At 46.3% G+C, this 72,089-nt stretch overlaps 1 protein-coding gene and 1 long non-coding RNA gene across 2 annotated transcripts; both read right to left on the bottom strand.

Moving 5' to 3' along the window:
• Positions 1-12,454: 12,454 nt before the first annotated feature.
• On the bottom strand, positions 12,455-27,802 carry LOC144180424 (uncharacterized). Its single transcript, XR_013324412.1, has 3 exons — positions 27,693-27,802; positions 25,302-25,373; positions 12,455-12,565 (listed from the first exon to the last, which is right to left on the bottom strand). It is a non-coding gene; the product is annotated as an uncharacterized LOC144180424 (long non-coding RNA).
• An 11,246-nt stretch (positions 27,803-39,048) lies between these two features.
• Positions 39,049-64,415, bottom strand: LOC144179827 (venom allergen 3-like). Its single transcript, XM_077708258.1, has 9 exons — positions 64,247-64,415; positions 60,567-60,701; positions 54,857-54,944; positions 52,409-52,578; positions 50,661-50,764; positions 48,848-48,969; positions 47,028-47,135; positions 45,217-45,270; positions 39,049-39,104 (listed from the first exon to the last, which is right to left on the bottom strand). Exons 1-9 carry the CDS (start codon positions 64,406-64,408, stop codon positions 39,049-39,051), a joined length of 999 nt encoding a protein of 332 aa, XP_077564384.1. The 5' UTR covers positions 64,409-64,415.
• Between the last annotated feature and the right edge of the window lie 7,674 nt (positions 64,416-72,089).

Below are 72,089 nucleotides of genomic sequence, written 5' to 3'. Positions count from 1 at the left end.
TCTGAATGGTCTTCCCACTATTTAACAGTTATTTTCAGAAGATCTCTTGAGTCAGCATCTGTCCCTGGGGTGTGGAAAACAGCCAATGTGGTACCGGTGTTTAAAGCGGGCAACAAGCAATTAATTCCAAATTACAGGCCAATTTCATTAATATCTACATGCTGTAAGTTATTAGAGCATATTATCCACAAGCACATTGTCCAGTACCTCAGTGAAAACGGTGTGCTAACACGGCATCAGCACGGGTTCCGCGCAGGACACTCTACCGTCACGCAGCTACTAGAGTTCACACACGACATTGCTTCAGAACTTAACAACAGGGGTCAAATTGATGCGATATTCATTGACTACTGTAAAGCGTTCGATAAGGTCTGTCACAGAAAACTTCTGCACAAATTACGAACACTTCTTGGAAACAGCCCATTGCTCTCATGGTTAGAAGATTATTTGCACTCAAGATCACAGTTCGTTACATTTAACAACAGGCGGTCATCACGAGTGCAAGTTTCATCAGGCGTGCCACAAGGCTCGGTTCTTGGACCGTTGTTATTCATTATTTACATCAATGACGTCGTTGAAATTACTTGTGACACGCCTGTTAAATTGAGGTTGTACGCGGATGACTGTGCTTTGTATTGCAATGTTAGAAACGTTGAAGATCAGCGGTGCTTGAATGATGTGTTTACCAAGTTTTGCGCATGGAGCCGGGACTGGCAAATGGAGATTAATTTTAACAAAACAGTTGCGATGACTTTCACTAACAAAAAACAGCCTTGTCATTTCACTTACGGTTACGCAGGACAACAATTAACTAATGTCGATGAATTTAAATATCTCGGTGTCACTTTTACACCAACCCTGAAATGGAGCAAAACACATCGACCTTATCTGTATGAAGGCGCTCCGGAAGCTTGCCTACTTAAAACGCAATCTCAAAAATTCTACTCCACCTTGTAAAATAACTGCTTACAAAACCCTTATCCGTCCAGTACTTGAGTACGCTTCAGTTGTATGGTCGCCTTACTTAAAATGTGATATTGGTAAAATTGAATCTGTTCAAAAGAAGGCAATTAGGTTTATACTCCGTCGCTATGATCGCAACTTTTCCCCTACATTTCACGCTGAGCAACTGTCGCTTCGGCCCTTATCTCACCGGCGTGATTGTGACAGGCTTGCTTTGATGCACAAGATTGTAGATGGTTCCACTTGTTTAGCCGCACCAATTTCCTTCGTAGATTGCTCGCGGCGCGCAACAAGACGCAGTGATCCTTTGAACATTGTCCCCTTTAGAGCGCACTTGGATTCTTTTAAGTATTCTTTTTTCCCGCAAACAATTGAACGATGGAACAATCTTGAGCCATCCCTCCGACGTTTGCCCGCTGAACTGTTCCTGAAAGACTTGCCTGAACATGTTCCATAATACTATTAATTTTAGGTGGTTTTTTATGTGTATGTGTGTTGTAACATTTTTGTTAGACGTGTACATTTTAGTCTTTATTACTTGTATGTGTCGTGTATGTGTATTTCATGTAACTTTTCCACTCCTGCTATGTCTCTCGTTGTGACAGCAGTATTTGTAAATAAAAAAAATAAAATAAAAAAGCTGGTTGATACGCTCGAAAACATACAGATAATGCCAGTGCGATTCGTATTAGGTAATTGGCACGCTCAACTTAGCATGAGAGAAAGTAAAAGTAAACTGAAATGGCAGGACGTGAAAGATCACAGACGAAACCACAGGTTGAACTTTTTTCGTAATATCTATCATTCGAAAACTGGAGTAGACGGGGAGAAGTATGTCCAAGCGCCATTCTACATATCGCAAAGTGGGACCGCTAGCCTAAAGCAAATTATTAACTTTCCTTTAAAGGTGACGCCTCGCGCGATTCATTTTATTTTACATCAATATTGCAGTGTAATTATCTTCCACGTATGATTGCATTACCTGTTTATATTGACGATTTTCAACACGCTTTGTAGAATTATTTTGTTATTTTGTCTCAAAGTTAATGCTTAGTGTTATGTATCTTCCTTCTGTAATGCATGCAAAGGCAAGCAGGCATCAAATAAATAAATAAATAAATAAATAAAACAATGAATAAATAAATGAATAAAAACGAATAAATAAAGAAATAAATAAATAAACTTCCAGAGGCGCAAGTTTGCCTCCGACGGGTTGAGAACCCTACGCATTCAACCTTGACCAATAAAATATTTATTGCCCTATTCGTTGCAGTATGCAAGGTTTCCTGTATTCATGCTACCATTGCTGTGTTATTGGTTTGAAACAAATTATGTAACTCTAATTTTACGCCTTTCCTTGCGTGAACACAAAGGGATACAACTGCAGCCACCTGAAGGAGGGCGTCATTCGTAACGCGTCTAGAATTTTTTGAACGTAGTATGACATTAGAAGAAAATTAAGTTCTTTTGGACATTTAGGTGGTGTGGACGTATACTCATAAAACAACATTAAAATAGATTGAAAATGAAAGTACCTGTTCGCTCCTTCTTAGGATCACCCCTGCACAAGATCATCAGAAAAGTTGATCGAGTAGAAAATGTCTTTGCAAGAAAAATGGGCAAAAACTGGACATACTTTTTTGTGAAGGAGTTATATTAAATGCTCCGGAGTGTTTTGATGAGAACCAAAACGCTTCGTAAAGGCATTCACGCCGGTTTTATATACATCAAAATTGGTCAAGCAACTGTTATAAAAATAGTTTATCTAGTCATAGCATGAAAGTGTTCCGGAATATTGCCCTAAACGAAATTGGCTAAAAGCGGCGCAATTTATCTCCCTGAAATTCAACCCACTAAAGTATGCGCCCCCCCCCCCTCCACCTCCTCTTTCCCCGTTTATTACAGGTAAGCCGTCCCACAGAGGATATCAGGACCTGGACAATACATCTATTCAAGCTCTACAAAGAACTGAATATTTTCTGTGTTCGGCAGTAAAAGAGGCACAGCAATTAAAGGAACGACAACTTGTGAGCACTGTTTAATAAATGAATTTTGCTGTCAACTGAGGCTGGTAATTAAGCAAGGCTGCGCTGAAAGCTTGACGGCTGGTGGTTGCGCGCGAGCTCACTTTGATGTGGCTGCATTGGACCCAAAATCCTGGGTTTGTGCTGCTTCTGCACTGCGCGAATGAGTCATCTTCTTGCGCGACATGCAGTGACCGGCCTCAGTACAGTTAACATGCTGTGGCTGACCTCCAATGCCCGTAGCACCGCCGTATTTCCGGTAGCTTTAGTACGGCTGGAGTCCGATGACCGCATCTCGGCTGTCCTCCGGCGGCCGTACTTCGGCCGTACACGTGTGGCCTTGGAATGGCCGGAGCCCTACGGCTGGAATCTGGCCGTATGACCGTAAGCCGGTCGACTGGCCGATGGACACTGGCCCTTGGACAGCCATGGGAGTACGGCCGTATACGGCCAAAAGGCCCACATTTGGACATGGGCCGAACATGGCTGCCGGAAAACGGCCGGACAGAAAATCCCCGGCCAAAGTATACCGGCCCGTTTTAGGCCGAACAGTCCTGTGCTGCCTGGTACGGACATTATGTTAAACTGCTTGTTAAAGGTAAAGCTTGGCACGCGCAACTCCTGAGTTATCATGGAAGATCTGGGCAGGGGATTTCAGTTTTCTCCAGATATATTCAGCTTTCATAGCGCCGAGGTGCACCTAGATCCGTTGTATTTTGCTATGAAGCCGACTATACAGGAAGTAAGAGCGACAATGCGTCATTATCTTCACGCATTCGAAATGGGCGCGACGTCACCGCTCCTCCGCCAGAAACGCAGCGTAAAGACTCGCATCACCCCAAGCATGGCGCTCAGGCCCATGAATCTACGACAGATTCCAGGCATGTTCTGCGTTTTTGGAATTGGAGTGAGCATCAGCATGATTGGCCTTCTCTTGGAAATTGCTGTTTTCAATGCTCGTGGAGCTAGCATGACCACAACCCTTTTCTATGGGTTCGAACAGTCCGTCAAGCATTCCAGTATTTAGAACAGTCAGTCAAGGATAGCAATGGGCTGAAATGTAACCTACCTGAACCTTTCGCTTTAGTTATTATACTTCTGTCTCAAAGTGTCGTGGTTTCATGCTCGGCATGGAAACCTAAATATTATTCGCACGCTGATACCGCAATAAAAATTCAGAATTGAAATCCCTTTTGAGCGCTTATTTGACATTGCATTTTTCAGCGTTTGTTTTGACTTCGAAGATAGTAGAAGTGGATGTGGTAATCATTGCGAACGACAAGTGTTCCCACTGAAGACATTCTTGGGTACTTGTAATAATAGTGGCAATATTTTTGCATCTGCATGTGCTTGCAGATGAGTGTCCTTGCTCCGATTTGGGAAAAGAAAACATTAAGGCTTCACACCCTCAGGCACTCAATTTAGGAAAAAGAAGCATGCATTGGCCGAATCGTATATAGGGAGCTCGCCGCCAGAGATCGTTAATGAAATGCGAGGGTGTTTTTGAAATCGGGATAACGCTGAATAATTTAAGTAAAGGAATTATATTTGCGCAATACCTGACCATTTTACGCCACCTGCCAAACGCGCCTCTTAAATAAACCATGAAGATAACTTAAAACTTTGTTCAATTTCAAAGAACTATCTTGGGGTATCTCACCTAGCTTGATTCCAGCCCTGAAAGACTTTTTAAGAAAATAACGTGAGGGATATTAAAAACGTAATTTTACGCAACAGTGACGTAATATAGAGTGACAGTAGAGGCCCGGACTCAAAACAAAACATAAAAACCAAACAAAGCGGAACTGTACGTTAGCGTCCCAGTGTTACTATCATACGAAAAAAGATGGTTCCACTGTAATCGCCCCGTCATGCTTATTGGCGGATTTTGTCGACGGCCGCCAATTGCACAAACTAGATTTTGTGACATCATAGAGATCTCCAATACGTGTCTGGAGAGTCATCACTGGTTGATACGTCTTCTTTAGTATCTCAATTATTTCTCGGATTTTGCTACTATAATGGTACCGCTTTTATCCGGGAAAAGAGGTTTTAGAGATTTCAACTTGAATTTTGTCTTTGTGGCCACTTTCAAAACGACTGTTGTGCGAAGCAAGGCGCAATCGCCGCCAATCTTCGGAGAACACGAAAACGAGTGTGACAGCGGCAAAAAAAAAGTGCGCGTGTGCGCAGTATTTTTATAGATTCTAATATTCTCACAGCTTGCAAGTCACCATTGTTGTAAGAATATTTTGTTGGTTACCACTGGCAGCGCAGCAGCATCGCCGCCATATGCTCGGTACAAGTGTTTTCAGGGACGTCGACACATTTCCCGCTGAGTGTGGAGTATGAGACGAAAAGGGGGTATGCCATAAGCTCATCATAAACGCGGTGCTTTCGTATTTTATATTACACATTAGTAGGCAGCCTTCACCCGCAACCATGCTTGTCTCTTGGTATCGGATCCCTCTTGGAGGGTGTACGCGCCAAAAACAATCAAGAATCCATCAGGCGTTTGCAACGCGATTAATATTTGCAACATTTATAACTGTTCTTTTTTGAAGTTGTTTTTAGTGCACGTAGCTAGGTTACTTTGTTTTGTTTTCAAGCACGCTTCACCTCCCGCTTCATGGCCACTGCATAGTCACGTATAGTGAAACCAAATCACTAGATTCGAAATGTTCTCTGTTGATGACGATGCTAATAAATTCTTTCATGCAGAGTTTAAATGTGGCATTTTAAGCGGAACTTTGATAGCGTTATATAAAAAAACATGCGTGCTTAACACGCTCGGAACTTTACGAACTCCATATGTTCCAAGTATTGTCTACCGCGTTACTCACGCTTCAAGTCTCGCCTCAAGACGCAAAGTGGCTTTGCCTGATTAGCAAAGTTCGTAGGCACAAAATAAGCTTTCTGGAGAAGTTTTTCAAACACGTTTATTTTTCAAGTTTACACTTCCAAATGTGATGGGGGTGCAGTTCAGACGAAAATGAAAAGTGTCTGGTCACTCGGACACATTGCGCTTCGCATTGGGATCGCTTGTGCTGGGCCAGTCCTCTGGTGGCAAAATATGAAAGAATACCACCAAGCTGGAACAAAATCGAGTGAAACATCCTTCAAAATATAGCATGTCAGGTGGCTAAAATTTCTCCCCTTATCAAATATGACTCAGGTGCACACTAATCTACACATTATACCATATATAGCGTTTGGAGAGTGCAGTATTTCGAAATCATACAATACAATTCTGCAGGCAATTTCACAAATTTCCATCGCCACCATAAGGTCTTTATTTGCCTCTACAGATTACGAAACAGTAGACTGGAACGCGAATAGGAGGCTAATGTATTTACATTAAGGTAATACAAAGTTCTATTATTAGCGTAGGAACACACAAGGGCCGTTATTCATCGACAGTAAGGAAAACTAAATTATCCTCAACTGCTGGAATATCAAATGAAGCCATTTAAACTTTCAGTGCTGCAATCTGCAATACAGCAACTTATTATGCGTCTCGGTTGTGTTGTGTGTGGCAGCATTTCAAACTTTTAACACTAGAAAAACAGCAGTCAGAGGTCTTACCTACGACCAAGTCGCCCTGCTTGTGTCAAGGCTGTTCCCACATTTACACTTTATTTCGATCGCCGGGTTCACGCCCTTTATATTTGACAGCAGCCCGAGAACTCTCTCTTGCACTGCAAAAACAGGAAGAAAAACTCGTTACGGCCGACGATGCACTTTCGAACTTTGCTTAGTAAACCCTCGTGCAGTGAGTTTTTTTCTAGCAGACGGACCTGACCACTGTTTGGACTGTTAAGTTCTATCCATGTAAGTCAGGAAAGGATGAAGCAAAACAAGTTACACTATGTATGCAAAATGTTTTTTTTTTCTGTGTGCCATTCTTTTATGAATGGTTAGGTGACATTTTAAAGACTCACAGTATCAACAACTTGGCACACACTTCTCGAGACTTTGCTCTTTGTTATTCCGATTCTGTTTTAGATAATAACTATATTAGAGTCAGTAAGAGAAAGGCAGAGAAAGCTTTGTTAATTCAGCCTCAGGCCGGATCGTCATGTCTTCATTTGCAGCTGGCCGGGGTGTCATTTTTTCAGTTCCTCAGGGAACCGAATGTATTTACCACCTACGAGCTGTTGGTACAACACGATGGCTATGCGATTACCCGGAACAAGACAGTCATCCCACGATGGCATGCGGATACTAAAGAGCAGGTAGATCTTGTCTTTGGCAGTTCAAAGACACGTCCTGGGCCAAAGGGCGGACCCTCACCTTGTGTTCAACATAAACGACTTGCACAAAATTTTGATTTGAAAGGCTGGGGTTCATTATGGTACAGATGGTCGTGACCGATGGGTATTCCGAAAGACCATTTGGAATTATTATGACAATGGCAAGTTCTGGCAGTCACGCATTGGAGTTGTTAGCTATGGTAACAAAGCTTTGAATGTTATTGATTGATTGGTTGGTTGATTGATTCATTCATTCATTCATTCATTCATTCATTCATTCATTCATTCATTCATTCATTCATTCATTCATTCATATTTTTGCGTGTCCAAAACATCACAAGGCCTGTGATATTGATACCCATATCATGGCAATAAAAGGTAAGAGTACTGATATTTGTAACAAGTAACTGGTGTAACTACAGGCACAAGTCCTAATTGTGAGCACAGATTAGACAAAGGGATATTGGTGCAGGCGAGGCAGAACCGCGAGTCATGGCATTAGAAACGTAGACTCAGTAGGTCATCATAAAAAAGCACTTGTAGACATAAAAAAATTAACATCTGTTGCGATACTACTGCCCAGAACTTGTAGATGTACGGAAGGTTATTCGCTATTGAACGTGCTGGGGCAAATAAAGTACAGGGACGTGTACATCGCTCTGGTACATAAAAATTGATGGTATGCAATAAATCAGGTGCGTAAAGATAGCCATTTAGGGCTCTATAGAAAAACATGACGTCACGATAACACTGGCGACAATCTAGGTCGTTAAAGGTTAATATATTTAAAAGAGAGTTGCAATCATAATAAACCTTTCGTTCAAAATATCTGTCATAGATAATTCGAACCAGGTGTCTTTGGACTGATTCGATTAAGAGGAAATAAGTTTTGGCAGCTGGTTCCATGCGACGGAACCCAATTCTGAAAGTGATCTAACCAATGAATAGAACAGACAGATGATGGTATCAAGGAATTTGAAATTGCTTATGATGCAGAAGATTACATCGAGAAGTTTAAAACTGGTGTTACGAAGGGACGCAACGTGTGGCTTAAAATTTCAAAAAGTACACGTTAGTCCCTGATAACGTTTACGCGACAAATTGCTTCGTCACCCAACTTGAATGGAAACATAACGGGTGCCTTTTGCCTTAACAGATTAACCATTTTTTTTAGCCGCATTTAGTGACAAACAATTTTTCGTACACCCCTGCGAGATGCTAAAAATGTCGTCGTGAAGATTTTCACAGTGCTGTGTAATTGAATCTTTGAAAACAGCTTCGTATCATCTCCGAATAGTAACATTTTTCCACAATTTACACCATTTACACTATCATTGGTAAAAACAGGAAACAATGGTGAGCCCAATGCGGACCCTTGTGGCACTCCAGAGGTCGAAACAAAGGGTATTGACAGTACATCATGAGTACGAACACAATTTTGGCGCAGTGATAAATAACTGAGCATCCATTCATAGAGCCCGTAACAGAAGCCACAGCGTTTTAGCATTCGTATGAGTAGTTCATGGTGGACTCTATCGAACGCCTTCGATAGACCGAAGTAATTATAATCTACCTGACTTCTGTTTGAGACCACAGGGGACACATCGTTCCTGAAAGAGCAGAGGTTGGTTTCTATTGAACGCCCCCTCACAAAGTCTTGCTGTTGAGTTGCTAAAAACTTCAACAGATGAGCAGAGAAGCACTTGCACACAATTATTTCAAGCATCCTTGAAAACCCACATAGCAAAAAAAATGGCACGTAGTTGGATAGGTTACAAGCATCACTCTTTTAAAAAAGAAGACAACTATGCCTTTGTTCTAAGTTAAGGAAAAATTCCCCTGCTGAGCGAAAGATTAAAAACAGGCCAGGGCAGGGGCGATAAGCGAGCAAGAGCGATAAGCGAGCGATAAGGGCGATAGGCGACACTATTACAGCGCAAACTTCTGCAAGATGTCCTCAACCTGTTCCAGTAATGTCCAGTGCTTGTGTTTGATTCACTGAAAATCACAACCACACTTTTGCGATAGTTCATTTCTAGCAAAAAAATTTACAATTTTTTATTTTTATACCCTCTTTCTACGATATGTGTCGTGTTACTGCCACAACTTTTATGTTGGTTTTTTTCACCCGGCGTTGGGTGGTTGCCCTACGGGGCAGCGACCGGATTTTCTTCTGCCGTACTGCTATTTTAAGCAAAAAATATATATATGGCGTGCTGTGCCCCGACCACTGGATGATTAATTTCTCACAAAGGAAACACGCGTATAACATGGTGAGTGCGAAATTTACTTCACTCGATAGCCATCCGGTGTTACATCCAAAAGAAGACGAGAGCGTGTGAACTAGTCCATTACTTTTAAAGCGAAGCTTTAGTGCCCTCACTGCTGCCGTTGTTCGCCATTACGCCCTGCAGGAAAGCCAACATCCTCTGACGATGATGATGAATGATCGTGGGCGGTCTGAAAGAAACAAGCGCTTCTCGCGGCCACAATCGAACCAGGGCCCCTCGCTACCATCATAATCATCACCACCATCATCATCACCAGCCTATATACGCTCACTGCAGGGCAAAGGCCTCTCCCATTATTCTCCAATTATCCCGGTTCTTAACTAATCTTAACATAACTTAACTTAACTTAACTTATCCCTGCACCCCAAACCCAAACGTTAGACCTACGGAGTGCACACCTGAGTGTTGCAGTTGGTATTTTAGAAAGTGGTGCGTACCTCCAGAGTAGCATACACTCGCAGTGTGGGATTAGCCAGCCAAAGTATCCATCACAGTATTTTAGAGAGGCAATGATTGCATACGTGGAAAATCAAAAATATGTGCCGAATCCGCCCGAATGTCTTGCAGACATTGAAGGGACTTTTAAACCCATGACGTCAACCAAAGTCAGGGTGACGGCTGTTATGAATGTGTGTGTTCTGTATGTGCCAAAGCAGGCAGTAAAGAGGAGGAGGAGGAACAACTTTATTAAAATCACCGGCAGCTAGGACGTGGCCGCTACGTCGCGGAGACCTGCCTGGTGCCCGGGCCTACTCACGCTTCCCAGGTGGGGTTGCGTTTTCGGGCCGCTGGCGTGCCAGGGCAGCCTTCGCCTGCTGGACGGCCTGGATTTGTGCACTGCAGTCTTTAGCGTTCATGGCTTCTGTGATATCAGAGGGCATAGTTCCTTGCGCAGCCTCAGCAGGCTGTGTCCTGCAGTTCCAGAGTATATGGCTGAGTGTCGCACGCGCACTGTCACATACACGGCACATTTCACTTTCGTATACACCGGGGCACAGATGTTTTGCAAGCACTGGGGTAAGGAGCGATTCGGTCTGTAATTGTCTAAGAAAAAAAGCTTCGCGTTCAACCATCGTCTTCGTTAGACGGAGAGGTACATGATTGCTTTTTTGTTGAATGCTTCAATGATAAAATTAACACATTTCAGGGCTTTGTTGTCCTGTTGCTACCGCCATTTTGAAAAACTTCAAAAATTACTCTGAGGAGCTCATTAGCAGTTTTGTAGCGACCTCCGTGTGGGTTTGAATCGAAGGGCGGTAGTTGACGACCTTTCATGCAAAGAGTTTTGACTGGGTGACCACTTCAAACCCTCATTCCCTCTCTTTTTGCGCAACATCCATGTCAAGCGCACCTTTCCTTTTTGGTGAGTAGAGGTTTTATTGATGCACACCACTCTGGCGATTATGATACAAATATCCGCACAATGTTTGTTTAGGCCTCGTCCTCGTAGGCCCTCAGTTAACTGCGTCAATATCAGATTCTGATACTTCGACGTCAACTTTGTCAGCAGTTTATAAGCCAACTGTAGCCTGTGGTTTGTCCCGCCTTCGTGATGTGGTGTCTACCTCGCAATATGCATACCCCATGCATTAGACAAGGCATGCCCTCATGCACACTTCGAGGAACCACCGCTGGTTCGAGCCAGTTGAGCACACTCACGAGACTGAAACTCCGCCGCGTCAACTCAACCCCACCTCTATAATGCACGTGGAGTAGGGGCGACCAAAGAATATGTCCAGGGCAAAGAGAGGAGAAGTTTGTTCCACGTCAGCCTCACAGTTACAGATGTAACTATCCTCTGGGTGAAAAGGGCGATGTGTGCAACGCGCAAGTGAGCGCGCTGCCACAACGCTGGTCACAGGGCTCAGCAGTCAGGGCAAATTCCGGGACGCGGCACGCATATGAGCGATCGCACCGCCACTCTGGCTGATGGGCTCGCAAACAGAAAAAGACGCAGTCCTCCCGTTCCCAGGCGCGTACCGCACGGCGTGATCGTCAAGTGTGGAGTACGGCCTATACGTAAGCGTAGGGACCAATGTGCAACCTAAGGCACGGAATGGCATCCGGGAGGGCTTGCAGAATCTCCCGGTGCAACAGAGGTGCGCTCGGAAGGTGAAGAAATCGCGAAATTCCTTAGGCCTCCTGAAGAGCGTCTCCCTGACTCGTATCCCGCTCAGGGCGCGCGTTGTGCGTCCCGCCGAGAGATGGTAAAAATGGGTCAATGAAGTTAGGCTAACTATGAACCAGGCAAGAGGGGCCGCCCTGCGACTACGTTTTATCGGGCAATGGTCGCTGGCGCCTACACCTCAGCAGGAATTTCAAAGCTTTGTCTCAGCCTTACGCAGTGGTGCAGGGGCGAGCTTGCGCTTAGGGAAGAAAGGGGGAAATCCCCGCGAAAGTGTACCAAACCCAGTGATCGCGCAATGGCAGGTGGTGCCAGAATCCCCCCACCGAGAAGCCCTTGATTTTCACCTTCATTTTTTTTATGGTGCCATCTGGGATATTTGCTGGGTTTCTTGCTCGAGTGTAATCCGTAATCCAACTTCCTCGATTCATGTCTATCAGCGTACAGAGAGAGAGCGGGAGAGAGAGTGGCGAAAATTCCACTTGAGACACACTACACGCACGCCGAAACGGAAAATCTGCCACGGTGAACGGTTTTATAACTAGCGCCTGTTTTATTAGTTCAGATAGGTTCATCCCGCCTTTACCTCCGAATCATTCGTCCTAAATCTCTCAGACGAAATACCACCAGTATCATCTTACGCACCATCCTCACGATGTGGGGGTGCGGAGTGCTGAATTATTACTATGTTAAGAAAGCTATTTCCAGGTAAATAACAATAAAGCAAGATTTTGCGTGGGATGTTTACTAAAGACAATCAGACTGACACAAACATAGCAATATCCTACTCACTTCGCTTAATGGCGTCCGCGTCGCATCCACATGGACTGTTTTTACTTCTCTCCTTACTGCGGTACTTGATCTTTAGTGGATGATGCACGTTCTCTCTTCTCGGTTCTCGCTGACTCCCTGTGCAAGTTAAGAAAAATGCAGGCAAGAGAAATGTTCATACAGTCAAATCTCGATGTAACGAATCACGCAGAACCAACGAAAATCTTTCGTTATTTTGAAATATCCATTTCATAAAAAACTGGTGGTTATAAGCCAGCGCACAAACCAAGGAATAAAGAGGGCGTACATTACCAGTAGACGCGTGTGCAGACCGGTAAACTCTCAAATAAAAATGTTGCGCTCACTTGAAAGCTATTTTATTTGACGAAATCAGTTATTTTCTTCTCGCGCATGCAGCATAAACGACCTATTAGGAACGCCTGTACATATTCCCCCTTGCACAATGCCTCACCGGGCACGTCATTGCTCCGAGCAATGAAAGTGCGGAACTTGTTCATGTGCACGAAAACATCAAGGCCGTGTCTAGAGTGCCGTCGGACAGTATTATAAGTACTCCACTATATCGACGTCCACCGGCGTTTTGTGGCAAAATTGCCGCGTCTGGCAGTACATCGCTCTAGATAACGTAAAGCTAGGCAACCTAACCTAAACATAACACAAGTTAACCTAACGCACACTCAGTAATCATTTAAAACACCAAAACTAACCTAAGGTATAAAAATTACACTTCAAATAAATAATGATTAAAAAAACAGCTGTGGCACAAGCCGGCCTCGAACCACCGACTTTGTGAACAAGAAGCAAACATGGATCCTCTACACTACAACGACAAACCCTTAGGCCGGAGCTAGCCTAGTGTTAAATATTCGAATGTTGTCGGACGGCACTCTAGCCATGCCTGCAACGATCAGCTAGAGTGCCGTCGGACGGCACTCTAGACACTGCGAAACACGAAACATCAATGTTCGACACGACCTCATCTTCTGTGTTCGGTGAACCACCGTCATCTTCCTTCGCGTCGTCATCGTCACTAAAGATGATGGCTGCTCTCACTTCTTCTTTGGGCGGTCGCTTTTCTGATGGAGGCGAAAAGCAAAAACGCCCGTGTGTACGAGATTTCGGCGCACGATAGAGATCCCCAGGTGGTCAAAATTAATCCGGAGCCCTCCACTACGGCGCGCCTCATCGCCTGCGTTGCGTCGGCGTGTTAAACCCTACAATCAATCAATCAATCACTTCTTCTTTGGTTTGTGGCCCGATACATTCATCTTTAGATCTTGCAGGAACTTCGCAGCAAAATCACCAACAATAAAGAAATACGAGCCCGTACACGTGATAACTCTGAAGAACGACCGACCGGCTCCCGTCAACCAACATGACTAGAGGGAAAAGAGGCAAACACGACTAGGACTGCTACGCTTCTGCAGATTAAACCACAGCTTTGTGGTGGCGCTAGCTCTTGGCACTCGACATGGTGATGATGAGGTCTACTGCACTCAGGGAATACTCAGAGAAACGGCGGTTTCTGTCGTTGCGACGCTGTTTTTTTTAACTGAGTTGGTAATACTGATGTTTTTCGATTACATTTGGGAAAATAAGTTACTTGCGTTACTCCTAAATATGCGCTATATTGGAATTCGTGGGTCTGAAATGTTTTTACATTAAAAATATCGCGACCTGGTGGGTATTCTTAAAACATTTTTAAATTTGAGAAATTCGGTAAGGTGGGGTTTGGAGTAACGAGATTCGACTGCATTGAGAGTCTCACTGGACAAACGAGAAGATACTAAGCTTCAAACACTCCAAATTTGATTTTTTTTACTACCCTATAAAATGTGTTTTCGAAGTACATTATAGAGAATACGCCGACCACAAGAGAAAATAAAACAATGACGTTTCGAACCCCGAACGGGAGCCTGTGAACAAGGCTCCCGTTCTGGGTGCCGAAACGTCATTGTTTTATTTTCTCTTGTGGTCGGCGTATTCTCTTATATGTACTTCAATGTCATTCCCGATCAGACGGAAGTCCGTCGAAGCCTCGATTTCAAAATGTATTTTCGCAGTGTAAATCATAGCTAATCACATACTGAATAAACTCATAAATATTTCCGGTCAGATACCCACAGGTTGTGATCTTCATAATGTGGCTGTTGGATTTCTTATGAAGAAATTCATCTTATTAGTGCGTCATAGTGTTTCTATTACGGGAGTGAACAGTGCACTTTCGATGTTAATTTTGTTATATTCATAGGAAGACAACATCTAGGCAGATGTAGCGCTGCGAAACTCATGGGGTGATAAAGAAGAGCCCACTTAGTAACAGCTTCCGATTAGTAGAGAATAAAGAGGAAGAAGTAGGTGCGGCGAGATTAGAAAACACCCGGCCCTTGTCTCCTTCTCGCGTTATTTCACATCTTGGTGCCGAAATCCCGGCTTGATTCGGACCACTCCGACATTTAGATAGACCGAGAAGCGAGACCACAACGATGCCGGTTGAAGCGACCAAGTTGAAGCGGACGATCCGCTGCGGCCAAACAACGAGGCTGGTCAACGAGGTTGAGTCCGCCATCTAGTCTGGCACATCTGATGTGCTGAGCCTTAAGTCAATGCTTGATCGTCTAACCACTTTCAACGTAGATCTCGCCGCCCTTAACGCTTAGTTGGAGCCCCACCTTCCGCTAGAATCCATTGATACTGAACTTCAGCACTGCATGGATATAGAAGAGCAAACTCTTGATACAATGTCGATTCTCTGGACTACGATAAAGCAAACAAGAGCTGTTGTCGTACGAACAGCTTCCGGAAATAGCGCAATGTCACATGCGCAATTGGAATCTAGGCACATAGGTCCTACGCTTCCGTCACTTGAAATTGCATCATTTAGCGGTGACATTATGAAGTGGTTGCCCTTTTCGGAGTAGTTTGAAGCAACCATCGACAGCAACAACACATTGACAGAAATCGAGATGTTTTACTATTTGCGAACACTTCTCACACGTAACGCAGCAGCCTCTGTAGCGAATTAGCCGACGACCGATGCGTGTTATCCGACTGCCAAAAATATCTTCAAGCAAAGATTTGGCGACACCGAAAGAATTGCGCAGCATTATTTATACCGGCTCCGATCCCTGCAAGGTGTTTTTTTCTCGTACAACACTGTAGCTTTAGGAAGGCTTCATGATGAATTGATGAGCCACATCGGAGGTGTCACAGCATTGAACGTGCCGACAACGTGGTATGCTTCTATGCTCATTGATATTCTGCTGAAGACCTTTGCCCAAGATATAATAGTGGACTGTCACTTAAAGGGGCCCTGAAAGGCATTTTGAGCACACTAAATGAAGTAGCGCAATCGTTAGATGGGGTCGTCAAGGTCATCTGGGCCAAATATTACTCTTTTACGCGCAGCGGAAAGCTCACACTTTTGTTGCAAAGTTTGTCGCTTTTTTCTCACCCTTTCCTTCGTGTTTTTGGACGCCGCCATCTTCACATGTCTACATCATCGATTCCCAGATGTTCGTCATGAGCTAGACATCCTGCTATTGGGCGGCTTTTTCACGCACTTCCGGCAAAGAGATGAGTCGTCTGCTCAGCGTCGGCTCGCCGGCTGAGCTGCCAGGGGAGTGTCGGAGTGCTTGAACATTTTACGACAAACAAAACAAGTGTAAACAAACGCTTAACCGTTCGTATTGAATGCAACACGGCCATAACACGACATGGATATTCTCTTATCGGAGTACGTTCCATAAAGAAAGCGTTGAAGCCCCGTGGCACTTCTTTCGTGCAATCGCAGAGAACGCCCTGAGCCGAATGCCCGGGTTTGACGGATACATTTTTTTCCACTTCAAAACAATCCAGAGATGCGTTTCGAACGAACACAACGTCACAACATGCGTTGCAAGTCTGAACCGCGATTGACAGACGATGGGTTGCCTCCTCCTGCCCGTCCTAAATTCGGCACTCACCTCGCACGCGGTTTGCGGGGACGAACAGCAAGTCACTTATAGCGCGCAAGCCGAGATGGCTTTTAGCCACGCACACTGCACATACCCTATGCGAGGTTGAGTCGTACGTCGCTCGAGAAAGATAATCGAGACCATGGGAAGCACTATCCACCCGCAGAAGCACAACGTCGCATTTCATCGCGAAACAAAGTCGTCCACAACACACATACACCATCGCCTCCTGTAATGCCAAACGCATCTCACACTTCCTAATGAGTGAGTGGTACGCCTGCAGTGCCCACATGTCGCGAGGTGGGGCCCCGAGCTGAACCGGGATCACGCAACCGTAACTGACTTCTGGGGCGGTTTGTGCCTTGTTGCCAAGACAACCGATGTTTGAGATTGTCAAAGAAAGGCGCTCGCTCCAGCGCTAGAAAGCTCAGAGCCGCGCCGGAGCATGTTTTGCCAACTTTGCCGCTCTCCACCACGCGTCGCCCCAAGCTGAACTGGTCACATGAATGAAGCGTTTTGTGCACGGGTTCTGTATCGGTTTAAAATGTCTTTTTCACATGGCGCCGGCAGGAATTACCACCACCGCAAAATAAGACCCGGCACCAGCGGGGCCACATCTGATACGGCGCTTTTTGGATAAACAGTGCGCGGTGCATGAAAGGGACCGAGCGCACGATCCACCCCGAGCGGCTGCGAGTTCGCCGCCGATTAAAAGTCACGTGCTGCACTGCAGCAACGCACACCGCGAAAGGGCAAGGCCAGGCCACCGCACACATGCGGCCAGATTTTTCGTTCGCTTATCCATCCTTGAGCGGAGTGCGGAATTCATGGTGTCAACAAAACTTGCCCGTAGCAGACGGCAGTCGGAGGAGCGTAATGCGGAAGTACGTCACCGCTGACTAGCGCAGCATCATGGGAGGGAGTGCTCTCGCGCCGTCAACAGTTGAAAAGAGGAGGAAACGCAGCGCGACGATAATGCGCGGTTTTTGATTTACGATTTCTCAGCTAATACTCATCGCTTTAACAAAATTCTTGCGGGAGGAGATTGCTAATAAATTGTCTTATTTGGTTACATGTACATCCATGCATCGGCGGAAGGTATTTCAGGACCCCTTTAAAGAAGGCTCACGAAAGAACGCTATCAGCCTCTTCAAGAATGGACTCAGCCGTGAAGCGCTTGCAGAACCTCCTTAGTTTTCTGTGCATCGAGATTGAGAGCCGCGAGAAATCCGCCGCAATTCGTGATAGTTTGACGAGGCGACATTATCCACAACCCGAGCAGAATACTCCTCCGAATAAACGTCGAGTTCAACCATATCCGTCTTCCACAATTCAGACAACAACTGCAAAGTCTCGTGCTCTCGTCCTGCAACGATACCGATCACCGAGCTGAAGACTACACGTATCCTGTCTCAGAGGATGATAAGAAGGCTATGCTTCGCCGTGAAGGACGATGCTTTCGTTCCTAGATGCGAGGACACAGGGCTCCAGACTGTCGCCGGAGAATTGTTTGTCGTCAGTGCAACGGACATCACGCTTCGTCACTCTGCTTCTCGGTGTTTCCTAAACACCCAACTGCTAAGGAACACATTTCACGTGCTGCACGAGCTTACTACGCTGCAGACACATCAGAAAAGTCCACCGCTAGGTAGACCGTCCTGCTGCAGACATTTCGAGTCTGGGCTGTATCAAAGGAAAAAAAGGAGCTTCATACGGGGACTAATTGACGGGGGAAGTCAGCGAAGTTTTACACGAGAAGACGTGTCGAACAAGTTGATGCTACCAGTCGTAGGAGAAGTCGCATTGCCCATCAACACTTTTGGGACCAGTGAAGCTAAAAAGCAGACTTACCGAATCGTCAGAATCACGCTCCAGAGCCAGTACAATTAAAATTAATGCACTTTGGATGCTGTGGAGGTACCAGAGTTATGCAAAAACATTTTCAGAGATATTACCAATGTACCCTACGTGCACAGATTAATGAGCTCGGGAAGAGAGATAGCGGATATGAACAATTTCGGGCAGGGCAATGAGACACTTTGCATCAGTGTGTTGATAGGAGCTGACCAAATGTGGCTGGTCATGACGCCAGAAGTCTTCCGAAGCACCAATTCGAGCCTTCCAGCCATCAAAACGATATTTTGGATGGACCTCACAAGGAGCCAAAACGACAAAATCAGATAACTTGAATTCTAAATGTATGTTCTGTGTTTTGCCCTTTGATGACCCCACAAAAAGATTTCGACACTAAACAGAAGCGATGCAAAAACCCTGAAATGGACAGCACGGCAATAGAACGAACTCATGATGCCGAAAACATTGGCCGTACAGTGTTTCATGACTTCGAAAATAACTTGCCCAGGCATGACGAACAGTACCAAGCTAGCTTTTCACAAAAGTGTGCGCTGACTTGTCCTCTGAAAGTAAACCTGCATGGATCTTCTCCTGAACCGGAAATGTTACATCTAAAGTTTGCTAAAGAGCACAAGTTGCCTCAACATGAAGCCTTCATGCGGAATGTTTCCCGAGGCCGTCAAGTCACTTTTGGCCCGCACACATCAGCTCAATAGTGGCCGATTCTTGTCAGCACGAAGCAACCTGAAGGTGTCGTTGCTCGGACAGTTCACAAGGAAGAGTTAATTTATGGTCACGGGAGAAGAGACAGGCAATGCTTGCGTCAAACCAGGTGCAACCAGAGACAATCATCGACGAATGTTAGAACTCTATGCGCTGACCAGAGACGCAATTGCGGACTTTAGTGGTTAGTGCAAGAACTTTTGTCTAGCAGGTAAGCAAGTGAAAGAACTTTCCGTGGACGACAAAAACAAATGCTCAATTCATTGCTCGGAGCATTTAAAGTTCTCCGGGGAGGATGTTGAGAAAGAAGAGGCCCCTTAGTAACGGCTTCCGATTAGTAGAGAATAAAGAGGAAGAAGTAACTGTGGCGATATTAGAGAACAACCGGCCCTTGTCTCCTTCTCGCGTTATTTCACACCATGTTTTGAGTAATTTTGGCACCCGATTTCACTGCGAAGGTTGTTGCTTTAGGAGCATGCGTTATAGTTATGCAATGATTTTGTACAATTTCATGATCAGTTACTTACGACTTTATTAAAAAAAGTAAGGGACAATAAAAAATTCAAAATACAGGTGATATCTTTGCATGCGTCTTCCCTTCAATATTGTTTTTGTACGAAGTGTTTTCTCTTCATTAAAATTCAAAGACTGCTAAAATTGATACATGAGCACTTGTTATATCAAGGGGGGCTCACCTGTTAACATTCCTACGAAACTTAATACTTCATGACACACGGACCTAAAAAACATCGCACACCAATACGAAAAGCTTTACAAATACATATCAATGTTCACAATGGCCCAGATTGCTACTATTAGAGAAATGTCCCTTCTGAACTGAAACAAAATAGTTGTAGATGGCATATACGTTTGGGTCTTAAGATGTACGACGCGATGGTTTTACTTCGACGCCCAGGGGTCGCTTTTGAACGGAATTGCGACATTTACGGTCCATGCTTCACCAGCGCTGAAGGTTTCAAATTTCCGTGGCCAGGAAGATGATATGTCATCATCACCATCAACATCATCATCATCGCCAACAATCAAGGCATCATCATCATCGGGTTTTTAGCTCCGTGGAATAAAACCGGCTTCCATCTTGCCATGTCGTTCGTGGCTGGTGCTCTCAGTATTATTCGCTCGGAAGCGATATAGCAGTGGCGACGAGGATCGCGCTTGTGCTAGGCGAGTAGTCCCACACGTGAATGAGTGCCGGGAGGCCACCAGAATTCGCCGACGAAGAAGGTACGTGGCCTACGTACCGGGTTCGCCTGGAAGCTTACTTCGAAGCTCACAGTATCGAGGAGCCGACGAAGAAGCGAGCACTGCTTATAGCTTCGCTAACGAACAGTGCGGTGCGAGTGGTGCAAGCGCGATGTCACCCGAAAAAGGTCAATGAGCTCAGCTACGAGGAAGGGATTGGGCATTTGGAAGATCACTACGCCCTGATAGTCAACGAGATTGCTCCCAGTTATGCTTTCTTCAGGAGTTCACAACAAGAAGGTGAAAGGGCCCAGGATTTCATTGGGGAAATTCGGCGGCTAGCAGAGAAGTGTAACTTCGGAATTTCACTGGAGCGCATGCTAAGAGACCGAATTGTTTGCGGTGTGCGGGATGAAGACGTGCGGAGAAATTTATTGATGCAACGAAAGCTAACACTGGACCAAGCTGAAGACTTTGTGTATCAGCACAGGAAGCGGCTGAGAACGCTAAAAGCATGCAATCTGCAGAGCCAGATGCGGTACATCTTGCCCGAGAAACGGCACGTCCATGGAAGTCACGCCCTAAACAGAAGAAGCGCCACACTTGTGGAAGATGTGGTGGTGAATCGCATTCAGGGGACGAATGCAAACACCGTCGCGCGGAGTGCCACCGATGCGGCAAACGAGGTCATCTACGCCGGATGTGCGGACAATGGCGCCAGGACTCCTATGCAATGACAGCGGAAGCGCACACAGACTCAGACTAAAATGAAGCCCTGCACACGATTGCAGCGGTTCTTCACCAAGAAGCCAGCTTCCGCGAGGTTAAGCTAATTTACAAGGCGATTCCATGGAATAACGTCCCCATTAGAGTGCTGGTGGACACGGGATCGCCCTTAAGTGTCATTCCCGAAACGGTCTTCCGGAAGTACAAGACGATGTGGCCACCATTACGAAACACGCAGCTACGGCTCTCTTGTCTCTTGGGGAAACTTCCAGTCGTCGGACAACTTAGTATGACTGCTGCGTGTGATGGGAAAGATGTGGCTGGCACAGTCATAGTGGTCGGCAGCTGAGGGCCATCCTTGTGCGGCAGAGAGAGTTTGGAATGCTCGCTCTTGTTCCCGCTCCCACTGCCACCGGGTCCCTTTATCTAAGAGGGCATATAGCGGGGCCAGCACGGTGGCAAGATTTGGAAGAAATTTGCCGTAATAGTTTACGAGTCCCAGGAAGGCTTTCAGCTCACTTACCGAAGTGGGTGCTGGGGCTTCGATGACAGCTATCATGTTGTCGTCCTTTGGCTGCAGGCCTTTAGGCTCAATACGATGACTAGGAAAGTTACTTCATCTTGCCGGTACTTGCACTTCCTTTTGTGAAGTCGGAGACCGTACTCCCGCAGCTGCTGTAGGACCTGTTTGAGCCTGGACAAGTCATTCCTTTTCTCCGCGATGATAATGTCATCCAGGTATACTTGCACGCCAGGAATATCACCCAGAAGCCCATCCATCCGCCTTTGGAATATGGCCGGAGCAGAACTTACGCCAAAAGGCAGCCGGTTAAAACAAAACAGGCCCTTGTGCGTGTTGAGGACTGGCATCTTCTTGGCCTCTTTGTCCAACGGTAACTGGTTGTAAACTTGACGTAAGTCCAGGCTCGTGAAGTCTTCTCCTCCGTTTAGCTTGACAAAGATGTCATCCACTCGAGGCAACGGATAACGTTCCATCATCGTTGCTGCGTTTACTGTCATGCGAAATTCTCCGCACACTCGAATGGAACCATCGCCCTTTACGACGGGTGCCACTGGTGTTGCCCATTCGGCGGATTTCACCGGTGCCAGGACATCTTGGGCAACCAGCTGGTCTAGCGCGTCCGACATCTATTCGTCGTGGTCTCAAGTAGCACGGTATGTCAGTTTTGCGCGCGTCTTGGTTAACATGGCAGCATGTTACCGAAGGGTTTAGGTGTTCTGCCTTCAGCCAACAGTCTAATCCGCTTTGATAATCTGTGACGATATTTACTCTTCTAGTCGATATTTCCTCTAGTCGTATTGCCAAGTTGGCTCCAAATTCCGCTTCTCCGTTCCTTCATGAAGGATGCTCATCCAGTCACGAAGGTTGCCAGACTAGTAAACTACGGCAATTGCTGCCCCGTACTTTCGTACAAACAGGAGTGGGTGTGTAATGTGTGCTCATGATTTTGCAACTTCCCTCGAATTAACTTGATCCTGTCGCATCGCCTGCCCTAGCGTAGGTTTGGGTCTATGTTTCTGTAAGAGGGGAGTTTTTATACGGAGTCGCTGGATCCGTGACATGGCCATCATGACGCCCAGTGGCTTATTTTCCCAAGGGGGGGGGAGCTGCCTTCATACGATGACCCGTGCCGATTTTGTTTTTCCAAACCTTTTCCTTGGTGCAACGAGAGTTGTTCCTCTGATGTCTCCAAATTCGCCATAAAGACCCGACTTTAGGACCTTTTTATCATCATCAGCAGCCTACTTAGGTCCTCTCCAGCAAAAAGGCCTCCACCATTGTCCTTCACGCCCTCCTGTCGTGCGCTGCCCGGTACCATTCTTTGCCTCAGAATTCTCTTATTTCGTGCCTCTAGACACGTCTCTGTGTGACCATTCTATTGCTCTAGTGGTCCACCGGTTTTCAATTCGTCTCATGGTAAAAATTACGGCGTTGAGGACTGTCTAATATGTCGTTTAGTAGTGGTGTTTATTTTATTTTCCTCCATGCGGGTAAGTTTGTGGTACGCTATACGCTCTGCAATATATATCCGGCTGGAGATCACTAGGTGCATGAGTCTTATCTTTTCTTTTTGTCTCATTCCTGCTCTTCTCTTGGTTAGGCATTCTATAATGTGGGCATTTGGTTGAGGATTTTCTCTATTTTGGCAACTGTGAGACCGGCTCTCAGCCATGCCGACGGAGCATTTCTTAGGCTCGCCTGGTCCTCCGTCGTTGATGGTGGCGCTGTCCACACGCTCACTGCGCATGCGCAACTCTCCTCCTTACACCCACAGCTCCGGATACTACACTATAAAAAAAGAAATAGTTAGCGGCGCCCGGTTTCGGTCCCACGACTCTTGGCCGCAACGGGAGTTACGCGGTGCCCTTCCCACTACGCTACAAATCCGGGACAGGAGTAAGTGCTACGAACGCGCCTTATGTCCTTGACTCATTCAAACTACGTCAGGAAGCTACTGATACAACGAAGGAACGCGAAGCTGAACGTCAACGGAAACAACGAACTGAAAACTTTTGAGGGGGATGCTGAATTTCCCGTTGGAAAGCTGTGGCGGGAAGCGCCACGCGCCTTGCAGCTCAACCAGCCCCGTCCGCAGCGCCTCTGATGCTTATTGTGGCAGGATGCCCCTAGGGATTGGCCAACCAAAGAATCCATCACGAGATAGGTTCGCGTTCAACCACCGTCGTCCTCTTCCCCTAGGAGAACCGCCGAAGAAGAAGAAGAACGAGAAGACAAAGCTGCGAAGAGGAGGGCGTGTACATTGCTCTCAGCCGGTGCACCAATGTCAACAACCTTTACCTCACCATAGCTGACAGAGACTACCGATTCTACCACAGAGACAACATCGACAAGAACATGATGGACTAGTTTCGGCGCCTCGAGAACCACCGCCTACTCACCGTAACACAACAGCACTTGCGTGCCTTTGCCACCGGTGTGGACCCGGACGCGGAATTCCCTCTGGTGCTAGTAAAAACCAGATCACTCAACATAACGGCAGCACAATGGAACCACACGGAACCACCACGATGCTTCGCATCCTCGTCAGGGTTCCCCACGGGAAGATGGTGTAATTTTTTTACGCGACTGCTCTCCGTGAGGACATCCGTGCCTATCTTAAGGGTGATTTATAACCTGGCCATAAGGGGCCATCTGTCGATTGTCGATTTCTACACGGAGCTTGAGGCGGGGAAAGAAATGCGGTAGTATCGAAAAGTAGTAAAAATTCGTGTAATTAGACACTATAACCGCCTTTTATTTTAGTTTGTTTCTGCTCATCATCTATGCCTTCGTTGTTTCTTGAGGTACTGGCGTTAATCTTTTGCCCCCTGTTTTAGTTAGGTGACCCAGTGTTGGGGCTAACACTGGGGCTGACATCAGTTCCTGTCCAAAACACGCCGCGGTGCCTCATTGGGTAAGGCGTCGCACTGCTGAGCCCAAGGGCGCAGGTTCGATTCCCGGCCCCGGCGGCCGTTTTCTGATGGAAACACAATACAAAAACGCCCGTGCATCGAGATTACGGCGCACGTTAAAGATGTCGAGGCGGTCTATATTAACCCGGAGCCCTTAACTACGACGCACCTAATAGACCAGGTGTAGTTTCGGCAAGTATATTACCGCAAATTGGGATTTTTCGCCTACTACCATCGCCATATAATCATATTTCACTGCGCAGGCGCGGCACCTGCTCAAAATTGGTATTCTTTCATTTGTCTCCGCCATGGTGTCATTGTCCTCCTTTCCACACTTCAGTTGCCGCTGCGCCAATTTCCAGATTCACGTGAGCCCTCTCATCTGTCTTCCTCAGTTGTAGCTTCCGGGTGATAGCGATGAATTTTACGCGGACGTTTGATGAGCACGGCTGATAGCGGACGGCTAGCAGCCACGGGAAAATCGAAAAAGGAGCTTAATAACGCTTTCACGTTAAAAATAACTCTTATTAGACACCTGGTGCCATCTAGCGAAAGGTGGATAAACCAAAATAGATTTCTGGATTATTTTTTATATCACTAAAGAAGTGGTGTATTCCCAAATGAAACAAACTAGGCTGTTAGGACCATTTTTATGAATTTCTAAATCCTTTCTTATCGGTACACGATGTTTTTAAGCCTAGTGGATCATGGATTAGTAACGTCCCGTACGAATGTCATCAGGTGAGTGCCCCTTAAGCCTCGGAAGCAATCAATAGCCAATGGAACATACGACAATCAACACAAGCAAGGTTCCCTGATTTTTGTTTTCTTCTTTTTTGGGTTGTGCAAAATGAAGCGAGTTGGTGTATGGGCCTTATTATAGCTTTTCAGATTATGACCACTGTGACTCAAGCATACATGCTGGAAAATAAAACAAGGCAAAGACTGAAACCCACGCTTTGTTTCGAAGTCGTAATCCGGCCAAGATAGCTGATCGGAACCACCACCTTCCTGCTGCCATTCAGGAACTGAAAAATCAAAAGAAGCATCTAAGAAAAAAACTCAGTAGAGGCATTTTTTTTTATCTGAACTAGCTGCACTGGTGCAAGCAGTGCAGCATATGTACATTTTTTTACTAATTGATATATCCCCAGTAGCACTCTGCACTGGTCTGCACGACACTGCACTACTGTTCACCAGTTCAGGTAAAAAAATGCCCCTAGTGCGCATGAAAAGGAACGCATCGACAAGGGTGCGATAAAATACTGCTTCCACAGTATATCGACGCCATGGTAAAAAAGAAGCATTTTAAAGCTGACTCGTTTAAAAACTAGAAATCATAAATGCTAACTGTCTTAGTGTCATTAACTGGACCCTGGAACACTTTCGATAAGCGCTTTCACTCGTTCATTCGCGTCGCACTGCGAAAGCTGTAGTTATCACGAGCACGGAGCGGCCCTGCATGATTTGCTCATCGCACCAGATACGCCTTCCATTTTTGCTTCTTTTTCGTGGCCTTTTTTTTTCAGTTGCTATCGGAAAGCGTTCATTGCTGCAACTGATGGAAAACCGGCCAATAGCCGCTACATGTCCTTAGTGACGTAATTTGAGCCGTCGAAAAACGTCAAGACCTGGAAAGAGAGAAAAATGTTTTGAGCGAGTTTACAAGTTATCTGATGGGCATACAGCAGTAATTTTTGGCTGAGGCACTTTGCGACCCCCTAATCTAAGTACTACATGTGTTGGGTGTACACTTTGAAAAAAAGCTTACAAAAAAAGTTGAAAAAAGTGTTGCAGGGTCTCTTTAAAGAGAGCGCTCATTTATATCGGGACTTCCGCACTAAAACATTATTGCCATGGGCACTTTCCATTCTATCGGACCAGCAAGAGGGTTAGGTACCTTTATTATTTTGCTTCCTAGAAATTCCACTATTCTGTCTTGGTTCTTCGTGGCTGCCTGTGCGCATATATTCCCTCGGGATCGTATTGCAAAGGCCGCCTGAAATCCTTGAATAAACTGTCTGGACACCGAGCCCGAGATCCGCGGGCGCCCACGTCAAAATTAAATTCACTTTCATTCTTGTTTGTGCCTTTTATATCTCCGCCCAGGCCAAAAGGTGCTGTGGCAGGCACATTTTTTTCACTATTTTCTATTTCTTTCTGCGGGCGTAACATGCACTTTCCTTCCGGTAGGTGCCGAAGTGGTAAAAAAGATGAGAAAAACGCCGATTTATCCGCGTCAGCGGACCACGTGCACCAGAGCGTCATATCTTTGGGGTTTTTAATGCATTGTTTCTATGGGATGTTTGCTGGGACCATGGTGATCCGTCGTAGAAGCGGAATATCGTAAGTTCGGGGGACGTATCAGGGGGGTCCCACTTTTTTATTAATTGCATGTGCTTGCCGAGAGCTTTCCAACCCATACCTATTCTACCCTACATTTCTCTCTCGTGGTTGGGGTTAGCACTAACCATCTGTTTGAAGTAGTGATATTCTTTTACTTCTTCTAGCGCTTCGTTTCCTAAGCTGAAGAGGACGTTTTTGGTATGGTATGCCTCACTACTTTAGATTTATTCATATTTAATTTTAGCCCCACTGCCGTGCTTTCTGATTGAAGCTCCTCAAGCATTGTTTATATGTGTTCTGCAGTCTCACTCAGCAAGACTACGCCATCCGCAATCCTCAAATTTGCTCACGTATGCCCCGTTAATCCTGAATCCTACGTTTTCCCAGTCAAGGTTTCCAAAACCCCTACACGTATTTAATATTGTGTAGCTGCGGGCTTTGGAACTGTTTATAGCCAAGGGCCATAGACACGATAGCCACCGCGCATGTCTCAGTACGTCACTAATCTGAAGAGGTAATATTGTGCTAGATTAGGACCACTAATTACGAACATTTAGTTCGACCCCTTTTTCCGCGATAGTGAACACTAACTAACACCAACATCCCTATCGTGATACCGACCTTGGACACACCAACTCCACAAAACGTTGGAATGCTACAGCGTGAACTAACTAGTAAGAGGTCGCCCACAGCTGCACAGGCAAAGCGCGTCCCTAATGCACCAGTATCGAAGTCTTTCTGCAAAGGTAGAGCGCAGACATGTCGTCTTACCACAAATGTCACTTTCTTATGCGCATTGTTGGCAGCGCCTCTTCAATCATCGAAGCTTTTAAAATGCTAAACGAAATTAGTGAAACATTCGTCATTTCTTTTCGCTCGAGAGGAGCGTAATAGGGTGCGCGATCATACCTTAGCTCCGACTCCGAAGAAGTCGTAAGAACTTTCCTATATATACACTCTAATCGTGGAACAATTACGGGAACACCACTCCCGGAACTTACGCGGTTCTTCAAATGCTTGGAGGGGGTTTGGCTGTGCCATTTGTTGAGGCTGCATAATTTGCTGTGGCGTTTGGAGTATAGCCGGTTCCGCCATCATGGGTTCGAAGCCTAAAAAGCGAGGAAAATAATTCCAGTGAATAACGGACACTTCCGGTAAACAGAAAAATTTTCAGCATAGAAACGCATTTTCACCGATTTGCATTTGCAAGCACAATATCAAAAAATGTTTTCAAGAAGCTTCTGGGGGTATGTGCGGCACTAATGAGATCACGTGAAGAGGTCACTTCGACGCTCTACAATTTGGGCTGGTCTCTGGGACCTATTTTCCGCATCGCGCACACTCCGTATGTTTGTTCTCCCAGAATACCCCGCATTGAAGGTAAAGCATATTAAACCTGAAAATAAATTAGCTTAAATGAGTGTAGTAATACGGAAATAGGTATGTACTGAAAATTTTCGGCCTTGCTTACTTTTTCTGTACTGCCTTATGGGCCCCGAATTTATTATTTTTCTTGTTCATTTCAGTTTCCGCCAAATTTTTATTCCTATATATAAGGTAACTAAAACAACAATGTAATGCTGTTAACACTACAAATAACGATCCCTTCCCCCAAAAGCATCTCTCAATAAAATAATATTAATTCATTTTAAATAACAGGCACGCCTCTTTGAAAATTTTAGTGCTAACGCACAGCGAATTATGTTGCGTCGTAACGAGAGCAGGGCCGCAAAAAAGACACTGAAGCTTTACCCACGGTTTTCTGGTAAGCAGCAACGTAACTCTGACGCAAATGATTGATCAACGTTCAGTTTTGTTGTTGCGTGCCTAGGCGAACAACAAAATACAAGAACGCATTCCTTTATCTGAATAATTACCGCGTATTCGCCAACTATCATAAGAACTCCTTATTAGAACATTCTAATTAGCAAAAGAGGTTGTTGCTGGCGTGATCAAACGCTGTCGCTTGCTAATAAAAAGAATGGGGTCCGCATTTACAAAAATTTTACTTACGCCTTAGAAAATGCCATCGCATCAGATAGTGTCTTTTGAGGTGCTTAAGGGACAGGCAACCAATTTTTGTGCAGTTCATGTTCTCTAGCTCGTATAAAAGCTAACGTACTATATAGTGAGTTAGCCACAAGAAATTACCAAATAAATTGGCGGAAATAAATTTAATTTCGCACTAAGCTTTCCTAATTGTGAAAGCTGGTCCCACACGTGGTGTCTAAAAGTGACACTGTCTCACTGTCTCACTGGGGAGGCACGCATGCAGGCAACCATGTGAATGACCCGTCACGGGCCACGTCGGGATCCGCGGGCTGACGGTACTTGTACGTGCCAAAGCACATGATTTCTGGTGGCATTCCAAACTCTGCCCCACAGAACGTAAAGTAATGCCTCCAGTCCAAGGTGAGTGGGATTTGTAACATCTCTGTTGACACCACCGTTGAGAATCGGGTTGAAACGGAGCAGACGACGCACGCCGGTGTTTTCTTTTTTAATCTGCGTGCGGGCGCAGTGACGCAAGCCGCGCCATGTGCGTAGCGCAGCGGCCCTGTCCATGGGCGTTTCGGGTGTTGCCAAGCGAAGAAATTGACCGCTAAACTTTTCAATGATTACCACCTATGTAAAATATCCCTCGGTTTCAGCGCGTGTATAAAAAACGCATTGAGGAACAGAAAAGACTTCATTTTACTATTGTTTAAGCTGGGAGGCAAGTTCTCTTTTAATCTCACGTGCAGTGAAAAGTAGTTTGCCGCACGGATCCTTGTAATGACTGCCAGCATTCCCTTTGGTTGCATGCGTAGAAGTAAAAATTGCGCTTTCAAACGTTCTGGGGCCCAACTATTAGAAAAGTCGTTTCGGTTCAAGTTGTTTCATTCAAATTGCAATACAGATCATATACTGCTCCACAAAAATCAGTTCTGTCCATTTAAGCAGTGGTTTATCTATTATGTATCCACGAAGCATATTATGCGGCGATTTTGTGTCTCTCTACTCAAAATTGGTACCGCATACCGTATTTCTGCATTGAATCTTACCGCATTTCTGCTTTTAGTCATATTCCATTCAATCTTCAGCCCATCTAGGGCTAAAACGCAAGTAAGGTGACCGGTAGCTAGAACCCCTCATCGTTAGAACAATTTTTCTTTGCTTGGTTTTAGCGGGAAAAAACGTGAGCTACCTGAAATGGTCACGCTGCACAAATTGAATGCTGCAAGCTTTGGTTTGCAGGATCGGGTACTTAGTGCGCAGCAAAGTGGACCAGTGAACACCGATCAAATCATACTGAGAAATCCCTTCTTGAGCATTTAAATACATGCTCTGGGTCCAAAACAAAACAAATTCCCAAGTGGATGTGTAGTAAGCTGACATTTATCGAAGTCACATTCTCTACTACGCAAAATGCGGATTGTTGCTCGCTATGTTAAATGAGCTGTGATGTTTTGTGCTGCGGCATTTCAGTCCACTGATTCAAAATAAGGCACACTGCGGGATCTCTTCAGGTGCAGTAATGAAAAATTCCACGTTTCACTGCATTTCCACGTCATCGACATCAGCATTGGACAAGCAGATGGGACGTGCTTGTCGTTCAAATATACTTTCACACGTTCGGCCCTACAAGCTTTCCTTTTGCTCTGGTTTCGACATGAGGTGTACTTATGAGGTCCTTCTTTTACGAATGTCGTAATTTATGAAGTTTACGGCACACGAATGGGGTCCTGTCTAACTTGATCAACGATGGCGAAATCATATTTTTATTGCTTTCTTTCAAATATTAGCGTTTTTAGCTTCCTAAACACGGGCATTTATTTACACATTTATATCGTTTAATATAAGAAAATGTATTAAGCTTATGCACGTTTCCCGGCTAGTATATATAGGTACCCTCGGCGTATTTCGACTTCATGGCACTTTAATTGCAATAGAACTAATAGCAAGACTGGGACATTTGCTCTAGGCTAGCCAGATAACATCCAGTAATTTCCACTGAATTCTCTACTTGTAGTCCCCCAATTCACTTCTTACATCATCATCATCGATAACAACGCCTATTTAGGACCCCTGCAGGACGAATGCCCCTCCCACTGACTTCGAACCGCTCCTGTCCTTCGTTTCTCTAGTTCCTTACAAACAGAGTAGAAAATTACATCGAAGCAAAGTTTCTGAGCCGGCCATACAGGCTGCTCGTCTCGTTTCATTTACTCAGATTATTCTTCTTATTCCAGCGTCACTAACTTAAAAAACCGTGCTGAGCTAGAGGATTTGGCCCTTCGTCGGAAATATGCGCGCTTATCACTTTTCCACAAACTTTACAATCACCCGTCATTACATGACCGTTTCTTTGAACCCCCCTGTTCCATCTTTCCACGCCGTGATCATCCTAACAAAGTTAAGCGCCCCCTATCTCGCACACTTCGTTTCGTTCAGTCGTTCATCCCGCGCACTATTATTGAGTGGAACAGTTTACCCGCACACATTGCCACCGAGAAAGACTCGGCTAAGTTTTTAGAGCTCATGCGCGCTACGCTGACCAACTAATTATTTTTTTTTGCTTTTGTTATTCTGTTTTTGTTTCTCTTTTTTTAACTATTGATAACGCCATGCAATTACTGCCCGTATTCATGGTTTGCGTTTTGTTGCAGTTGTTACGTTGCATTGTATCTTGTTGTACTGCTTTTTTCTGTTTTTTTTTCCTGTTTTTGTGGTTGTAGTTTACACACCATGTGGTATTGCCCCCCCCCCCCCCTATGTAATACCCTCTTCTAGATGGCCTTTAGGGGTAACCTGAATAAATAAATAAATAAATAAATACCTTTTAATGACGAAATGAAGCACTACAGGGAAATTCCTTGGCTGTGATTAGGTATTACAGTGTAGCTCACTTCGGTTCTTCGGTTCTCTAGTTCCTTGCAAACAGAGTAGAAAATTACATCGAAGCAAGGTTTCGGAGCCGGCCATACAGGAATACATTTTAATGACCAAATTAAGCACTACAGGGAAATTCCTTGGTTGTGATTAGGTATTACAGTGTAGCTCACTTATAGCGAACCCAGTTTTAACGAAATACCGGCTATAAAAACAAATCTTCCTTCCCCGTAACCATTTGTATATATGTATATTGTGTTCAGATATAGCGAAAAACGGGTATAACGAACTGATTTTTGTTACCCGATCTGTGTGTAATGAGGAGGGTAGATGTGGTGGTGGTGGTTGTTGTGTGGGATTAGGAGGGGGTTACCCTAGCTGAATATGCCGGCAATTGCTCCGCCCGAGCTCCTCGTAATTAGTCTATGTTAGGGTCCTTTCACCACGAATTCGCCAGTTGCATTTCGTGAAGAAAAGCTTAGTAGAAGGTGCGACACGTCTCCGCGCAGCATCCAATGACCCCTTGCGAAAACGATGTGGTCCAGGGTGTTGTGTGGGCTCCCAACGTTCGAATTTCTGAGAAAATTGCAGTCCGCTCGACATCATGCGCTGGGAAACACATTACATAGTGGTGTACATCCTCTATCATTGCACATGACGAACATAGAGGCGATCGCATGAATCCCACCTTGAATAACCATGCTGAGATCTTCGCAGAGCTCGTTCGGATGCGGTACAGCAATGTTGCCTCGAATCTCGTAAGTCCCTTTGTGATGCAAGGCTGATGATAGGGATCTCAGAAGGACTTGAAATGTTTGACGACTGTTGTCTGAAGTCGTTCCACTAATAGGCGGAAACCTTAACAGACAAGGAGGCTAACGGCGAAGTGTACGTAGACGAAGTGTACGCGTCCGCCAATTCCTCCGCCAATTGGGAGGTCGTCACATCCTTCCATAATGCCGAGGCCGCAAACGGCCTTATAGAATGTGACTTTCCGACAAAGAGTTCACGATGCTTCAAATTCGAGGCACTGGTGTAAATATGCTTAAGGAACAGCAAAACGCAGCCCTTTGGAATCGCCTTAATTTGATTGTGTAGCGCCGGATAGCGGAGTTTAGTCTGTTGTAGGCGGTGGTCAGTGTTGGATCACCCTTTATTCGCTTAAGCTGCCGGTAGGCTCTTCACCTGGCGGCACACAGGTTTTTCAACTTCAAATCTGGCGCTGGGAAGGGGCATGGGAGCTTACAGACGGTTGTTGCCTTTTCTTTACTCTGATATATTCTTGAACAGGTCGTCTGATACGACGCTCGGCTCCTCTCTATACCGGTCCCAATTGACAACGTGGGCAATTTTCACTTATCGATGTTGAAAGCCAGCAGCGTTAATGAAGATGGGAAAGTGGTCGCTGCCCATACGGTCGGGCGCTGTGCAACACTGTATCTGTATACCACTGGTATGGAGATTAATATCAAGAGTGCTTGTCGGCACAGGCGGTCGGGAAAATGTGGGAGCCCCAGGGCTTCGCCACCAGGGGGCGAGGAGTGCAGACGCATGTTTACCTCGCTTCATCTTTCGACTGTTACCACGGTGATTATTTCTTCCTAATTGACGGGATCCTTTCACCAAAAGCTCCGTGAAGCCTTCCCGAACATGGGACACTCATGTAACAGGTGGGAGATCTCGGATTTGCATTCTAGAGGACTTTGAGTTAAATCGGCTGCCGCCACCGCGCTAACCCTAACCTCGAATGCGGCCACGCCGGGGTCGAAGTGGGTCCTGGGCGGACACCGATAGCGACAGCGGGAGCAACTCAGCTGTCGGAAGAGATGGCTTCGGCCATGTACATAGAAGTCGACGGGGAGCAAGTACCCGGCGTTATGGACGCGAGCCAACGGCTTGAAGACGGCCGGGGAGAAGTTGAAGAAATCGGCGGTGCCGCCCAGCACCGAAGGTGAGGCGGTGAAGGCCACGCCTGACGTCATCGGAGACAACAGATGCAGCCCATGGACGGGCGTGGACGGAGCGGAGCGTACAAAGCACTCCCCTATTCACAAGAGGAGGCTACTGAAAAAGTCACGGATGCCGGAGCTTCCGCGAGACGACATGAAGATCGTCGTCCGACCACGTGGCGGGCTCTGCGTTAGTGAAGTGACTAGAGTAGAATTAATTCGAGCTCTGGCGGCGGCAGTGCAAGTCCCAGCACAAGAAGCAAGAGAGGACGTCGTCTGCCCCAATGGGCACCAGTACATTCTCGTAATAAGCACCCCCCGGCGGGAGAACGCTGACCGTTATGCGGCGGTTGAGCGCATCGAGGTCAGAGGAACTGCATATGAGGTCAGTACATATGAGGTCGCACCGTATGGAACCGTTAAAGGCGTGATTCGGGGCGTTCCTCTCGAGGACACGGCCGTGGACGTCCAAGAGCGAGTCGTGCAGGACACTAACCCAAAGGCATTACAAGCAAATCACATCGGGCGATCTCGGTCGGTGGTCATCGCGTTTGCCGGAAAGAAAGTCCCAAGATATGTCAGGCACGGCAATCTCCTTACGCAGCGCACATTATATAGAAAGCAGATTGAAGCATCTCAAACCTGCGGCCCCTTGGAGCATAGAATGGATGTGTGCCCAGACCCTAACAACAAAATCTGTAGAGGGTGCGTAACCGCCAAGCCCACCGAAGATCACGCGTGTTAGCCCAAGTGCGGCCTTTGCGGCGGCAGCCACATCACAGCGGACAGAACGTGTAAAGCGCGTTTCAAGACTCCTGTCTTCGTCCGGCCACGACGATGGGAAAGGAAGCAGCAGAGACGGCAAGAACGATGACGAAGCCGTGAGCGTATAGGTCCTGCAGGCGGAACCTAACGAAACGACGGTTCGAGATCAAGGACGCCGACAAGGAAGCAGAACGCACAGATATTAGAACAAAACGCCCAAATAAAGGGGATCATGAGCAAAATAGATCAATTAGTTGCAAAGGCAGACCAGAGGACGGTAAACGAAGAGGCAGAAACAAACGCAGAGGCGGAGGCCCCGCGGAAAATGCCCCGTAGGAGTTCACCCCCTCCGACTCCTGGCAAAACACAGGCACCGCAGAAGCAGGAAGCCATAGAGGCTGAAGAGGCTCAGACTAGTGAAACGTCTACGCAGCCACCTGTTGAGGAACAGCAGCAACTAACGTATGGTGAAACGATCATTCCAGCGGTGCTGAAACGCATGGAAGATCGACTTAACACGCTCTAGAATAAACACGAGAAGTATGCGGCACGAGTGGCGGCCATCGAGATCAGAATGAAATCCACATCGTTAAAGAAGGAACGGATGAGTAGGATCAAGGAGGCCTTCTCAAAGAGAAGGGGACGACTAGAGACATCCGCCAACGAGGACAATGACCCCAAGTAACAATAGAAGGAATATGAAAATGGACCGCAAAGCGCTCACGGCCATTTTTCAATGGAACTGCGGAGGAATTAGATACGAAGACACGGAATGGGCACTTTACATGAATCAGGTTGGAACTAGGCCGGTCATTCTTGCTTTACAAGAGACAAGAGGAGCCCCAAAAATTCCGGGATACGTTACGTACACCGACCCAACCAAAATGGGTACGGTGATCCTATTGGAGAATCACATAGCAGCTACTCAACATCTTACTGCAGAAGCAGGTGTGAGCACACGTTGGTGGAAATACACGCAATGGAAATCGGCAGTAAAAGCAATATTTTCGTCATGACCGTCTACTGCAGACCTTCGCAATGACACTATGAATTCGATCGAGTTGTGATGGACGCGAAGAAATTGACCGGGAACAGGCCACTCCTGATTTTGGGCGATTTCAACGCGCCGCACGGCCTATGGGGATACAAATTTCAATCCAAAAGGGGAAAGGCTTTGGTCAAGACTATGGAAGACCTGGACGTTTTTCTAATCAGCAAACCCGGGGTACCCACGAGAAGAGGCAACAGCATCTTCAGAGATACAACACTGGATATGCCATGGCTCAGCGGAATGCTGGATATCTCGTGGAAGTGTGAGGACGAGGACTTGGGCTCTGACCGCACCATCATCACACTCACCATACGGGGCCAGACTTCCGGTCCAAGCTGGGAACAGCTTGCATAATGGACTGGGATAAGATGCGTTCATACACACAACAAGACGGCGAAGGCGCGTACGAAGGGGGGCCGCAAGGGGCCGATAAGCAGAAGAAGAACCTCGACAAATTCAACCAAAAAATTGCAAGTTAAACTAAGGTACCTTTCGCCGACAGCAGGCTGGCTCACATGTGGGTGGCCCGGCATTCGCTCACGAAGCGCTCGAAGAGTCAAAGACGCAACAGGAAGCTCGCGCGTCGCATAACCGAGCTTAACAACGAAATTTTGGAGTACGTGGCTAAGCTCAGCAAAGAGAACTGGCTGCAGGTATGCGACGGCCTTCAGGGGCAGTTGTCCGTGGGCAAGACATGGCAACTGCTGAGGCACCTCATAGACCCCGCAGGCAGCAAGACAGCAAACAACCGGTTGCTGACGAAGGTTCTAAACACGTACGACGGAGACGGCGACCGGCTTATGAATGCCCTAGAAGACCACTATCTTCAAACGGAGCGCGAGCAACACCCGACCCCGCGAGAATACACAGGACCCAGCAATGAAGACCTGGACAGGCCGTTCACGATCTCTGAGTTGTGGACAGCAATTGACGAGAGCAATAAGAAAAGCGCTCCGGGAAGAGACGCCATCACCTACAGGTTGCTCGCCAACACGAGCGGTAGAACGGCACAATCCCTGCTCGAACACATAAATAAGGCTTCGGAAACCTCACAACTCCCGCCGTAGTGGAAAGAGGCTGAGGTGCGATTCAGAAAACACGATGCCAATATCGCTGACCTCCTGTGTTGGCAAGCTGAGGGAGCGTATGGTTCTGCGTCGCCTTCAGGAGCACCGTGAGGTCACCGACCAACTTCCAAAGACGATGTTTGGGTTCCGCAAGCACCTGTCAACACAGGACTTCATGCGAAAGCTTCAAGAGCTGGTAATCAAAAGAGCTACGCGAAACAGCCCCAGGTCAATCCTCGCCCTAGACCTCAAAGAGGCATTCGACAATGTTACTCATGCTAGTATACTCACTAACCTCAATGAGACGAGGCGCGGGCAGCGCACTTTTGGATATGTCAAAGACTTTCTGTCCTCCCGTAAGGCACCAATCTCAGTGGGTGAAGAGCGATCGGAGCCGATTGAATTTGGGGAGCGGGGCATCCCGCAGGAGCAGTGTTATCACCACTCCTGTTCAATCTGGCCTTACTGCCGCTGCCACGTTTGCTAGACCAAATCGAAGGAATCCATCGGACACATGGTCTACGGGAACGGTGTTACATATAAACGGAGCGAGCGGGTTCCGACGGCTGGATGGAGGACACACTTCAGGCGCCAGCACTCACAGTGCACGAGTACGCGAATACCTGTGGACTCAGTTTCGCGCCACAGAAGTCGGAACTCCTCGTAATCCAACCAGGGAAGCCCCGCAAGTAGCCCCCACCAGACATACGCATCCAAATTGACGGCAGCAAAGTCAAGCCGACGGACATATGCAGAATCCTCAGTCTCCTAATACAAGACAATGGCAAAGCACACACCGCCGTCGACAAGATCAAGACCAGCGCGGAGAAGATCCCAGCCATGTTGAGAAGGGTTTCAACTTGATACAGAGGACTGAAGGAAGACAACGCCCTCAGACTGGTGCAGGCATTCATTACATCCGGGATAACCTATTCGGCCACGTATCTCAATTTAAACAAGACGCAAAAGAAAACACTCGATACCATCACCAGAAAGGCCACCAAGCAAGCCCTTGGCCTACCCATTTATTCGTCGACCCAGCGTCTTCAAGCCATGGGGGCACACAACACACTCGACGAACTCATAGAAGCCCACCTGTCTGACCAGTCACTTCACCGGCGCCAGACAAATCATGGCCGCACGGTGCTGGATAAGATAGGGTGGCGTAAGGAGAGAGCAACAATCAAGAGGTCCATCCCAACTGAATAGATGACAATCACCACCAAGCCCTTACCCCGGAACATGACGCCGGGGAAAATAATGGCAGGAGAGAAGCCGGAGCTCAGGCGATTAATTCCAAAATGCAGCGAATGGAGGGAGTCCTGTACCTGGATGCGTCCCTCGTCAAGGGCAGCAGCAAAGCCGCAGCGGTGGTAACCGACGTGGAACGGTTGATAATTTTAAAGGCCCAGGAGGGGCTTCAGTCAGGCATTGATCTTCTGCTGTACTTCAATGGCGCAGAAAAGTAACGAAGACTGGAGAGAGAGTGTTTTTTTAAAGTCCCAGGAGGGGCTTCCATAGCACTTCCACCGTACTGTCCACCAGGCGACACCATTCAGTTCACTTTTTTCTTCTTACTGTAGGGGCTGCCGGGCTGTGAGAACACCACTGCATGTAGACAGTCCCTGTAGAACCGATCTTGCTTCTGATACTCGGCATGAAGGATTTTGCAGATCCTGGTTCCATGTTCCTTGGACGGCGGCAAGAAACCGCACAATGCTCGAACTTCTGGAGGCAGCTGTTGCACCCGCAGGCAGTACGAAATCAAACGTGCACGGCAGATGGATATAGCGATAAGTGTTACCTCCTCGCGATAAGATTAGCGATAAGTGTGATGGAGATAGCTATAAGTGTTATCTTCTGCCCGGTAACCCAGCTTCCCACAAAGCCAAGATAGGGATCACCACGTCTTTAACAAATACATCAATTTCGGCAAGATGACATGCTATACCAGCACAATTGTGATGGTGGGATGACAGAGCTTGCAAGGTGGGATGACGGAGCTTTTCGCCGTCATCCCACCTTGCTACACTAGAATTACAACCGCTGTCGGAGCGCCGTGAACGGGAATGTCAAACTTTTACATATTCTTACGAATACTCCGCGTTACTCATTACAGAACAGCTATTTGTCGCCCGATAAACTTAAATCTACTAGAAATAGCCACAAACCCAACCTTGCAACTTTTCATCCACGAACTAATCTATTTAAGTACAGCTTCTTCCCGCGAACAATTGAAAAATGGAATCTACTACCAGGTAAAATTAGGTCATTGCCTTTGAAAAAATTTCTGCAGAATTTAAATTGATTGCATTATCTCAGTTTTGCATAATTTCAATGTCTTGCTGTACTTATTATCTATTATGTCTATACTTTATGAATAAGTGAATTTCAATGTGTTGTGTTTTTATCTGTATTATTCTGTGAAGAAAATTGTTTTGCATTCTATGTACCAACCCACTCCTGCGATATCCCGATCGGGCTGCAGTATGTATAAATAAATAAAATAAATAAATAAATAAATAAATTTCTTGCATGATTAGGGGCACTTTTCGTCGCAGTTTTGTACATCTATGCCCTAACGACGCCATATTCTTGTGGCAGGAATAGAACTAAAGATCCTACAATGACTGCCTCTAAGCCGAGCACTGACTCAAGGATGATCTTGGTCGTGCCGGGGAGGCATTGACGCGGGGTACGACCGCAAGTCTGCAAAAAGAGAGCGTATAATTCCAACAACGTTTCCACTTTTTGCATCTTCCTGTCTGTTATGGCGCTCTTTCAAGGCTTGAGAGTACTGAGCTCTTCTACGCTGCTGGACTTTACTTCTAAGGTATATATTTTTAGAAAAAATTCCTAGGTTCCCGTTTTGTAGAAATGCGTTGTTGAAGTAGTCGTGGTCCAATTAAGAAAATGCCTGCCGTTGTAAAGAGCAAATTAAAATCCCATGCGTGATACGAATTACATTTTAACTTAGACCTCCACTGCACCAGCCCAATGCGCTACCACATCTTCATCTTTATTTCGCCATTGCAAGCGTAGAGCAAAAGTTGTTGTTACTTTCTTCAAGGGCGTACCCCTTTGAGGGATTGGTAAGGAATGGCGAGCTTTGAGGAGTCAATGTGCCTGCTTCCCAAAATTAAAAAAAAACAGTCTATTGGAAACGCAGAAGTTGTAGAATAGTGCATGTCGTGAACACCTTAACGTGACGGAATGTAAGTAGAGCATGTGGATATCAGTGGTGCGGAACCCTTGCTTCCAGGGAAGCTGTGGCGTCTGCCAGTTTTGTGGCTAGCGTTTTTTTTTTTTTTTTTGCGCAGTAAAAGAAAAAAACCAAAAGCAAACAAAGAGCCGCACGAGACAAAAACACGCCGTAAGACGAAAAATTAAACCACCCTACTTCTCTATCTAAAGGAAAACGATGGTGGAGCAGGAAGCTTTCCAAAGGCAAGTCCAACAGCAAAGGAATCAACCCAGAAGCGAGCGGACCGACGTCACACCACCTTGCCATACACGTAAGGTATTTCTTATCGCGACGGTTTACTGGACTGAGATTTTGCTCTCGAGTGCTTCACTGATACGGGCATCCCATGGCTTCACGTAGCGTTCAACCATCGTCCTCGTTAAACCGGGGGTGCATTTTATGTCTATTTTTGCACGTCGACGCACCTTTCTCCAAATCCGAACTTCTTCGACCATGCGGTAATGGCGCAATCCGATAGACGCCGGCTTCTTAACGTGACGGACCCAGGTTCCATTCCAAGTAGGGAAGCGTTTAAATTCTTCTTCATTTCCCCCACGACCATCATTATCGTGAGAGGAACTTGGGTTTCTGGCTGTACGTTTTCGGTTGACTGCAGACGACATCATTGAGAGGCTGAAAGCTCCGCTTTAAAACAGGCGGTCGATATAATGCGCACCAGAAAAAAAAAAAAAAAAAAAGAAACGAGAGCCAATAAAGAGACTCCGATACAGGTCAATAAGTGTACCAGGCTTTTGCCTTCAGACCATGTAAGCATACCTAAGTGTCCCAAGGAATTTTTCGTGCACCATTCAGAACACTATTTCAGAAAACAGCCACGCTTTTTTACCATCGGTGTAAATGAGGATGGCAAATTTTTGGTAAAAATTCTGGGTTTATTGTCTTTACTAATGCTGATCGTGAGGGATGCCGGGCTATATTGCAATACACGACCCGCCTCAATATAACGTACCCTTAACATAAAGAATAATAATTAAATAACAATTAAACAAGACGTCCACCAGCCCTACAGTCCTTCACCGATACGCGGCCGCGAGATTTGCGCACGTGGAGTTCTGACTGACAAGAATGGTAAGACTAACGGAAACCAGTGATCAGCTCCGGGGCTTTCCCCCCGATCTTTTGACTACAACGCCACAAATTGATTTCGTAAGAAAACGTGAGGCAAGTCCTCCAGTGTTTTCTGGATTTTCTCATGGAGCAAAGTGAGAATGCGAAGGCCGTCATCATTCCTGAAATGATGACGGCCTGTTAAACTTAATCAACAACATTGCCCATGAAATAGTCCGCCAATGGCTACTTACCTTGTTTCATCGGCACTCCAAATTTGTAGAGCCGGAAACTTGGATGCTGCACTCCACCTTAATATGCACAAAAATGAAACACTGCATAAGAACAAAGCATACCCTGAAGAACCAATAATGTGAATGGCAAATTCGCGTTCTCTCTTTCTTTTCGCATATTTGCCTGGAGTGTCACTGAGGAGAACTAGTGGGTCTGTTTCTGAAAGAAGGCTTATTTTTTTGGCTTCTTGTCACCATTTGTTCTGTCGCCGAATAAACTGTAATTGGTAACGAAAATACACCTATAGAATAAATGTGTCGTCCTTGTTCTCTCACATCGTTTCGATTGGACAATCCACCGTTCTAGGTAGAGACTATTCTAGGATGCCGACCCCAACAATCGACTTCGCAGAAGGCAACAAAAGCCCTTTTGAGTTTTATGAAGGACTAAGGCGTAGCTGAAAGACTATAGTGCCCACAAAGGGACTAAAATGTGTGAGCGGCACTGCTCTTTTCCACTCTTTTTCGCCTGCCCTCTCTTTCATCCGCTGCACACCCCTTCACCAGTGTCGAGTAGCAATCCGGGCTCTAAACCCTGGATAACCCCTCGGCCTTTCCGTTTGCTCTTCTCTCTGTCTCTCTCTTCGATTACGCACACACTCTTGGTTTATGTTTAAATGCTGAGAAACCAGTGTGAGAGTATGTGGCCTTGTGATCGCTTCCGAGAAAAGCAAATCCTGTTACCTCGACTTTAATATGTGCTAGTTGAAAGTAGCTCAAACAGTGACAAAAAAATCCCGGGCCATCTTTACGAACGTGAAACCTAGAGAGGCGTGAGGCATGCAGTCTATAAGTCTATTCTTGACGCCGTGGTGTTTTTCCCAACGGAGATGAAACCGTCGGGGGTAGAGGTATACAGCTTTGCTGTAAAAGTCTCTTGTATTTGAAGCACAGAGCGTTCCAGGCGAGGCGCAAACGAGTGTCCCGGTGCTTTTTTTAGTACGCGTTGCGTTCTAACGCGAGGTGTAAACGAGTTTTCCGGTTTTTAGTAACGTGACTACATGAGACGACGATTGCGACGACGATGACAGGAGACGCCAACAGCCTCAGAGGGCACGAACGGGGGACACGAAAACAGGGCTGTGGCGTGTCTTGTTTTTTTTTTTTTCATTATTTTTTTCCCATTTATGAGCTACTTTCCACCGGGCCTCTTAAATCACCAGCTTTCCATGGACTGGAACAGGGACGCCTCAATTTGCGCATCGTGATGCGTATCCTTATTCAGGAACACTATCCGCTCCTAGTCTTTCTCCCTATAGCTCCCCTTGGGCAATACAGATGAACTCTAGGAGCACCATTAGCTAGGTTAGGACAGGAGGCATAGACTTCATTACGCGCCTCAGTCCGCTTAGACACCACGTTGCTGACCAAGATGGCAAGGACAGAAGAGGGCCTAGGCTTGACGCGTTTTTTTAGGCTATCGGGGCAGCTTTTCCCGAAATACTGTGCAAGCATTACTTACAGAACCATATCGGTATATAAAATGTTGCCCCTTTTCCTAATCCAGGCCATAGGCTAATTACTCTACAAGTTTGGTGTGCGGTGCAAACATTTACAAAAAGCACAGTGATAAATTGTTCTGCCAGCTTGCACAGGCTGCTCATGCTTATGATTGCGATAAAAGGAACTGCAATCGTTGGGCGCACGCACTCACATTTCAGTGGCTTCTATGAGAGCCGACTAAAGCTCACATCACGCGCGGTATGAAGGGTGCTGATATAACGTGCGGAAGGGATTCGGGACTGGAGTAAGTTATGTTGGCCATGTTCTGCTACATGTGCACGCTAGCGCCGTAGGTCTCGCAGCATCCTCAGGCCCCTCGCGTTTGCTCTTCCCACGTTTACCCTTGAATCATGTCAGGGCTTAAAGGTGCACTGTCCTCACAGCGATCCTTTAGTTAGCTAATCGAGCATATTTTAGTTTTAGATGTTTCAGACGACCGCATCAGAAACACATTGCTTACGCGTGTTCTCTCAAACTCGTCCTCACAATGCCTATTGAACTGCATTTGGTCCCCATAATATTTCACGAAACGATTCTGTAACAGGAAGTTTGTTTAGCTATCAGGAGTTTTCTACAATATTAAGAGCAGCTTTAGCGAAGGGGATTATATACATAACACTTTTTCAGTATTAAAAGATTAACTAAGATTAACTACCGAATGCAAAGACGTGTATATTAGATTCCACGTATACAGTACACGGTGGGGCGACGATAATTGGAACAGTTTAAAAATTTTTCCTGAACGAACCGCCACTTTTTTTGCGCTCAACCTTCACACGAAGGTCGCATTGTGTTGTCTATTTTTGTTTGACACCGGGAACAACGATGGTACTTACTTGTTTATACTTCAAATAAATAAAAACGGTTTTCGCCTAAAGGAAAATGGTGGTTGATTTGGACGTGCCAGCCAGCGCAAGTTGATCTTGGAATGACGGTGCCACCTGGGCTATGCAGAGCGAAACGCATGTTTGGGGTTCACAGTAGGAAGGAGCCAAATGGTGTAGCAGAGAGAGAGAGAGGGAAAATTATTTTTATTTCTCCAGCAGAGGCTGATGTGCGGGCCTCGCTCCGTAGAAGGCGTCCCTAGTCCGGGATGCTTTGACTTCGGTTGGCCGTCCTTGCTAGGGTCACCAACTTAAGCTGGATATCCGGGTCCGGGCTGGCCAGGGAAGCCCTCCACTGCTCGACGGTCGGGTTGTAAAGGGGGGGCAAGTCTGCAGTTCGTTGGCACTCCCATATGATGTGGTAGAGGGTGCCAGGCTGGGGACAGTAAGCGCAGAGGGAAGGTTGTTGGGTGGGGAAGATGAGGTGGAGGCGGGTGGTATGTGGGCACGATCAGAAAATGTGAAAGCGGGTTTTCTGATCGCCTGCTCGCTCATTTGCGTCCTTCCTAAGTGCATTACCTGATGGTCTGCTGCACCATTTGGCGCATTCCTACCCTGAATCCCAAACGTGCGTTTCGCTGTGGATACCACAGGTGGCGCTGTCGTTCCAAGATCAACTTACGCTGGCTCGCAGGTAAAAACCAGCCGCCATTTTCCCATGGGCAAAAATTGTTTTTATTTACTTTCAGAATGAGCAAGTAAGCACCATCGTTGTTCATGGTGTCAAACAAAATAGACCACAAATGCGACCTTCGTGCAAAGTTTGGGCGCGGTGGTTCGTTCATGAGAAAATTTTAAAGTGTTCCAATTATCGTCGCACCACCCTGTATGTGTAATTGTTCGAATCGTCCCCATGGCGTCTGAAATACGGTACGACAAATGGTTGCTTCCAGTAATTAGCATTGTGTGGGACATCCCCTTCGTAGTCACTCTGGGCTCAATGCGCGGTGATTTGTTAATATATCATGTCTTATTACAGATATCCTTTACTCGTTCCGCTTATCTAAAACGGTAGTATGCACTCAGCACAAACATTTTAGAACTAATCCCCTCAGAAAATCCCCCACCGCGGTGACTCAGTGGCTAAGGCTTGCGCTGTTGAGCACGAGGACACGGGTGCGATCTGTGTATTTAGTAGTAATGAATCTGTGTTTAGTAGTAAAGAACCTTAGGAGGCCAGGTGTATGAGGGTCAAGCTTTATATTTTCGTAAACTTGGCTTTCGGGTATTGCATTGAAGCTTTATGGCAGTAACTAAGCCGTGTAAGGAAAACAAGGATTACTTTGCGCAAGTCCGACGGATGCAGCTTACATTACGATGTTTCTGCACGATTGAAGTTACACGTGGGATGCGATGATTTGGTAACAGGACTCAGTCATTACATCGTTCATCAATGCTTCTGATGCATCATGACCTACCGTGGTGGCTCAGTCGCATAGCCCTTGCGCTGCAGAGCTTAGAGGCGCGGCTTTATTGTGAACGCGCGGTTGTTTTTCAGTGATGGAGACGGAAAACAAAAATATCTGTGTGCTTATACCGGGGCGCACGACAAAGATACCCTGAATGTCTAAATAAATTCGTCGCCTTCCAGCGTGGCACGAATCATAAACCAGGTGTCGCTTCGGAGCGTAAAACGAGCGAAATTTAATTTCGTGCATCGTAGGTCCCTAAACAGTGACATTACACGATACCAAGCGCCTAAATCTCCGCGCTATTGGTAATAAGCAGTGTTCACCACAAACCCGCTGAATGAGCACCTCGAATGAAACATTAACAGTTGTTGTTTCCAGCAGCTTAGTACCCTTCATTCGGAACCGTAGTCAGCTTACCTTGTTGATGTGGCTGTGGGAAACGGTACCCTGACATGTAGCCGTCATTGTGTCCTGCAAGGGTAATGAGGCATGCAAAAAGATACTTTCAATGATGAGGTCCAAAATGTAAAATTGACAGGAAGTGTTGCCAGAACTTTTCGTGCTGCTCTGTTTCTGTTTCGTTTTTTCAGGGATATCCCAAAACGGGCATACCGACACGACAGAGATTTGCGATGTACTCTTTAACTTCGCCGCTTTAGAGGACTATTAAAGCAAACGGCTTTGGATCACTATCACAACAAGAACTCGTTACGAATATGTATTTCTTGCATGCTTGTTTCTTCAACGCAAAATTCGTTGTCCAGAAGGGCCTGAGAACTTATGCACGCTAGGATTCTTATATATTTTTCCTAAGCCATACAACCTAAAGTAGTCGAACAATATTGCGTTCTACGATATGGGTCCATATATGTTCGTTGTTTTTACTATGGTATATTACTGCCCGAGTTACTTCGTTTTTAAAACGGCGGCGCTAACTGTACGAGCGACTGAATGATGGGGTAACAATATGATTGACAGTCTACTAGATGATGACTAAGAGAAGCGAAACCCATATCCATCTAGTTTGCCTAAAACAGTACGCCGAAGACATAAACCGTCATGGGATGGGGGAGTGAGCAGAAGGAGGGAAGGGTATAAGGCTAGTCCCTACAAATCGGTTTGTTGCAAAACCGGAGTATTGCTGGTGGCGCTGACCAAACTGCATGTATCAGAATGATCGTCCGTAAATATTTAATCAGTTTAGGTCTGTCCATCTGTCTGTCTGTCTGTCTGTCTGTCTGTCTGTCTGTCTGTCTGTCTGCCTGTCTGTCTGCATGTCTGTCTGTCTGTCCATCTGTCTGTCCATCTGTCTGTCTGTCTGTCCCTCGATTCAGCCGCCTGCCCAAAAGCTACAACGCTTTTTGAACGAGGTTTTCATATAGGCAAAACCTTTCATAATTATTAAATATGTTTATTAACTCTGTTATTATATATATTAACATTGTTTAGCAAAAAGAAAACTTTAGGCATATTTGAGGCAAACATGAATTCATAACTGATGTTATCAGTGTTTTTTTTTTCGATTTTTCGATTGCAAGTAAAAACCAATTTTATGTTGCGGGTGGTGTGCTCAGTACAACAGACCGGACAAAGAAAGGTCCTTACCGTATTTACCGTATCGTAGGAAGCCTCCTGGGCCTATTCGTTGCTGTCTGGTGTATGGTGGCGGTCTCTTTTGCTCTGCGGAATCATTGTTATTGGAGAACACATTACAACTTCCTGTCGAAACGATTACGTTTTAGCGTTAAAAATGTTTTGAAGAAAATGTACTGTCGATTACGATACCCCCTAACGCAAAATTCGAGCGCAGCGCGAACTGCAGCCTCATCTGTCACGGCGCATAGCTGATGCGTCTAAGAAAGTGATTACGCGATCAGCGAACGCACGGTGCGGCGCGCTACTGTGGCGGTATCCCGCAGCGCGTCGCCACCGCCGAGCATGTTGCGGTAAACCGTGCTCGAACCTCCCGCGCAAATGCCACGTGGTTAGGATGAGCCACACAATGAAGAGGACGACGAAGGACCGACGCACGTGCAGAACGCAGCGCGTGCTGGGCTTCTGTGCTTTTGGTGAACTTGAGAGGCTTCCTTTCATAAATGCCTGATTTCGCGTCTCCTATTTCGGGCTGCACGACACTCGAAGGCGCGGTTTTCCAACACAGGTCTTTCGCAGCCTCGGAATACTGCCCTCCCCCTTACACTTTCGCCGTGCTATCCTCCTGCGCTTGCCTCCTCGCTCTACGTCGTCTGCCTTCGGTGTCCTCTTCGTTCGCTCGGTCACATCGAGGTACGACGGCACCGCGAAACCGCAGAAGTGGGCCCCTAAAAGCTTGAGCTCTGAAATTGTTATGAAAACGTAAGCACGTGCAGAATGCAAAAAGTTTAATGTGACATCTATGCAGTTTCCCAGACGCATCTTATGTGCCCCCCTGCTTGTTAAGCAGTCTCTGGTGGAGACTAGGCACATCAAAGATCGATCAGCCAAGTATTAAAACGGTGCCTATGGAAAAATTTGAACGCCATTTCTATTCCTAGAGGGCAATTTATTCTACTAGAAAAAAAAGATGCCTCACTCTCTGCAGTGCTACATTCCCCTGCCAAGCGCATGAGAGTTGCTCCACCACAGAAGTGGAACGTGAGTGCACGTCTACAACCATTTACGAGCCCACTTGGAAGCAATGATTTTACTGTAACGAAGTTACATTAATGTACAATCTTTCTTGTGGAAATCAGTAATGTAATGAAGGATTTTTGCTTACTTCTTTAATTGAAGTAATAAAATACTTATCACCGCAACTTTAGCGCGAGGTAATTCAACATGTTCGAAAGTGCCTTTTCAAAGGCGAACGACGCCTATTTCCCGACAATGCGCATTTTTAGAGGGTGCTCCCAATCTTGAGAGCTAAATTTGGCTGAAACTTTTATGGCTAAAAGAAAAAGGTAACACGTCATACGGTGCCAGCCAGTGGTGCGCCCCACCACGAGCGGTGTATAAGAGGCTAAACGTTTCCAAGTGCACCAGCCTTTTCTCCTTTTAGATTCATTCTCAGTTTTTGTACTGGTCCCAATGGTCATATTTATTCCGGCAGGATTTTAAAGTAAACCATATTAGAGAATTTTAGCTGACCGTTTTCGATGTTCCGCTCCGGTATTGGCGGCCCGCTCAGCGCAACCGGAGCCAATACCGTACGCGGCCAAGCGCGCCATGCATGCGCAATGGCGCTCCCGCTTCCTACCGGAGCGGAGCGTACCGTGAAAAACGGTCAGCTAAAACTCGCTATGACGGATAAACTTACGAAGACATCTTAAAGTTGTAAACACGTCCACACCTATGAGGCCGATTTCAGGTCTTCGAGACACCTCCCCAGTAACAGCAAAGCTGAACGCTCAGTTGGTTCCAGGCCTCAGTTAAAGTAAGGTAGCGGGTTACAGCTCAGTATTAAACTTAAATTGATACTATCTGCAAGGCATTCTCCTGATAATGTGATGGTTAGAGTGAAATAATAATTATCTTGTCTGAGTGAAATAATAATTATCTTAGCAATGCTGAAGGGCTGTGTCAAGCCGCTTCTAGCAACTTTTTTCCTTGCCCCTTCAATGCATTTTTTTCACTTCGATGTAGCTTTGAAATATACACTGACTTTCAAACTTTGACTTTGAATAGTGTAGCCAGACATTGAGATTTCTGACTACATTTTGAAGATGAACATGCAGGTGCGAGGCAGTTGAACACCGTTGGGAGTGTGATTCTCTCGGAATAATAAACACAACTATCATAAGAACGCGGTCACGCTTCGCAGTCACACCGCAGTGAGAGAGAGAGAGAGAGAATGTATTTATTGGTAAAAGAGAGGTTAGCCGAGCCATATCGCTTAGCATGCTACGCCATACGAATGAGCGAATACACACTTCGGGACCTCTTTCTTTATTATCATTGACCATGCACTGTACCTTTGTTATCGGTTACAATAAAATGAACTGAACTGAACTGAAGACCAGGATTATTATTGTGCAGCCACCCACGTCGTTATTTGGCCAGCAGTACTTACGGATGAGAGTTCTACCCCGGACGCCGCACAGACCAGGATTAGAGGCACTGCAGACAGTGTTGTTGGGGCACCGGCTGCAGGGACGGCCCTTCTCGTAAATCTTCGAAGTTATCACATTGCCACTGTTTGAGAAGGGGTAACAAAAAACTTGATAGTCGCATTCTATGTGTTGAAATGCCGGCTCTATGTTTTTTCCTGATCAAAAAACACCCTCGAAAGTTTAATCAGTCGTAGTGTTAACACCCTTTTCTGAAGAAGCGACAGTTGAAAACTTTTCTGCAGATTTAACAGACATTTGGGCAGACGTATTTTGCAATGAAACTTCACCCGAAAACGACCGTGTAATAAAATATCGGCCCATCAGCTAACTGTAGGAAGGTTCTTTCGCACAATGATAAATGGCGATAGCAATATATGTAGGGTTCAGGATTTCTGCTTTTTATATTGATGATGGTAACGCACTTTTTTGCGTCTTATTCGACACGTTTTTTCGAATTTCTGTTAAATAGGCTCGTAGTTAAACTAGCTATTGCTTTTCTTTTTTAACAGGAACCATGTAATCATGTTTTAGCGTTGCTATTCACATATGATGAAACCATTTATACGGCATTCCTAGACGAAGAAAAGCGATTCATTCTTTGGAAAACACCGCCACTACAAGCATACAAAGACCAGAGTGTTGTAAATCCTCTTTGAACCTCAAGTGTAAATGTCACGTGGTTCGAATGAGTAACGCAACGAAGACAACGAAGGACGAATGTGCAGGTGCCGTCACAAGTAATTGGACCAAGAATTTGTGAATATCACAACGTATTTGTCTCACTGGCTTTGTGACAGCCACTAGCAGTTTACAAAATGCTTTTTCTAGTAAGGTGGACACATTTTAACGCACGCCAATACATCCCGGCAGTTCCAGGAAGAAGAAATTCCTGTGAATTTACGAGACCACGTTCTAAAAAAAAAGCACTGTACATGCAGCACGCAGCATGTGCAGGGCTTTTAGTTGTTTTATGAAATTTGTGGAACAAGACGCGCGGTGACATGGATGCCTGGTTTTGCGTCTCCATTTTCTGGCGCCACTACACGCCAAATCGCGGTTTTCCCACACAGGGAATGGGGAAGACTTACTTAAGTGCCTTCGAAAACACATGCAGTGCATGACGTGTTGGCACGATAGCATTTCACAAGGAGGCTTAAATGTTCTAGATTAGCAGAGGCATAAGACGAGCAGACATCAACGCTCCAAAATTATTTGCGGCCTGTCTTCAGGGGGTATCTAGAGTGCTTCATTTATAATTTTCAAGGATACACTAAATTAGGTTTTCTGAGCATCTTGAGATTGGTGGATGGCTTATCTTGTTCAGTAAGTCTAAAGAGCAACTGCAAGATGTACGCTTCCCTCAAACCTTCACAAACACCATCGAGAACATAATTGAGAGTTCAAGGATGAGAATTACAGATTATGCTCAGTGGCGGTACAAGTGGACGAAAGCTAGACAGAAGTTTCAGCGTGGTTGACAGTTACATTTAAGTAGAGTACCTACATTTGGCTTTGTACCACTTTCCAACGAACTTAACTCTACAACACGTTTGCGCCTAGCCCTCATTCCTCAAATTGACGAAAGGTTCCAATTTAACTTTCCCGCTTCCACATGGTAATGCCTCACTCCATTCCATGCCTCCTTTACTCTTCTTGTTTGAGCTCACATGTGGAGGTTGCCTGAACAACAGGTGCTGCATTTAAAAGATGAAAACAAGTGTTCTATTTTGCACGTGAAGAGAAACTCGAAACTGTTACTTAATATTAACTTACACAGGGCCGTAGTTGCATGTGTAAAGAGTCTTGTACCAGTCTTCTCCTCTGATCTTGAAGCGCGCTTTGCCGCATCCGACGTGACTCGTTTCCGCCCATATCATCTGTTTCAGTTGTACAAAAAAGGCACGATGAACCAAAAAGGCCCTGTAGACCATAACCTACTGAATCCTACCATGAAAAAGTTTTCCCATAATCACAATTTTATTTTACCTCCAGTTCATGCAAACTACGGCATAGAAACCACCCACTTAAATGAAATCTGGCTGTGAAACGCCATATCCCCGGCAATCAAAATCTGCCAACCAATTTACAAATTAGAAAAAAAAACTGAAAACTTTCCTCCTAACAAAGCCACTCTAAGATGCCTATTTGCTCACAACCTTTTTTCTGGTGAAGTGTTTCATCAGGGATAAGACTGACTTTTGTATTTTTTGTCGTTTATTTTTAGTATTTTTCAACCTGCAACCACCTGCTAACTGGTTAGGAGTGTTGAATTACCTTTGTTTTATATCCCGTCAAATATTGCCACTGCTTTATTTTCTTTGTTTTTTCTGTAGAACTCATGGTTTTCTGTAGAACTCATAACTAAAAATTACTGCCACAGACTAAGTGCCTTCCGTAGTAACCACATTAAATACATGGTTTATGTAGGTACTACCTATTAATCAACGTTTTACCAATCAATGTTGGCAAAGCCTTTGCAGACTTTTACCACCTATGGTACCGCACGTACATATAAACTTGTTCGAACCTTGTTCCTCTATAAATGACGCAAACTGGGTGCCTGTTTGTGGCGAAGACATACGCCAAGACCACTACCTCGTTGCTATCCCCGAGAAGCGGTTTTTTTTTTTTTGAAATGCAAACGGCTCGGCCGGTTTGCCTGCGTCTTGTTTGCTCTAACTCTTCAAAGCGGCTTTCATCGTGAAAGCTGGGACCCATGCGATTTTCGTGAACCTGTAGATTTTATTTTTAACAACTTTTTCTACTTTTAAGTACATGGCTGTACTTCTGTCTTTCAGTGAAGAAACACAGGCTTTATTTGTATACGTACCTTCAGCGCTGGCAGTCTCGCTGCGTTACTAGTTTACCTATATGACGTAACCTCGCAGCTGAATTCCCTCCCCTTTTTTTTATCGCGAGATGTCGACAGTTACGGGACCAGAGCATAAACCGAAAGGAGCATTTCCTTCTCTTAGTGAGTGATTAGAAACATCAGGTAAGCTGAACACGGTTAGTTTACAGCTTGAAGTGTTTCACTTTCACGACTGGTAGGCGCCTGTCAACGTATTCATCATTGCTTGTTGTGAAGTGTCCAATACTACCATGTCTAATCCATACGGTTTCAACGTCCTCAGATTTTTACTCTCCTCCTCCGTGGCACCTCATTAGGAGTATGTACTCTATTAACCTTAAGGAGATTCACGTGAAACTTGTTCTGAACATAACGTTTTGTTGAATTCAACGCTTTCGGCGCACGAGTACTACACCCTACCCACTAGGTTCATGCAGCACTACCCGACCGCGGTTGTTCTAATTTTGGCATAGGACGTAGGAGCCTAACATTGTGGCATAAAATAAAAATCAGCAGGAGTCACCCTATAGTACGTCATCTCTGAAGAAACTTTACCTGCTGCTCCTACATCTGACCCAGTGCATAAAAGTTGAGATGGCTACGTCAACCCCTCTTGTAATTCCCGCCCTCAAGGAGCGCCTAAATTGACGAATAAATGCAACAGCGTCACCTGACTAAAATGGCCAGAGTCCTCCACCGTCTGAAGCGAGTCCACCTCGGAAACGTCAAATATCTTGTACTCGTCGAACCAGCTCTTGGCGACGTTCGTCCAGTTCGTGGGCTGCTGTTTCAGCGATGAAGAGTAGTGCATGAACAGGTTCTGACCCGTTGTGAACCTGGCTGGGGACAGGCACAAGAAGTTTTGTATACACTTAGAGGGATCATCCGTGAAATACATTCAAGCACACATGGACACACGCACACATGAACATGCAGGCACACACACAAACACGTACAGCGCACACACATACATACACAGCGGCCACAGAGCTGACCTCTCCAGACCACATTAAAAAGTTCTCTCTCTCTCGCATGCATACACAAACACGCTCGCATGCACACACACAGGACATAGCCATTCTAACTTGAATGTATTGATGTTATTTGGAATTTGTAGGGATCACATACTTTTCTTAAATTAACTTGAAAGTGCTCATTAGTAAACTGTGAGTAGTTCTTCCTCCATGAACTTGTTTTGCATTTATAGACAATCAGAGGAGATGAATTTCTCACGTGTTTTTTTTCGGGGTGTTTGTGTGATAGATGGAGGGGAGTTTTACATTTTGTTGTTCCTTTGTTTCTGGAAGAACTGTGTGAGTTTGGGAGGGAACCACAGATCAGTACTTAATACTGTCTCTCTGCGCGTAGCTTTGGAAGTGGTGGATATTTTATGTAAAATAGCTTTTTTTTACAGCGAAGCTGCTGTTACTGGCTGTAAGTTCGCCATTGCCGAAAAGAATACCAAGAAAATGCCGAGCGTTCGTCAGCGCGGGCCTCCCGGCGGCCACCAAGCGACTTGGGCACGCGCAGTGGCGTTAACAAAAAAAATCTCGCAATAACCCTGAGGAGCGAGAAAAGCGAGAGCGCTCGTGAGCGCGCGCCTCGCGGCAACCGCCGGGTCCGCGGCTCGCGCAGTGGATTTGGCAAAAACTCCAGCGCTGTCGTAAAACGCTACCGCGCATGTAAAAAGAAACTCCAGCGCTAATGCTAAAGATGAAAAGACACCCTGTTTGGGAGGGGTCACCAAGGCCGCCGCATGCATTTTCTAAAAGCCATTTGGTATCATTGGAGTATGGCTACGAGTGTGCCACTCCTTCCCGAGACAACTTGCATATCTCGTCACCGCTGCCTCGAGTCGATGACAAAGAGCCGCTGGAACTCTACAATGCTGAGGATGTCTTTGCATCCACCACTCACCGCAAAGAAGATGACGACCTCTTTGATGCACATGACGACGATTACTAGCACCGCAACTATGCAAACAACCAATGATACTGAACCTCAACTACGTGTGCGGCAGTGCTCACCTACAACAGCTTTGCCATTCAAGTTTTTTGCGTGAGTTCAAGCTTCCCTGAATTTTGTCTTCATTTATGTTGTTGTTCCTTGGCATGAAGGATCTATACTGTTGCATCGACAGTCTTTTAGAGATCTGGTGCGAGAGTGTTCATACTTTAACTGCGAGATGACTGAACCTGACTCGCTTAGTGTTGCCTTCTACGCACACTTATCTCGCTCCTTGACACCTAGAGGAAGGAAAAATGGGCGAGTGTGTCCTGTTCATTCTAGCCGTCTTGTTCTGTGGGTTCAACAGCGTTATTTGTGCCCTAGATGTGTGCATTGTTGCTATCCATGGATCAGGACGCAATAACCATCCATGTGCGGCGACATCACTGCATCAATAGTATGGCTGGGCTAGTAAATCTTACGATGAATGACAAAAATACTTTTAATAGACCTAGCGGTTCGCAAATTGCAGAAAAATTTCGCAGTATGGGGGAAAAGCAACGAATACCGTAAAACGACAGATCGGTAGTGCAAACGGCTCTGCCAGATCACAGTTAAGCTTACATAACCTACGCTGCTCGTACGTGTTAACACGAACAAAGCTAAATGTATGCGGTCCTGTCTCACTTTCTCTCCTTTTCCTCAGTTGAAACATTGATTGTATTTTGCTTTCTTGTGACAATATTTGCCAAAATGAAGCTGCTCAGCAAAATCCGCGATCTACGGAATGCCTGAAACGGGCTAAATTTACTTACTAAAAACTGAAATTAGCTACAACGTCACCACGAGGCAGAGTTAGGTTGAACTGGAACGCCTTCTTTTTGAAGGACTTCCGCCTCAATGCGGATAATATTGATGAAGCTAGGAATACCTATACAAGACATTCCGTTATAAAAAATGTTAGTTATTCATTGCAGCATGCACTATACAAACCGCATGTCATGAATGCTATCACAATATAGCATGGCTTCCACAGAGTACGCCCATTTATGTGTTGGTGTGTGGCGCTTTCAGCCTTCATGTTCAGTATTAGAGTTGACCTCGCGGGTCGTAACACCCTCTCCACAAGCACGTACAAACAGTCGCCTGCTGGCTGAAAGGGCGAACTTACAAACCCTTCTGCAGGGGTGGCAGTCGTGGTGGAAGCGGCACTGGTTTGCGTGCGCTTGCGCTACGGTGGCCAGCTCGGGGTCCCAAACCTGAAATGTTATATCGGTAGCTAGTAATAGATGCGCTTAACCCTCGGTTGCACGCTCTCCACTAACGTAGGCCAATTTATCCAATTTTTAAAATACTTTTAATGCTTCGATGAGGCTCATATGCATAGTGGCTGCTACAGTGGACCAAAAAGGTTTCCTTTGAGCGCACCGGACTGCGCTACCGTACTGCCATTTTCTCCGACGTTGGCTTCACAGGTGCCAGCCAGTTCCGCTCAGAGTCAATCTCCACATATGTTCCCCATTCGAGGTCAGGTAGCGGTTAGTTGTGCCTGGCCCCGAATGATTAGGTGTCCCCTTGGCTATGCTTAGACATTCTTTTTTCTCCGCGCAACTGACGCCCTCTGCCGTCGGTTGGACGGGCGCGAATAGAGATGCCCTAACTTGAAGAAACGGCAAGGATGCTTACCAGCTTGCCGTAACTTTATGGTTTTGTGCGCAAAATTATTTGCAAGCGGTAACTGTAGTATTCATGAAAAAGGCTCGTAAATATTGTGGCTAAGTGAAGCCAGGCTATAATTTTTTTTCTTTCAGAACACATTTTGTTCCATGTTTTCTGTAGTTCAGATCACGCATGTCCGCAATAGGTCACTTGCGCAAAGTGCAAGGTGAACTTGTGCATTATTGGCAAAAGTAACTGTTTTTTTCCTATTTCATCATGCTGGTAACAGACACCTCATCCAGTCTTATAAAGCAAAGCTTTATAGGGCTAGGCGGAAAGAAAATCCGGCGGCCCCGTGTACGCAGAAGACGCCTCCACCGCAACCCCATTCGCGAAAAAAAGAACAGGTTGGACAATTAGAAGTAAGGGGAGAGAGATTGGCTTGGTTTATAGATGACGTAGCTACACTCTCGCACCTGCCGCCACTGGAAATTGAGAACGGCGCTTTGGAGGAGGAAAGAAAAGAGTCCCTCGCAGCAGAGCGCGCGCGCGCTCAGGTAGAGTGAGAAAGAGAGAAAAACATTTATTGCCCCGTCCCAAACCTAGGCACAGATCAGCTAAACTATGGAGGCTGAGGCATCACTGCCTTCGTATGAGTCAAGAATGTCCTTGGAGATCTTCTGGACATGAAGGCAAAGAGCCTCCTAGGCGGCCCAAACCTCTGTTCCCGGTGGGGAAGGCAGCCACGCTTCCCCTGAGGTGGTACGAGGGGGGGAGGGGTTGGTTCAGGAGGTGGTAGTCATAGTAGGAGAGAGAAATAGAGGGGTATGCGATGCAAGAAGGCCAGGTTGGGTGACCTGAGAACTTACGTATGCGATGTGAAATCTGGGGATATCGGAGGGACTGGGTATGAGCATGGTGGAGAAACACGGTTTGGGTGCGAGTGAGGCACGGGTCTGGAGAAGGCTAGGCTTGGCAGAGAAGGCAACAGGATTGTAGGGTGAATCTACGGCTTTCGCGATAGCGGAAAAGAATGGAATGAGGATGGTATGAGGTTGGCCAGAGCATAGACGGACCCGGTGGATAGCTATCGGGAAAGCTCGTTTACTTTTGCGTTGTCGTTCATGCTGGCGTGGCCAGGTACTCATACCAGGCCAAAGAGGTGAAAAGGGTGGCTCTTGAGAATGTCAGTGACTATGTTAGAAGCGAATGGAATCGCAAAATAATTTCAAATTGGCGATTGCGAATCTGTGAAGATGTAAGTGGGGTGTTCGGTGGAGATTGAAAGAACGGCAAGCTCTATGGGAAGAGCGATGGAGGGCTCCTCTAGGGAGGTGGCGCCTGGCGGCCACAGAAGGAGCGTTTCTGCGGAAAGAGTGGCGTAAAAAGGCTGCGGTTCCGACAACAACTTTACGATGTCATACGGGGTAATAGCTTGCATTTGTGCAATGCCCCGGACACTCCGACCCGGCTCGGTAATAGTGTCTCTCGAGACACTACCCCAGATCTTACTTTAACACGCGGAGTTAAAGATCCAACATGGGAATGTCTCTTTGAACCGCTGGGCAGTGACCATTACAGTATTCAATTGCAAATTTCGAACTATCGCACTGATTCACAAAAGTTTCGCACTGCCCGCATAACTGATTGGCAGAAATTCCGCGAATCGGCACCAAACGGTCCCATTCAAGACATCGAAGAATGGGCACAGAGAATGTTAGAAATTTTCCAAAAACAAACGAAAGAATTGCCTCTCACGCAAGATTGCCCCGCTGTAGATGCACACCTCTTACATCTGTGGGAGGCCCGAAGAGGGCTAACTAAGCGATGGAGAAAGCACAAAACAAATCGAAAAATACGTATCAGAATAGCTAAATAACGCAGGAAGCAGCTGAATATGCTAAAACACTAAGCCAACAAAACTGGGCTCGATGCTGTACGCAATTGCAGGGTACACTGGGTACCCGTAGAACATGGCATCTGCTTCGATCCCTCATGGGAAACAAGGAATCTAAATCACCCATAGCCCATCAATTAAAGAGGCTTATTTATAACTATCCCGGAACAGAGGCGGAACTCCTCGAGGAGCTACAAAAGCCATGGAAAGACAGCGCCCAACTTACGCTTCCTCTCCCACCGTACAATGGCGCCCCTAACCCGGAACTGGATGCCCCCTTTACCCTTGCCGAAATAGAAGCCGCCGCACGAAACCTCACCCGGAACACTACACCTGGAAAGGACAAAATTCCGAATAAGCTCCTCCGCAATCTCGACTGTAAATCATTAGAAGCCCTTCTAGGCTATATAAATAATAATTGGGTAACGGGACAAATCCCTCCACAGTGGAAACATGCCGATGTAACATTAATACCTAAACCTGGAAAGCCGTTAACAACAGGGAACTTGAGACCCATATCCCTTACATCCTGCGTAGGAAAATTATTTGAACATATGGTCCAAAATCGTCTCTCCCCATTCATTGAAGACCATGACTATTTTCCCAACACTATGTATGGGTTTCGCCCACACTTATCCACTCAGGACGTACTCATTCAAATTAAAGAAGACATTCTTGACCGGCTTCCCAAGAACCATAAGCGCTGCATCCTGGCTCTAGACATAAAAGGTGCTTTCGACAACATCAGTCACCACGCTATCCTTCAGGGCCTTTCATCTATTGATTGTGGGCAGAGAGTGCACAATTACGTCGCAGCCTTCCTCACGAAACGCACCGCGACCATTGGAATTGGACATTTACGGTCTGCTCCATTCAAGACGATCGCTCGTGGCACCCCACAGGGGTCAGTCATCTGGCCACTTTTGTTTAACCTTGCCATGAAGGACCTCCCACCATTATTGCAAGATATTCCCCACCTTTGTCACGCCATCTACGCAGATGATCTCACCTTTTGGACGCCTACAAGATCCATGGGTGAGCAACAAGAAGCACTTCAAGGCGCTATAGACAAGGCACAAAGATACCTTCGAGAACGAGGTCTTGAGCGTGCCCCAGATAAATCGGCACTTTTGACACTTAGTGCTGGTACCCCGAAACAAAACAAGTCCACCGTTCCAGACCCGGACCTATTCATAAATGAGCAACCCGTCCCAACTGTGCCTCACTTGAGAATTCTTGGACTTGTTATCCCTAAAAATGGCTCTGGGCTCCACACAATCGCTCCCCTCCAGAAGACTGTCAACCAGCTGACACACATAATTCAGCGCGTCGCACATCGACGATATGGCCTCAAAGAACCTGACACGCTCAAAATAATACAAGCAGTACTCATAAGTAGAATCGCCTATGGAACACCGTACTTGGCCCTTAAAAGGAACGAAAAAGCGAGATTAAATATAATTATTCGCCAAGCCTACAGGACTGCGCTCGGACTACCCTCGAAGACATCGACATATAAATTAGTACAATTAGGCGTACATAACAGTTGGGAGGAATTACAAGAAGCGCACCACACTTCTCAGATAGAGCGCCTGAAGAAAACGACGACGGAGCGCGCAACTCTTCACCGATTAGGTTATACCACTCCACCGGTTAAATATCAGAAAACAAGCATACCTTTGAAGATTCTACAGCACATACGAATGGCCCCAATACCAAGAAATATGCATCCAGAGTACAACAGGGCCAGAAGAATTGCCCGAGCATGAGCCATGTCCGCCCGATATGCAAACGACCTAAATATCTGTTATGTGGATGCATCTCCTTATCCGCACCATCCGGCCCACGTAACTTGTGTAGTGAATGGACAGGGCCAAGAGATCACATCCTGCACCGTCAATACCACAGCGATTGATACTGCCGAAGAAGCCGCGATAGCCCACGCCATCATCACTGCCCAATACCCAATCACCGTACTTACCAACTCTCAGGCACCGTGCAGAAATTACTTACAAGGTCGAATTTCTAAAACGGCGCTTCGTCTTCTTTTAACAAGACAGAGCATTCCCGAAGTTTATATAGTTTGGGTGCCAGGACACGAATCCCTTGAGGGGAATGAGGCGGCTCACGCCGCTGCCCGCGATTACATACACCGGGCCATTTCTCTCACGGGGCAGTCACCACCTCATCCACCTAATCCGCAACCTCTCTTGCGCTACACAGATATATTGGCGGACTACCGACACAAACGGCAAATTTTCCCCATTCCACACCACCAACTCACAAGGGATGAAGCAACAACGTTCAGACGACTTCAAACTAACACGTATCCACACCGTACCCTTCTTCATGCCATTTATCCGACAGACTATCCAGTCACCTGCCACTACTGCCCAGCGCCCGGTACCCTATACCATCAGGTGTGGGAGTGCCAAAAGACACCGGACCTGCACCCAATCCCCAACCCCTCTATACACGGCGCGGTTGACCAGCAAGGACCCTACGTTCCAGCTTGACCTGGTGCAAAGGACCCGCGCCGCCAGCCGCAGCCAGGGGATCCCGGACTAGGGATCCCCTCCACCGGGCGGGTGCCCTAACAACTGCACCTGTTGTTTTAATAAAGATTTGATTGATTGTTTCATTTCACTAGAGGAAAAATAACTATACCCCCGATCCCTGATTTTCTAGGAAGAAGGCACGTCTTGTGAGGGATTTACAGCGTTGAAGGCGGCGGGTGGCATGCCTTGAGGAGTTCATATCATTCCGTGGCGGTAGGACAGGAATTACAGGAACCTTGGTAGATGATCACCACTTTTTCGTCATATTATGACAATATTCTAAGGCAGGGGTTCTATGGGGAGACGAGGGAAGGAGAGGGAGTTGTTGGGATTGGCAGAGGTGACTCAGTAGGGTAGGTCATCACCAGCAGGAGTGTCAAACTCTTGTGAGATGTCTGCAGGCGCTGAATTTGGACTTGTTTACGTGTATGAATGCCTTCGTCGACATACTGCGTCAAGCACAACTCAAGGGGCGTGCGTGAAGCATGAAGCACAGCTCAAACAACTGTGCGTGAAGCACAGAAATGAAAACAGAACGTAGCGGCAACTTTGCTGCTACAGGCCAGGGTCATCGTCAGAGGCACGGTCAGCACTAACGCTTTCCCGCGGCGGGCACGCCTATTCTTGTCTGTCATACATTTATATAGGTTCGTCACTGTATAGCAACAAATAAAAGCTTCTCCGACTTGTTCCTCACAAAATGGAAAGGCCAACTAATGTTTTTTTTTTTTCGAAGGGGAGTTAAACTCCGAAGCAAGGATGCTTACCAGCTCCAACATGTTGGCCGCAGGTGCTAGACGTCGGATTTTACCGTTCGCAACCTGTCGGCGGTAGCTGTTGTGTGCTGCTAGTATCTCCTTGATTTCTTTCCTTGAGACGCCAGAAGAATATATACGGCAGTCCTGTGAAAAGCGACGCACAACGCGTGGTATCGATGAGTTTCTTCGTGCTTCATCCGCCCGCGGTGATACATGTGTTAGGCGTGGCCGTGAATCGAATTCAATGTTCTCATTTATTGGCACACGAAACTCGAATGCGTCGTTGTGTTGCCCAAAATACGCGCGGGCAAACACGGCACCTTGGTAACAAATTTTGCACTGGTCACCTGCATTTACAATTCAACCTGCAGGTCTCTAACGCTTTTAAAGCACCGCTTCTGAAACCTATTTTAACTCCCGTCTTGGCAAACCGTATCATATGCAACGAGTCTCCCCTTAGCCCACTTGCTGGAATTGCACGTTTACTATTTGGCGGTAGTACATGGGCCCAAAAAATAAGCATCTTAAAACAGTCAATGGCACAAATACCGCACCAGCTGGAGACCAACCTATAACAATTCTAGTCGTACACATTGCCATACGTTTGCTTTTACCCGTGGGGTAAATCTTAGTCCTTTTGTTTTCTCAGGGCAATAGTTTTATTATCTACGAGGGCATGTTCTTATAATCCTGCTTCGACCCCAGTGAGGCGATTGCAAAATCTTATGATTGAGATTTATTCCTGCGTCACATCGCGAGCGTTATCCTCTTTTGTTCACTCAGAGACTAGAAGGCGAGAAAAGTTTGTAGTTTAGAACACACGACTGGCGGCTAGCGCAGAACTGGGTTTAATGTATGCGGCACGTAGGCGTTTCTTTATAACCAGAACGTCACTCGTGGTTCGCTGTAGCAATGGTTCTTAATGAATTTTTGAAGTTTTCACTCTTCAAGCGTCTGTTCTTCTTATTCCCAACATCCACCTTTCTATGCCCATTTTGATATTGTAGAAAACGTCTCGCGACAAGGGAATAATTGGGCGCAATTGAAACAGAACACGTGCCTGCTGGTGGTTGTCGCATATGCAATCCAGTTGTCTTTCATATCGTATTTTTTTGTGAAATATGATTGGGGCCGCCATCTTTAGCGCCATTCTTTGTTTTGCTGCAGGATACATTCGCCGTATTTTCCCACTTTCAGTTCGGCGTTGCTTTCGCGATTCGCTTTCTGGGTATATAATTTACCACAAAGTTCTCATCTTTGCAAAGGCGTAAACACGTTATTATACTTGAGAGTTCTACATGAATCATACGACTTACGCGAAGTTTTCGCATTTCGTTCCTAAGGAACAAAGCCCAGCTGTTGTGGTGAGCAAATGTAGACATAAAAAGCCAATACAGAGGACACACAAACAATAATTTCAGAAATACAACTTTGTTCAAGTGGAGAGAATTGTGCAAAATTACACTTTTAATGGGAAAAGAGGCCAACGTTGGAATATACCGCGCCGCCTGACATGCTGCCAGTAGCGGGCTGTCTGGCGCAGCGGCGTCTCCGAATACATGGCATAACTTCTACACGAATAACTTTCTGGAGTTACGTGGAGGTGGACATCGGTGTAGGGACCACTGGTGTAGTAACTATGCAGATATGATTGATACTACGCGCCCTCAATAGGACACGACAGACATACAGCCGTCCCCGCAGAAAGTTCCAGCGCGGGCGAAAAAATCCCCCTCCAGCCTCGTGCAACTGACGTACTGTCGACGCAAGAAGCAACTGGGCTAATTAATTTTCCAGGAAGATGCGATTGCCGCGTTACAGCTAAGACTCCAAGCTTCCACGGGTGTTTGTTGAGCCGCGGCAGAAGAACTTCCGGCGAACGTCTATCACAGATAACGACCCTTCGCAACCACCGCAAATAAATGTTCCAGAGCTCAGCACTCCTGGGTTAGCTGGGTTAGCTGCGACACGTATGATAAGGCGTACGTTGGCCAGACAGGGATATGTGTGAACGTTAGATTAAAAGAGCACGCACGATCCCTAGGAAACGACACCTCAGTGCACTTGGCGGTGCATACCCGCACGTCCCGCTGCGTCCCGTGTTTCAATGGCACAACAATTCTAGCAAGCACCGAGATAGATTCACGCGAGGGAATACTCAGGCGCACGCAATGGCCAAGCAGCCCTAAAAATGTATTTGTCCATCTCTCGCCCCTTCTAAAAGAGAAATTGTATATCTTGGTCACTCATTACCGCTGTGCCTATCGCTTAGCGTAGTGGACAGCTCTACCTGGTTTTATCTCTTTTCATTCTTGTTTGGGTTTTCGGTTATGTACACTATAAGACTGTTTTTCTTCATTAAAATCTTCAGTTGGGAGTCAGCGCCGTGTTTGTTTCTTCCTTCTCTGTCTTTGTCTTTTATGCGTTGTTTTTACCATGAACATTCACCAACTTTCCCAGTTAGCCGCACTCGTAAGCAAGAACACTCTTCTAAGTCATGTGCAGTGATGGCTCACAAGGCACGAGCAGCCTTTTGGAGGTGAAAACGGGTCCTTGCTTGCGGTATTGTTGGAACACGCATTCGGGGCAGTTGGCTGGACACTATCTCTACCGTAGTTTTGCAGGGGCTGCAACGGTGACTAATAAACCACTAGCGGCAGCATCGCGGTCTTGTAACTGCGAAGGCGAGGGCGAGGCGCCGGATGTGCCAACATCAAGATTCCTGTGAGGCTGGTTTCACCTCAACACACAGAACTTATCCGCGTTGCTCAAAACCCGCCAGTCCGGCGTATTCCGCGCGCACAGGGAACGGCGAAGGACTTCGCACTGGTTCCTGGCGCCCGTCAGCTGACGGGGTTGCTGAACATAAGTACGATCCCTTCTCGCCGGCTCCAGTAGGGCCGGTGGCAGCGGCGGCGGCAGGGGTGGCTGGGAGAACAGCCGTTTGCGCGTAGTCTTGAGCTGGTGCACAGCCAGTTTTCCTTGAGGACCTCCGGCGTGTAGGCCTGTGCCGCAGGTGCTTTTGTACCGTCTCAGCGGCCTCCTTCTGCGTGGAGTTGTCCTTCACCACCTGCTCCAGGACAGGGACTCCCCGCTGTATACGAGGACATACCTTCAAAGAGACATCATCAGGGCCTTGATAGTTGGCACAATTGGGGATAGCTTCAATCTCGTTACCAGCCTTCTGGTATCCAGCATGTTCGGGACATGCAGTTGCACCCCCACAATCTGCCGCGACGTGCCCATTCTGCAGGCACTTGCGGCCCTGAAGGGGTTTTGGTTTACGGAGTCGGACAGTCTGAATGAAGTAAACCATTTTAACGTGGGCAGGAACGCAGTCTCCCTTGAATACTATCTTCACACCTGGACGTACTGATGCGCCTGACCTACCGGATCAGAACACCTTCGGAAACAATGGATTGGCTAAAAGGTATTAAAAAAAGCCGAAGCAGACATACGACGCCCTGTTTTGCTATGCCTGCTAAGATTAAATTTGTTGAATACAAGCGTTGCGTCCTTTTTTTCTTGGTTTGTTCTTATCCAGGTTCCCTTTTGATGTCTTTAATGTGCTTTTCCAACTACCCCACCAAGACACACTGTCACTGTCACGAAGTTGTCACAAGTTTTTCCCGTATCATATTCGAAGTACCACTCCAGTGTAACAAAACTATTCCTTTGAAGAAACTCACTGGTCGAGGTGGCAGGCACATCGTGTGTCGAAGCGAAAACTTCCTGTACTTCTCGTTGCAAGGGTAGGCCCAGCACCTGCCAGGCAGCAGCAGCCAGGGCAACCAGAGCAGCAGAGCCAGCAGGGTTCTGCTTGGCCTGCTCCGTTTCATCCATGGAGCCATTTCGAAAGGTGTCTTGGGCTAGTTAAGAAAACAAACACAGAAAGAAAGGCAAAGCAGGTGCTTAATCGTAGTTAAGAGGGACTAGAGTTCCGCAATAGATTATCACCGTACGGTGGGCCTATGTTTTCGCATCGGGCATCTGGATATCGTTTGTCGATCAGAAATAGAGGGGTGTTGACTGTCCTCAATAAGCAAAGGTAGAAAAGAGGTTGCAAAACTTATTTCTCGTTCATACTGCACCGTGGGCGTGGGAGAGTGGGATTTAAGCCACGTGGGATTTATTACACTTAAATGAAACCGTCCTATCTGGCTACACGCCGGCAAGCACGTGGACATGCACCCTAGGGAGAGACCACACCCACCACCAACCATTGCTACCTTACTAACGCCTTAATCGTCATTGTCATCATTACCCTCTATCTGGCCTCCGCAGGATGGAAACCTCTCTTGAAGAGTTCCGTCGGATCCTGTCCCAACTTTTCTGAGCTAGTCCTGGCCGTGAAATTTGCCAGTGAACATACAGGCAGCGAAATCTACCATCGTCAACTTTCCCAATGTATAGCATCAAAAGGGAGCGCCACAACGCTTAAAACACAGGCCGTAGCCGTTGCAAATGTACGGTAGAAGGGGATCGCGATGCAAATTCTGTCAAATGGCAAGACAATATGGGGCAGGAGGGAAGCACGTCAGGCATTCAATTGGACAGTGTGGTTTCTCAACCAGAACACTTAAGAAGTGTTCAGGTGAGCTTGGCCGGTCCTCAGACAGTGTGTCAGTTGCCATTACATTACCCGTGTGGTTATGGTCAGTGATTTCCATATGAGCGTATCACTAGCGAAAGAGGAGTGGTTTACACTCTTTGTACTCGAGGCCTATGGCTTGTGATGCCACAGCGATATGGCCCACCCAACCACCCAGCGACACCACCCAGCAGCGTACATGCAACTATCTGACACTATCCATGCACGTCTCTGCAGTTGCCAGCATGCCGATCAGTGTTTATCCCAGAGACAACAGGGTCATTGTGGCCCTGGTTATTTAGTGCCAATGAGTATTCCAATAACGTTTTTACCATAGGTTTTCGTACCACGACCCGTACAACTCCGCTGATCATCAGCCTTTGCAGAGAGAAATGTCCTTGGATTTTTTCTCTGCATTGCTCGTTCAGTTGACCCGATTTTCTTCTGGACGGGAAAATGTGAGAATGGGCCGCTTGATTACATCTGAATATGGCGACTTGTTCAACATCAGCAAAGCGGCCGTTTTTCCGTCAGAGACAGCAATTTCTGTTTCTGAATAGATGGCGCCCTCCGTCTGCTTGCGAAGTTAGCCATCCTTAATATGTCTGGCTCCCGCTGGGAAAGGATATTACGTAGCTCATGGAGCTATCCTCTAGTTGGTGCCCCTAAAAAAGGCTCAGTAAACCACTGTACACATGGTAATACAAGTTATCGTTAAACGCCAACTTTACATATTAGCCGTTGAGTGAATATATAAATACAGCTAAATTCCAACCAGAGTTCTCCGCCATCCTTTCCAGATGGAAGGTTACACTAATCACGTTCCCTCGTCAAATTTAAAGAATTCCCGCAGGAAATAAACGGCGAATAGCGCAATTTGGAATGCGAGCTGGCGGTACTAGGCGCAGTGTTTTCTCTTGTGTTGGTCCACTGGCTTCATACGAGAAAATAACAAAACCGTAAGTATTAAGTGGGGAGCCCTTTAGGGGCCCGGCTTGTCATCTGAGCTCGTACGGGGTCACGGTACAGAGGTCACCGTGTCGCATGGCGTCGCACCCCCAAACAAATGCTTCGAAAGGATCACCTCTTCAAAACATGGGTGCAGTTCATTACACAGCATGCCACATTCAAGAGCAGAACTGCAGCATTTGACAGTAACAAGTTTTTTAACTAACAAAAAATTAACTGTATTGCATCTGACTTTTCTGCAAAACCAGTAATGGCCCCCCTGTTTAACTTTCACTAATAATTTGGGCTACCTTTGCAGCGAGGAGTAAAGGGTAAGCAGTTTTCCGAGAATTTCAAAATGGCGAACATGCATGAAACCAAACTACAGCACTGTGTTCAGGCAAGAAACCAATGCTATTTATGTTTAAGGAACCACCCTCGTATGAGGCATTGGTTGAAGTGCCAACGAAATACAGAGGACGGTCACCTTGACGTGAGCCTATGCCCTGCTCATGCTGGCGGCACCATTCACTAGATTTCTTACAGCTCATTTCTTGCAGATTTCATAAAGCTGGCATAAGCTGAACAGTCAGCAACAACTTTGCATTGATTTTGTTGGCAAAATACACCCCAGCACTCGTTACCTTGTTACCAAAATATACCCCACCCCGTTAAATGCCGTAATTAATCGATCGTTTGGTTATAGGGTTTAACGCGCCAAAACTACATCTGGATTATGAGGCGCGCCGTAGTGGAAGGCTCCGGATAAATTTTGACCACCCAGGGATCTTAAACGTGCACCGAAACCTCGACACATGGCCGTTCTCGCTTTTCGCCTCCACCATAGAAGCAGCCACAGCGGCCGATATCGAACCCGCCTCCATGGGCTCAGCAGCACAACGTCTTATCCACTGAGCCTTCACGGCGGGTCACATCACGAACTACGCACAAGCATCACCGACCTTCTAAGTCATTCCCCAACTGATCACCCTTGTTCCCACGCCGAACTTACAGAAATTAAATCCCTAGTATAATACGCCATCTAAACTTTCGCCGGACACTGCTAGGCTTGTTTGCTCTTGCAGAAGGTTAGATGGGCAGATGATATCAAGAAGTTAGCGGGGATAAATTCGTCGCATTTAGCACAGGACCGGGATAATTTGGAGATCTATGGGAGAGGCCTTTGCCCTGTACTTGGAGTAGATATACTCAAGATGATAATATAATGCCAACTGCATTCATAAATATCATCGTATTCTCAAAACTTCAGGTAAAAACCTATCCAGCAGGATTGGACCCAAAACATCTGCACAACACCACTCTGTACTAAACCGACCACACCACCACTTTCCGTTTGGTTCTGGATCAAACGATCACGCATAAATGTCAGTGCCCCAACCAAAATTTAGATACAGACACCAAGAACCCTTTCGGCCAGACTGTACCATGGCATATAACTGCGGATGTATGCCATCTTCAATTGATGCATCAATAACTAAACTATCTATGAAAGGAACCATTTATTATCAGACCTACCTATCACTCGCGGAAGCACTTGCTATTTACACTGCTGTCGAATTGGACTTCCCCACAGCAGAACTACAGGCTACCCTCCTGTAGCTGCATGGTCAGAATTCAAGCGAAGCACGAACTAAACAAGTCAATGCACACGCGGATAACGCGACCATAAATAAGACCTCCGCCACCCCAACCGACCAAACCTTTTGACCCGCACTATTTGCGCCACAGTGTAGCTAGCAAATGATTGATCAGCAAGACATCCTCATCTTTACAGAATGAACCGCTGGACCTTAAACAACCCAAGCAAAGAGCCCGTTCATGACAATGCATCTGCAGTCCATACGTCCCGGCAGAGCACACTGATTTTGTGCAAACCGTCGCCCTCTCTTGGTGTAAGCGGAGGTGACATAGTCAAGGGAGTCCATTTTGCTATCAAATCACGTTTTTTAGCATACCACAGGGCCTGCAAGTCCTTGTGTTCAGAGCACATACTTACGTCAGTCATTAAAGAAAGGTGGGAATTTGACTATTTATTAAAAAGATATCAGGCGGCATTTTCTCCCCGAGCCGCCCTTCTGTTGGTGCAACCTATGCCACTGCAACCGAACCCAGAGCAATGAACACTTCAAAAAGTGGGACAAACACAAACACACACAAATTACACTACGTCTACGCATATCAAAACTAGATGAAGCCACAGCAAAAGCAACAGGTAACGTACACATTCGTTTGCAAAAACTAGCAACCTCTCTTACATAATTTGCATTTGTCCAAGTTCTGGACGAACATAAACACATTGTCAACTCACCCCGTTAGCAAACTTAGTTAAGTACCTATTTCTGAAACAACCTTAAATAACCCACCCGTGAGCAGGGGCGGACATGTACCTTTTCCACAACACCGTCCAACCGGTTTTATTTCCTTCCCGCCACAACATAAGGCGTTAGACCTTCCCCGTCAGAATAAATTACTAATTCATTCATTCATTCATTCATTCATTCATTCATTCATTCATTCATTCATTCATTCATTCATTCATTCATTTTCTATACACCTATTTATGCCAATATTATGCCGTCAAAGGGAATGTTTTAGAAATATACTCACTCTGCCGTTCGAAACGTTTCATCTCACCTCTCTGCCTCCGACATCAGTATTCACTTTCCTGTCATCAGTCCTAAATTAACTCCGGCAGGCTTTCATGTCAGGGTGGCCGCTCCGATTCAGATACGAAGCGTATGCTTGAGTGAACGTGCGGCGGGCGACGCGCGACTACTGAGTATTTGCCGTCTCTCAAAGAGGCCACACGACTGCCCTCATTCGAGAACCGGCGGGAACGTGAAGGGAACATCCATAAGCAACAGATGTGGGTATTTATTGCCTGCGAACGGCCGTAAAGAAACCACGAAGGGCAGATGCAGCTTGTTACTTGGACACGACCCCGAGCTTAGAGAAAAGAATGTAATGCTGAACGGCAAAAACAAGAAAAGCAAATACATCTCTCGGTCCGGCTCGCATACATGACGACGGCAAGTGACATGACGCGGCTACACCCTGGTGTTTTAAATTTCGCGCTTTTTATTTTCATGCACGGATTTAGCACCAGGTTTTGTTTAACGTTTTTTGCTTCTGTTGCCCACTTAAGGTCTACCTAGAAACGAATGCAACAGACCTATTTTTATAGTGTTCTCTCGAAGTCTAAAGAAACCGACAGCTGAATTTTCTCGAGCATACGATTACTGGTGCGTTCGAGAGTCACCACGCGTTTTATGTAGTAGAGAATATCGGAGAAATTTACATCAAAATAACGAAAATGAGAATTATGTGGTTTGAAAAGTCGTGAAAATTGAAAGGTGGCGAGGTTCCGTGCCCAGACATGTCATTACAAATGTATCCGCATCACGAGCCTTAAAATCGTTTTTAGCCAGATCAAAATTCAATAAAGCTTACCAAAAACGCAAGAGTTTGTACAGGTTGTGATAAGAAATTACTTTAGATGTTTTAACTTAAAATTTAATTTGATTTCATTTCATTTGATTTAATTTCTTGGTAAAAACCAAGGTGAGGCTGAAACTAAAGGCGGATATGGCCTGACAGAGGTCTCAGCCACCCGATCCACAGTGTACGCAATAAAAGTAATGTTTAAAATCTACTAGTAATAAAAGTAATAAAAGTAATAAAACCTACTAGTAGCTTATCCTGTCAGGCTGAAGTTAATGATCGGTATAGACATCGCCATCTTCAATATTACCATGACTTTCTATCATTTTTGAACGCAGTATGTGGGGTTTGTCTAAGGCTGGAACGATATTTCATCGCAGGTTTTCCGGAATTTGGGTTACATCTTTTCAAAAGGGAGGTTAAAAATCCTCAGTTCCTAATTCCGGGCATGACCCGCCGCGGTGGCTCAGTGGCTAAGGCGTTGCGCTGCTGAGCACGAGGTCGCGGGTTCGATTCCCGGCCGCGGCGGCCGCTTTTCTGATGGAGGCGAAAAGCAAAAACGCCCGTGTGTACGAGATTTCGGCGCACGATAAAGATCCCCAGGTGGTCAAAATTAATCCGGAGCCCTCCACTACGGCGCGCCTCATCGCCTGCGTTGCGTCGGTGCGTTAAACCCCAGAATCAATCAATTCCGGGCATGGCAACATCGGCAACCCTCCTACTCTCACTGGACTAGCTAAGCTGGGATACAACGCAAATGCGTCATCTCTTGTGATTCCAAGCATCATCTGTAATCCTTTCAGTATCCTGAGGGCGGATGTGGTTAATACAAACTTATTGCGAAAGACAGCTTTGGAACCGGAATAAAAACTGGCCCCGCAATATTGTGTTAGGGGCTTTCAAGCCACTGTGACTCTTCCGGTAACGACCATGGGATTCAGGCTTCTCGGTCGTCCTATAACTTAGTGCACACCGCCAACATCCCGATGTGAAGAATTGATGGTGCAAGATCTCTACACAGAATCAAACTGAGACCTACATAGGCTAAATTAATAAAACTAAACTGTTCATATTCCCGCCAGACTTTACTGGATCTACAATTTTCTCATGGTCTCCCTCGCTATTAAACAGCCTAATTAGCTCGTCGGAAAATATAGGTAGCTATTACTAAGACCCACTGCTTCCTCAACGGAACGACAGGCAGTGCCGTCTGTAGCGTCTGTGAGGTGGATTGGACTATTAAGCACGTCGGCGACCGTTTTACCACTCAGATGGGCACACTGTCGGTTGCCTTTCGTAGGCTTGATGACCACTTTACCGACTATTCTTGGTTCTTGACCTCGGTCGTCACTTTTCTAAAAGGCATAACTTAAGGTTTATTCGCTGCCTCATCAGAGAATAATCCGAAGTATGAATACGACGAACGCGCTTCTTTGTGCGAATCTGTATGTACTTAACTTTCATACGTACAAATACCAGAAGCACAAGCAGAAAGCCATTCATATACCCCATGAATGTCGCATCACCAGCATGATTGGTGTGATGCATGGGAACGTCAGAGTTTATACAGATTGTTTTCACCCACTGACACAAGACGTGAATATGTCATGTGAATACACTCGATATTAGGTGTACGACTATGAATAAAAACGGTGTAGTGCGCCCGACGTCAGCGTTTCGGTCATATCGCTGGAACGTAGAAGCCCATATTGCGCTGCCTGCGCAGTGTAGATGATCACAAGCTGAAGGCCTGTAATTCAACTGAGAAGCTGTGTCCAAACTGTGGCTGGACTCATGAGGCTCACTTTAACTTTTGTCCAGCATTTCGACCAGAGAGAAGCATCTACAAGTATAAAAACCAAAACAAAGTGGATTACAAGGCAGCGAAGTCAACGGTCTCATCCGAGAAAAGCTCCACGCATCGCGACACCAAAACAATGACGAAACAGAAGCGAAGTAAGGACACCGACTTTCACCAATCTGAGTTCCTGCAGCAACCACCGCAGACACCTGATCAACTTCTTCAAACTCTAACCCCTTCAACTGCTCCTGGATGGCAGCGCACCTAGACACGTGCCAGCCGGGACCGCATGAGCCGGCAGAACGTGCAGCTATCTACGAACTCCGGCCTATTAATGCTCTGACTCAATGACACCATACGGTCAGTTCTAGCACTGTAGACAAAGAGACGAGCCGCCGAGACTCCTCCCGATGATACCTTTAATCCTGTGAACTCATGATGATGATCGTGGGGCCCGAGAGAGACAGAGCTACTTGTTTTACACGTCCTCCCGAGCGCAGCAATGAGCGAGCATAGTCCGCGTCCAAAAAGTTTAGTCCTTGGAGAGTTCCTCTCAAGTCCATGCGAGCCAAATGAGTTCGACACCATGTGGCTTCCATTTCCATCGATGATAACTATATCTTCGGGTTGGCGCACCCACAAACCGAACTTCTGCGGCCCCTAGATGCAATGTTGTGGGGATACTAGTTGAGCTCGATTTCCCGGTATTGGTTGCACATATTACTCGCTG

The sequence above is a fragment of the Haemaphysalis longicornis genome, unplaced genomic scaffold (genome assembly GCF_048455015.1).
Source record: "Haemaphysalis longicornis isolate Haplotype H1 unplaced genomic scaffold, Haemaphysalis longicornis Haplotype H1 scaffold_4, whole genome shotgun sequence".
NCBI lineage: Eukaryota > Metazoa > Arthropoda > Arachnida > Ixodida > Ixodidae > Haemaphysalis > Haemaphysalis longicornis.
Note: the sequence above shows the minus strand (reverse complement) of the source record. Positions and strands in the feature narration are given on the sequence as shown.

What these genes read in the sequence shown, in the direction of transcription:
- LOC144179827 (XM_077708258.1), bottom strand. Translation starts at nt 64,408, where the DNA reads ATGGCTCCATGGATGAAACGGAGCAGGCCAAGCAGAACCCTGCTGGCT. An exon ending in CCACCCCTGCAGAAGGGTTT is followed by an intron (nt 52,579 to 54,856) that starts GTAAGTTCGCCC and finishes GCCTGTCCCCAG; the next exon opens with CCAGGTTCACAACGGGTCAG. An exon ending in ACATGCAACTACGGCCCTGT is followed by an intron (nt 48,970 to 50,660) that starts GTAAGTTAATAT and finishes CTTCTCAAACAG; the next exon opens with TGGCAATGTGATAACTTCGA.